The sequence below is a fragment of the Quercus suber genome, unplaced genomic scaffold, assembly GCF_002906115.3.
Source record: "Quercus suber isolate HL8 unplaced genomic scaffold, Cork oak 2.0 scaffold_200, whole genome shotgun sequence".
Lineage (NCBI taxonomy): Eukaryota > Viridiplantae > Streptophyta > Magnoliopsida > Fagales > Fagaceae > Quercus > Quercus suber.
Genome location: NW_027069658.1, coordinates 1086188 through 1158276, shown reverse-complemented (window position 1 = coordinate 1158276; position 72089 = coordinate 1086188). Strand labels below are relative to the sequence as shown.

At 33.0% G+C, this 72089-nt stretch overlaps 2 protein-coding genes and 1 long non-coding RNA gene across 4 annotated transcripts; 1 reads left to right on the top strand and 2 right to left on the bottom strand.

Moving 5' to 3' along the window:
• Nucleotides 1–24408: 24408 nt before the first annotated feature.
• LOC136069978 (uncharacterized) lies at nucleotides 24409–28135 on the bottom strand. 2 transcript variants are annotated; one of them, XR_010631183.1, is made up of 2 exons: nucleotides 26351–28135; nucleotides 24409–26083 (listed from the first exon to the last, which is right to left on the bottom strand). It is a non-coding gene; the product is annotated as an uncharacterized LOC136069978 (long non-coding RNA). The 2 variants fall into 2 exon arrangements; XR_010631184.1 differs by having other exon boundaries at nucleotides 27668–28135.
• A 9571-nt stretch (nucleotides 28136–37706) lies between these two features.
• LOC112031461 (NDR1/HIN1-like protein 13) lies at nucleotides 37707–39216 on the top strand. The gene has a single exon (XM_024064157.2). The coding sequence runs from the start codon at nucleotides 37713–37715 to the stop codon at nucleotides 38559–38561; it is 849 nt and encodes a 282-aa protein (XP_023919925.1). The 5' UTR covers nucleotides 37707–37712; the 3' UTR covers nucleotides 38562–39216.
• Nucleotides 39217–54541: 15325 nt separating this feature from the next.
• Nucleotides 54542–57395, bottom strand: LOC112031609 (probable trehalose-phosphate phosphatase D). The gene is made up of 12 exons (XM_024064322.2): nucleotides 57195–57395; nucleotides 56814–57090; nucleotides 56563–56703; nucleotides 56376–56447; nucleotides 56174–56266; nucleotides 56013–56069; nucleotides 55821–55922; nucleotides 55625–55702; nucleotides 55436–55505; nucleotides 55240–55310; nucleotides 54914–55006; nucleotides 54542–54722 (listed from the first exon to the last, which is right to left on the bottom strand). Exons 2-12 carry the CDS (start codon nucleotides 57072–57074, stop codon nucleotides 54636–54638), a joined length of 1125 nt encoding a protein of 374 aa, XP_023920090.1. The 5' UTR covers nucleotides 57075–57090; nucleotides 57195–57395; the 3' UTR covers nucleotides 54542–54635.
• Nucleotides 57396–72089: the final 14694 nt, after the last annotated feature.

Sequence of the window (72089 nt, the reverse complement as noted above, 5' to 3'; positions counted from 1 at the left end):
TCTTTCTTTGTTTGTTTTGTTTTCTTTTTTTTTTTTACTGCCAAATCTGCCATATACTTTTTTTTAAACTTACTAATAAACGAATACTTAGAACTTAGAACACTTACCTGGTGCGCCGGCCAGCACCCTAATCCTTCCCACAGACGGCGCCAATTGTAGGGACCCAGTTTGGATTGACCCTGAGTGATGGGTTTTCAGCCCAATAAGCCCAAACAATACATTTATAGAGAGTGGGGTGAAAGGTTTAGGTGCTGGCCGTCGATCACCAAGCATGAACTTTCTTATAAAAAAGAAAAATGTTAAGAGTTTCTTTTCCAACGGGGGGATGCTCCTCGGCCTGTGGCCGAGGAGGCCTTATTGTTCTCTCTTTTTTCTTTATTTTCTCCCCCCTCCTTTCTTTACTTTACTAGCTTTTCTTTTATAGTTTTTATCTTCCTATCCCCTCCTTCCATCTGTTGATCATCTATTTGCCTTTTTTTCTGGCCGTCCGTCCCATCAGAGGCCTTATCGGTACTCAAGTGGTTCACTCTGATCAACGTTATCCTGCCAAGGGGTTACCTCCCTATTAATGCGGCCAGGGGGGTTAGTTGAATGCATTAAATGTGAGAGTGACAGTTTACTTTGGGGTTAGTCTCTCCTCAAAATTACCTTCGTCAGGCCAAGGACAAGGTGGTCCTCGGTGTGGATTGGGAAGGAAAGGCTTTCCCTCACCTTGGCTCTGAATAGCCTGCGCTCCTCGGCTTGAGCCTTGGGCCTGCTACATGATGGGCCGAGACTATCAGGCCCATTGGCCCCACAATATCTTTGTTTTCATTATTTCTCCCCAAATACATGTTTGTTGTGGAGGCAGAAATAATGGCGTCCAATGTATTATTCTCCAAAATAAGGGGGACATTGTTTTTGTTCTGAAAAGAGACTCCATCATGGGTTGCAAGATTCATCCACCAGATCACGATGATCTCTCATGGGACCCATCTCCTCTCCAGGTGGGCTACGTCAGATGTGTGACAATTCACAATTAATATATAAAAATTAAGCTCGACAAAATCCAATTTTGTAAGGTATTATTTCGAAATAAAGTAGTCTTATCCTCTAGAGTAGGATTAGGAAACTTTCTAGCCTCTTTCAATGTATATACGTAAGGTAAGTTCATCAGTTCTGTCGGGTTATTGACTAAATTGTTAACATTTAGTCCAGAGATGATCTGAGACACCAATACATGCTTTATATATGGCTAAAAACCAAAAAGTGAACACTGTTAGATGTAGACAAATATAAATTGTTTAATAAATGTTGAAATTTTCCTTTTCTCTTCTTTATTTTCCATCCGGACGTAATGTTAGGATACATTCATCTCTTAAGTTAATAAATGTCACATTTTGAATACTTTTTTAACTCTTTAAGGGTGAGGAGAAAATGATTGTTTGATGGGATGTATGAGGAGTATGTATGATCTATAGCATTGATTATGCCAAGATTTTGTGGTGTTGGATCGAACAAAATCAACGATCTTATAATTATTGAAGTATTTCCTGTATTCGAATACATTTAATTGCGTTGGGTTTATTTATTAGAATTTTCCAAATGTGTAATCTATAAGTAATATTAGAGAAATATATATGCTGATAATTCATATAACTTTTGTTGTAATCGTTATGTTAAAATTATAAATGTAACCCTAATTTTGGGTAACTCATGTAAATTTGTGCACATTTGTATATGCGCGTTGAATTTTATTTTTTATTCTTTCTTTTCTATTGTTTGCATCCCATAGAACTGTGTTATTATCATAATTCATTTGAACAGCTGCATTAGGTAAAACGTACAGTAGGACTCTCTATGTATGGAACCACCTAATAATTTGAGCAACAGATAGAAAGTCTTTGTTTTTTTTTTACCTAGATATTTTTAAGGAAAATCTACATACAGGAGAAAAGAAATGATTACTTCAATTCTTTTTACCTAGATATTTTTAAGGAAAATTTACATACAGGAGAAAAGAAATGATTACTTCAATTTTTTTTACCTAGATATTTTTAAGGAAAATCTACATACAGGAGAAAAGAAATGATTACTTCAATTCCTAGGCTGCAATGTGTCATAACCAAATAGGGCTCAACACATATATATTTGAACGACACAATAATCTGTCATTATGTTTTTTTTTTTTTTTTTTGATGGAATAATCTGTCATTATGTTACACACACTGAATTAATTTCGATTGATCAATTAATGACAAACTTAGCCGCCGATAGGACTTGAATTTGATAGTTAGGGAATATGGGTTGGAGTTGAAACTTGAAAGCCAGCAATGTCCCTGTGATAAGACAAACTTACAGATCTTCTCCCCCAGCATTATATAACATATCAAATATAATTTTGTTTGTTGGTACGTACCACTTTCAAAACAATATATATTTCTCTACCGCCAAATGATGACTATGGTGTTCTTATGCGATGTTTGTGTCAGTGTTTTCAACTTTTCTTGGTGGGAGTTCTAGTGATAGTGGGGCTTGAGGTGCATTGGCGTGGAAAATAAAATGTTCATCGATAGAGAGCACATATAATGGGAGTGGGGAACGCATGGTTCTTATTATGTTCTTTCGTGCAATCCATTCTCTCCCACCAATAAATAATGTTACGTATGTTGAAATTTTATTATGTTCTTTAAAGTACTTTACCAGTGTTCTATAGTGTTTTTCCTATGTGATTCCATTTCAAGAATAATAGCTTTATAAAGCTTTGTACCAGTACCACTTTATATGACAGTGAACTAAAAATTTGTTTAGACTTGAGAGAAGCTTTTATGATCATTATTTATAGGTAAAAACTTCTTTTCTTAAGGCCACATCAATACACACCTAAAGCCTAAAGCACAGATCTTTCATCAAAATAACCAAAAAAACAGAAAAAAAAAAAAAAAAAAAAAAAAAAACCTTAACACAAAAGCTTGGACCAAAAAAAAATATATTTTAATTTAAAATCTAGATAGATCTTATGAGAAAGACTTGTACAGAGACATATTCCAAATATATAATTATAACAACAATATTTCCATCAACAATAACAACATATGTCAATAACAACAACAACAACAATAATGATCCATCACCACCAATCCCAATCTCTTTCGTTTTCTTCATGTATAACAATTAATCAAACACCATCTTAACAATATAAATATAAATATAAAACCAAAAAAAAAAAAAATTAAACAAATTAACCCCTGCACCTTGTAATGCTGCAGAGAAACAAAAAAAAAAACTCACCAAGTCAACGACGATGACCTGAGGCTACAGCGGTGACGACGAGTTGAATCGGCAGCTAGATGTGACGGTGTGGGTTAGGTGGGAATCGGAATCGGTCAGAGAAGGAACGGCGACGAGAGGAGCTACGGCGATGTGAGGAGACAACGGTGGCGACGAGAGGAGCTACGGCGATGTGAGGAGGCAACGGCGACGAGAAACGGCGACGTGAGGAGGCAACGGCAACGAGGGTTTTATCGTCGGCGACGAGAGGAGCTACGGCGACGAAGGCTTTTATTACGGCGACGAGGGCTTTTATTGGCGACGACGTGAGGAGGCAAAGGCGACGAGAAACGGCGACGTGAGGAGGCAACGGCAATGAGGGTTTTATCGTCGGCGACGAGAGGAGCTACGGCGACGAAGGCTTTTATTACGGCGACGAGGGCTTTTATTGGCGACGACGTGAGGAGGCAACGGCGACGAGAGGAGCTACGGCGACGAAGGCTTTTATTGGCGACGACGGCCTCCCTTTTTTGACGGTGAATGCGTCACCGATGAGTGGATCTCTCTTTTTCGACGGTGAATGCGTCGCCGATGAGAGGGTCTCTCTTTGGGTCTTTCTTTTTCGACGGTGATGCATCGCTGGAGTGGGTCTCTCTTTGGCTCTCTCTTTTTTGACGGTGAGTGTTTTTTTGCTGAATGGGTGAATGGGCGCTGCTTTTGCTTGGGAATATTTATAGTGGGAAGTAGCGACGAAACCATTTCGTCGCTATTGCCCACTTCTAGTGACGAATTTCTATTTCGTCGCAAAGTGGTCTTTAGCGACGAACTATTTTCGTCGCTATTTCCCACTTTTAGTGACGAATTTCTGTTTCGTCACAGAAGTATCCAGAATTTGTTACACTTTTAGTGACGAATTTTATTTTCGTCACTAAAGAAACCATATTTTGTTAAGATTTTTAGCGACGAAATTCAAATTTCGTCACTGTAGCATACTTTTAGTGACGAATTGTGATTTCGTTACTAAAAACATATAAGTGCAAAACTATTAGTATTTTTAGTGACGAATATTTTTCGTCGCTAATTCTTCCTTATAGCGACGAAAGGATTTTCGTCACTAATACTATCCACACCAATACCTATAGTGACGAAATATTTCGTCACTAAAAATTTTCACTTTTAGTGACGAAATATTTCGTCGCTATAAATTAATTAAATTTGCGCCAAAATTTCCCTTCATGGCGCCTATTTTTCAAATCACAATAGCAACGAAATTTATTTTTCGTCGCTAAAAGTTATAATTTTTTTAACTTTTAGTGACGAAATTCATATTTCGTCACTAAAGCTATATTTTTAGTGACGAAAAATATTTCCTCACTAATTTTCGTCACTAAAAGTACATTTTGTTGTAGTGTTTTTACCTATAAATAATGATCATAAAAGCTTCTCTCAAGTCTAAACAAATTTTTAGTTCACTGTCATATAAAGTGGTACTGGTACAAAGCTTTATAAAGCTATTATTCTTGAAATGGAATCACATAGGAAAAACACTATAGAACACTGGTAAAGTACTTTAAAGAACATAATAAAATTTCAACATACGTAACATTATTTATTGGTGGGAGAGAATGGATTGCACGAAAGAACATAATAAGAACCATGCGTTCCCCACTCCCATTATATGTGCTCTCTATCGATGAACATTTTATTTTCCACGCCAATGCACCTCAAGCCCCACTATCACTAGAACTCCCACCAAGAAAAGTTGAAAACACTGACACAAACATCGCATAAGAACACCATAGTCATCATTTGGCGGTAGAGAAATATATATTGTTTTGAAAGTGGTACGTACCAACAAACAAAATTATATTTGATATGTTATATAATGCTGGGGGAGAAGATCTGTAAGTTTGTCTTATCANATTTTACGATTTTAACGAAGTATTGTTTTTATATTTGTGCAGATTTCTTATTGGTGGCTTTTAGGGGATTTACTTTTGGCATTACTTGAAGACATATGAGGACATCTTTCGTTAGTTCTAAAATAGGGTTTAGGTAGAGTTATTGTATAAATTGCAAACAATTATTGTATGGAAGGAGTTTGAATTGGATATTTGTTTTATTTTTTAATTGTGGAATGTATAGATCTTTTTTTATAAATGTGTTGTTGAAATAAATGTGTTATTCAAATGTGAGGTTTTAATAATGTAATGACAGGTTACAGGTTAATATCAAAGCTATGAAAAAAATAAAAACAAAAAATAAGTTTTAGTAACGAATTTTTTCGTCACAAATATAGCAACAAAAAATTGTTTTAGTGATGAAAATTTCGTCACTAAATATAGCAAAATTTTGAAAGAAATGGTTTTAGTGACGAAATTTTTCGTCACTATATGTGCCTGGATTTTCTTAAAAATAGTTTTAGTGACGAATTTTTTCGTCTCTATATGTACCCGAACATAGTTTTAGTGACGAAATTGTTCATCACTAAATATAATTTAGTAAACTAAAGTGTTTTTAGTGACGACATATTTTCGTCACTGAATAGTGTTTTTAGTGAGGAAAACATTTAGTGACGAAACGTTTTCGTCACTAAAAGTTAAAAAAAAAAAAAATCAAATCAGACTTTTAGTGACGAAAGTTTTCGTCACCAGGACTTTTAGTGACGGGGCTACAGTGACGAAATGAGTTTCGTCACTAAAAGTCCAATTTCGTCACTAAAGGTCCTTAGTGATGAAAAACTAGACTTTTAGTGACGAATTTTTTCGTCACTAAAAATACATTTTGTTGTAGTGAAACTAGGTACACTAGTATTCTTTAATTTGAAGAAGCTTATCATAGTTCTCCAAGCATGAAATTTTTATTTGCTTTTCATTAGTTGGATCAGATTGTTCTTGATTTTCCCAACAGCCCTGCACTACCACAGCTCGCATATATAATTACTATTACTGTATTATTTTTGTTGATGTGATTAACTTTTTTTTGTTTTCAGTTTATAAATTAAGCACAAACATCACCATCGGGCGGTACCAAGAGCCCTTCCCTTTGATGCTTTTTATGTTCTTCTAGTGTTTTAGAAAACAAGAGAACACAAGAATATTATCTATATAGATATATTTGTGTTATTATTCGTTGAGATATACAAATGGTATGCGTCTCTTTAAATAGAAAACAAAGATAAACTCCCAATTTTATAATTAATATGCAAGTTATTTTGTTTTGCGTTTGATGAAAAGTTAGAAAATCAATATGTATGTTAGAAATTTATATTTTTTTTTTTTGAGAAAAAAAATTTTAGAATTTTAATTTAGGGGTTTGGGAAAAAAAGATTATATATAAAATTTTCACTACATAAGATTTCAATACAAGATAAAATAATAATTTAAAAAATAATTTATTACATATTTAAGTCACGATAATGTATAATTTTTTGAACAAAATTTTTAATAGTACTAATATTTTTCAAATAAAAATAGACGGCCTCATAAAAAAGAGCTTGTGGGTGGGGGGCAACCCTAGGCCCGCAAGAAACAAAACCAAACTATACTTTATTACAAGTGTGCCCCGACCTAACTTGTAATATATATATATATATATATTTGGGTGAGTTTTCTGTATGCACTTTTTGTTGATATTACAAATTAAGAGATTCCCTTATATATATATATATATATAAGAGAACTGTTTTATAGTAAAAGTGCACATTTTTAATCAAAGAGAAAAAAAAAAGAACATTATATAGTTACATTTCAAAAGTGAAAGAAATAATGATAATAGAACTTCAAATTTTTATATGTAATAATTCATTTTCGTTTATAAGAATTGTGTATAAACAATAAAATATAGTGATAATTACATAATAAGCTCCAAAGTTTCTTGTTGTTTTTAGGTTCAACTTTGAAGTTTCAAGTATGCAAATGTTCATAAAATTTGTTATGATAAGCTTATTTGTATCGACTTAATTTTTTTTTTTAACAATAATTTGTGTAAAATTAATAAAGTTGTAATACTTAAAGAGTAAGGCTTTAAAAACTATACATAAGGTAGAGGTGAAAATAAATGGACATTTTATACTCAAATAAATAGAGTTGCATATAGTATAGTTTTATCAAAATAAAATAAATTGATATAAATGGTAAGTGGTATCTATTTGATCTCTAAAAACCTTTTTTAAAGTTAAAAATTTGGAAAATTTTTTTTCCAAACTTGGATCAGTAATATATGTAAAAAAATCCTAACGGTTTTATTGTGATTTTTCTTTTATTAATTAAAATATCATGTAGTATTCACATAAATGTCGTTTTATCTTACGTACAAATGGTCTTATTTATTATAAACACGTTTGAATTCATGAATCATGTGTATTGTGTGTCAAATATTAAGTTTGCCCTCCTTCAAGTCCATTTTGACTGTCACTCATGGTCTTGATATAGCGAGTATACATTTTGGACCACACTATCACCACCATTATCAAAATTCTTGACAACATGCATGCATTTGGGTGAGTTACAGAGTCTTGCACGAATACAATCTTGTTGCCATAATATTCTAGCTAGCTAGCTAGAAATACGTATCTACAAATGCGGCTTGTAGCCATTATTAGTGGTCCATTTCACATTTTCGGCATGCCTAGCTACCCTAAATTTTCAATGAACTCTAGCATTTCCACTCCTTAGTAAACTGACTCTTCCTAGCCCTAAGGTTGCAAGATCAAGAAGAAGAATCTTGCTTTTGATACATTGTTTCCTTATCTGTTATCTTTGCCCTTTATCACATTCTAAGGTTCTGAATAAAAGAATTCACTGTGTCGACATTGTAAATATCTGAGCACCAAGATGATGGTGGAGATAGATTGATAGAATAGATATTCAAAGTCATTTTCTATTGCTTTCAATAAATTTGCGTGTGTGGGGGTCGCTGGGGTACAAGGTGTAGTTATAAGAATAAGAATAAGTACATAAACAAATAAATAAATTAGTGTTCTTAATTTACTCGAAATTTGCTTCACGACAGTTATAGTAGTTGATGGGAAAAGACCACGTTCAGCCTGCCAGTTTGTTAGATTGTTTGGTACAATGGGTATGGGGGGCCTGGGGGGACCTCTATACCTACAACGAATAAGCGTTTAGGAATTAACTTATCCTTGGAATTTCATATAAAATATATATAGGACCTTTTGCCGTTGGACAAGCTGTCCAAGAACCCCCATTTTTTTTTTGTGCTGAATACATATAATTATAAATCCTAGAACCCTAGTTTGTAATTAGTCACCATCTTCTCCGTCCAAACTACGTACCTAACCATTTTTTTTGGTTACTAAAACCTCAAAATCTCCAAACAGAACCTAATCACCTCACTATCTAGCAACTCTAATAGTTAACATGCTCGTTCTTCATTATATTCTTCTCATGATAAGGTATTGTTCCTTAATCCCTTTGGAGTATATAGATGTTTAATTTTATTCTCAGAAAAATGATCATTGATATATATATATATATAATTTATAAATAATCTAAAAAAAAAAGTTTATAAGTATGGAATCTTAAGAAATTATTAATACTTAGATTATGAAATATTGAAGGATTATTTATAGTCTCTATTGTCATGTTTTTTAGGTTTGCACTTTACAATTAATGTTAATTTGTTAAAAGAAAAATGAATTAAGTCCTAGAAAAGTGCCATTGCAAAGAGTGTACAAGATTACTAAATAGGGCAAAAACAATGCTTAAGTTTCATTGTGTTATAGTCAGTGGCGGCTCTAGATATATTTTTAGGGTGCTCAGTAAGAAGATGTATTTTGGGTAAAAAAAAAAGTGAATCTTGCGGTCTACATGATTTCTTTATTACAAAATTTTTCATAATACATAGTAGTAAGAGAATAAAAGATGAGAAGTGCTACATCTAAAACATTTTCACAACACTTTTTCAACAAATTTTAGGCTGTAAGTTGTTATTAGTTTTAATTTAAACTCACTATTGAAATTACTTTTTTTTTTCTCATTAGTAATAACTAGTAACAATTTGCCAATTAGACTTTATTATGAGCGTATTATGAACATAACATTCCTCATATAAGATAAATTATAAGTTCATTGCATATTATTTATTAATATGATGAAGATAATAATTATTGTTATTAAGATTAAATCTTAGAAATCATCTATTGTTTTTAAATACAATCAACATATGAATTATTATTGTTAAGTGAATTCTAAGTGAGATCTAAATACAATAAACTTTTATGTATTAGTTTATTTTAAATTTGTTAAGATGTAAATGATTTTTTTAAGATTTAAGATGAAAAAATTTATACTTTTGTTGTTAGGTTTACTATTTTTCCCCCCATATTTTAGATCATATTGGTTTTTATTTTTTTTATTTATTTTTTATTATTTTGTGTGTGGGTGTGTGTGTGTGTGTTTAAAAAGACCAAGATATTGTCTAGATGATCATTTTCAAATTCATTTAAGCTAGGCTTAAAAAAAATTTAAGTTTAGGAGGTTCAAAATTCATTTTAAGAGGATCAAATTAAAAAAAAAAAATTATATAAATTTTTTTTATTTTTTTGGCCCAGCTCAGGGGGTTGATTTGAACCCGCTGGGCTGCACCTAGAGCCGCCCGTGGTTATTTTACATAAATTCTTTGAAAGGTATCATTATACCAATAATAGTTTGGTCAATAGGGTAAGACAAAAAGATAAAAAAGAAAAGGACTGGTTTGGTCGCGTGAACCTTTCAATGAAGAGGCTAGGCCGGCCCATGGCTTAGTTCAAAGAACGTCAACGAGAGAACACTCATGCAGAGTCCACATGATTAATGGTGCATGAATGCTTACCCCTACAAACAAAGCCTTTAAAAAACTAATAATAAATATATACCTAAAAGCTATAGTGTCAACCTTTTGACTCGGGTCGTCATTCAAAAAACGATAATTGAACATAAAATAAACCCATTAACGACACAAAGGTATTAGGTACCATGTATGGGCTATATTTTTTTTTCTTTCACAATAAAGGTTCATTGTTCCATCTATCTAGATCTAGTGGAAAATTCTAAAATTCCTTTTCTATGAGTCCTCCATTTCGTTTTGTCTCACCAGTTGAATATGTTGGATATATATTTGGATCTCTGTGCTTTTTAAAGACCTGTTTATATATTTCTTAAGCAGAATTGGATAGAACTAATTGAATTTTTTTAGGGTTAGAACTTAGAACTGATCTAATTAACATAGTTGTGGCACTGCCTTGAATTGAAGTGAGAAAAACTACAGTCAATAAAGTGGCTCAGTCGTAAGCCATGAATTGAACTTTTTGTTCAACCCGAAAAGTGGGTTGATCTCTATGCACTATGTATTTCTGATTTGCGTGATTCGAATTCAAAGCTAAAGTTGACGTTAAAAATATTGACCACCACGTTCGCGGTGCCAGACATCGATAGTGACAATCACGACCTCTGTATGAAGACGGAGAACCACTTTTGTGCAATATTGGCATGTGGTGTGGGAATAGGGTTGAGATTAATAGAGGAGATAGCGTCTAAATGGAGCAATTCATTACTATTATTTTTGTTAGCTTATTTGTCTAATACGAGACACAAAGTTAGAAAATAACTTATTTTAACAAAACTTTGTAGATATGTAGTAGACTAAGTGACCAAGGTAATAACCAAGTCATGAAACTTAGATTTGAGGCCTTTGAGAATGCATATGATGAAGTCTTGAGGTGGGAGTGGATGGCTTGTAGCTGTGATCACCAAAAAGGATTTTGCTTTGTGTAGAAATTGAGTGAGGGAAAGATCATCTTGTTTGAGACTTTGTAATTGCGTATGAATCTGAAAGATACGAGTATTGGAAGCAGAGGCAAGTGAGATGATTTAAGAGTGGTCCATATTTCTTGGGAGAAATTACATTTTGCTCTCCTAAATTATGGGAGTGCATACTTTATCCATAAATTATGAAAGTACACACTAATTGAAACTATTATATATGGGATGAGATGCAAGGTGTTACACAGTAATATTTTAGAAGGTAGGTGTGCACTAATATAGCTTAAGGGGGACAAATGTTATACGGGTAATAGTTTAGGGGGTGAGTATCAAAAGGAGTACAGTTTAAGGGAGTAAAATATAATTTTTTATATTCTTTTAGATAAAGAGAGGCCAACAACTAGTGGTATGATTTCATCATCATCAGATAAGGAAAAAATGAGAAGGCTCATGAGATGTTGGTCTTGTTTAGTCCAAGGGATTAAAACATTGTTGATGCAAGATGGAAGGCACAGGTTAGAACCATCAATGAAACCAAGAAGATCTCGACCTTTAAGACAAGGAAGCGATGGGATTTTCCGGTAGAGATAATTGTTGTTGGTAATTTTAATGGAGAGAAAAAAAATAAGCATTTGACAAGGAAGGAAGAGAAGAAGTGGGTAAGGTGTGGTGGTGGTGTTTTTTTTTTTTTTTTTTTTTTTGAGAAACAAACTAATTGCTAAACATACACACAATTTTTTTTTTTTTTTTTTTTTTTGAGAAACAAACTAATTGCTAAACATACACACACTTTAATTGAAGAAGATGAAGAAGAAGAGAAGTCGAAGGCCAAAAGTGCTCTAATACCAAATAGAAATAGACATGTATTTGATTGTAGCCTCCTTCTCACAATCTATTGAGTGTTTTGTATTATACTTATATAAATAAATATACACGATAATTAAGTATTGTAACAAATAAAATTAATTACATGAACTCAAAATTTTAAATTTGCTAAATACAAAATAAGGAGATATGTTTTTTTTTTTTTTTTTTGAGAAACAAACACACACACACACATAAGGGAGAGGGAAAGAGGTTCAAAGACAAAATAAAATGAAATAATATGTGCATGGCTGGGCCTAAATCGTAAATTGAAAAGAAAATGAAATGTCTCTTTAAGCTTGTTTCAAGAGCATACTTAAAAAATGGACAATTATAGACATTTTATTTTGCACCTCATACAACTTGAGCCCTCCTTCCCAATGACAATACACTTGGTTCTTGTTATATATTGAAAGGCTCTCGTCAAATAACACACTCAAAGTACTTCAAAAAATCATATTTATGTGCACGTTGTTAAATTTCCATTTGTTCTAAAAGTTTAAACTAATGAAATATGATAAATTTAATCATTTAACAGCATTTAATACTTACCTTCATGTGTAAGCTCAAAGTCCCTTTTAATAAATGAAGCCCAATATATGAGATTTTAAATGAAAGGTAGAGTGAAGAAAAAATGGATTGAACTCAAGATTTCCTTCTTACCATGTTAAATTACAAACTCTTTCTAAAGCTTAATGAACTATTTGTTAGGATTAGTGCCCTTAAATCCTATTGTATGATACTATATATGACATTATGTATGACTTAATGTTGTGATTAATAAATTTGTTTTATTATTATCTAAAATAATGATAATATGAATATTTGGACATTATCATATAGTCCATGAGACGCATAGTATGCGATTTATGTGATTTAGTCACAGAAGATATAAGTCACAAGTTTTTTGTAAACTCAGAATTTTAGTTCGTAATCAGTGATGAAATTAGACATTTCATTTGCGAAGACTATAACATATCAGCTAAGATGATTTGTCTTGATCATAAAAGTGGAGACTTCCAGTTGATGTGTTAATATGTTTTAAAACTTAAGACATATTGAACTGGACCACTGTGAGATTTATTATTCTCCTCACGACTGTCAAATGAATAATAAATCTCACGACTTCTATTTATATGAACTTTTAATCCTGAGAGAATAATGGACCTGATCATAAAATGTAGATTGTTTTGATATATCAGGAGTGAGATTTAAAGTCACGATCAAAACCTCAGTATGTTGGGCAGCCACATTTAGTGTTGATGGAACATATATTCTCAAGATGGAATTCATAATCTCTTAACGGAGAAATAAAATATTTCCTTGAAATAAGTTTAATAGGTTTGGTTATTTAGAGTGTTAGACTTAACCACTTTAGTAATATATTTATGAAATTGGATTTTATAAATATATAATGAATAACTTAAAGGATTAAACTGGGTACTCAAGAATTAAGATGTAATAATCTTTAAAGTGGCAGTCTATATTCATGAATTTGAATTACTACGAATATTTTATGAAGGAGCTGCATGTATAATAAAGTTTTGGGATATAATTTATTAATAAGGCCTAGAGTGCAATTATATTTATATAGTGAGTATTAAATATAATTAATGATAACTTTGGATTTGTTAAGAGTAGACAGAAAAGCCCAAGGCCCATTGGAGCTAGTGTCTTATTGGTCCATTTTGGTCCCACTCCAAGCCACACACTAAAACCCAATTAGATAATCAATTAAATATAAAAGGAGAGGCATACAAAATTTTTTATTAGAAAAAAAAAAAAAAAAAAGACATCATTGTGAAATGGTGTGTATGTATGAGTGAAACCACTCGATTATTCTCCCTTGAAAATTGATTGAGAGACCACACTTCTTGGGCGTAAAGTGAAATTTGAGTGAAGATTAAAAATGTTCCCAAGTACTTATAATATTTTGTTTTGAATTTCACCGCACCAAGGTACGTTATCTTGTTCTTAAATTCTGAAATTTACATAGTGCATGTTATCAATCATGAATGAAATATATCCATGTTTGTTGCTGCCGCTGTGTGTTTTGTATGAGATACAAAACTAGATTTACCAACACTGTTCCAGTTGCATACGCAAATCGAGCTTGGTAGAATCATTTGAGGAATTTTTCTCTTGAAAATCCAATACAAAGCTAATCTCACATCATTGATCATTAGGAGCAAGGTTTGCACTTAAATTTTCTAGTATAAAAAGCCCAACTAACCCAATTTTTCAAACAAAAGCAATCATGAAGAGAAACACCCACAAAAATCTCAATCGAAGTGATTTTTGAGAGTAAAGAGAGTTTGTATTTAAAATCTCAATAAAAAAGCGCATTGGATCTCAATAGGAAATATCGAGCTAAGAAAACTTCCTTGTCTTCCTAATCCTTGTTTTAATCTATTTTCTTTTATTTCCCAATATCAAATTAACAAGCTGTTAGTGCAGCAAGCACTAGTTAACCCTCATTAAATAATTACAAAATCAAAGAACCTGAATCACCGAGGGAGGTGAAGATAATAAAAAGCCATAATATATATAAGTGCTGCAATATTGGGAGGCCCTTTCATGGTTGGACTTGAACTGGAAGACACGTGGCAAGTGTCAAAGTTCATTGCAAATACATTGTGTTTGGGATTGTGAGGCCCTTTGTCCTTATACCAATATACACAACTTGGTCTTGAACTGTCATACACGTGGAAAATGACAAAGAGCAGTGTTTTGGGTCCTATAGTTATTGAACACCATGGCTTTACTAATCGTACTATTTTTTTTTTTTAATATAAAGACTATAAAATAAACAATAATAGTTTCTCAAAAAAAAAAAAACAATAATTAATGTTGGACCTCCTAAGTTAAACAATTAATTAAGCCACATATGCAGCTAGCTAGCTAGCTAATACTAGTTAGCTAATACCAAATGTCTAGTTTTAATTAATTAAGATGTCACGTTTAAAATTTTAATCACTCTGCCAAAAACGCCGACAAATCAAAAATGGCGGTTGTAAGAGATTCTTAGTTAACCGACTTTTTTTTTTTTTTTTTTTTCCAACAGGTATATAACCTCAAACATAAGCTATATTAAAATGCATTACGTGTATCAATCAGTATAATTAAGTAATATATAACATAATAATCTATATGTATATATTCCAAGTGGACGTAATTAATTTTCTCTTAATTAAAAGACAGTTCAGGATTAGCTAAACAGTTAAAAAGATTTTAAAAGCCGACCTTTCTTGGGATTTGGAGAATGATTGACAGCCAACATACAGAACGTAAATAGTCGGCGCTTCGTATATGATTAATTAACTTTTTGCATGGGCAAATTTGGTTTGTCGTGGAATCTTCTCAAACCTTATTTTACAGTTCCAATTGACAACAAGTATACTGGTTGATTAAGCAAACTAATTCAGCAATGATGATTCTCATAAAAAAAAAAAAAAAAATTCAGCAATGACAGTTTTGTTTTTTGTTTTAATTATATCATAAAAAGAGCTATGGAATAATTAAGATCTCTCTTTTTCTCCCTCTCTCTCTCTCTCTCTCTCTCTCTCTCTCTAGTCTTGCAACCGTTACCCATTAACGTTGAAACTTTTTTTTTTTTTTTTGGTTTTTTTTTTTTTTTTTAATACTAATATATTTCCAGCCCCATGCCCACATGTCTCGCAATAAAACATGGCCATCATGTCCTCAATAGTCTTTTTTTCAAGTAGGCCTTAAATTATATTTCCAAATTAACTTTTGACATAATTTAAGGAAAATATGCATTGCCATCATGAACTCTTAGTGGCATCTATCACGATTGATATGTAAAATCTCTATCAAAAACTTATATTCAGTCTGGAAAGAGGTTTTAAAAGGTGTCTTTGTAATGGGAAGGCTTATCTTCCTTTCAGAAGATGATCGCTGCATTCCAATTGTATGATGGATGCATATATGAGGATTGGAGAAAGCACCATTATGAATGGTCTAAAAAAATTGTTGACTGGGGGGTTTTTATTTTTGTTTGGCTAAAGCCGCCAATTTTTTGGGATGTCAAGTGTGTTGATTGTATGCATTGGAAATGAAAGAGTTATTTAGTGACTTGAAAAGATATGTCCAATGGTTATATTCGTGAACTAACTACTATTTTGTAAATAATAACATTATATGATCGTTGGATATGGCTCACCAGTTATGGGTTATTTATAGGTCTCATGATGATATTAATATACCAAAACGATCTTTTATATTTACTAAGTTCATACAAGAGCATGTTTTCTACTAATAATTACTCAATTAATGGTAATAACTATATAATGGGATACTACCTTGCTAGTGGTTTATATTTGAAGTAGTTGCCAAACCTCAAAGATGATGATCAATGCTCCTTACCAATTTGGCCACTCACACTACAAATTTACAGAGCTATTAAGCAGCATTGATTGTATGCATAGAAAATGAAAAAATTGTCGTAAATGAAAATAGTGTTCAGTCATATGAAAAGATATGTACATATTTGGGAACCAACTATTATTTTATGAGGAATGACATCATATGATCTTTGATTATGACACAAAAGTTTTGGGTTACTTGGTCTCATAATGGCATTAGAGTTCTAGAACAGTCTTTTATGTTTACTAAGTTCATATAAGAGGTTGCTTCTACTATTAATTACTCAATCAATGGTAATAAGTACACAGTGGGATACTACCAAGCCAATAGTTTATATTTAAAGTGGTTGCCAAACTTCAAAGATGATGATCAACGCTCTTCACCGATTGGCCACCCACGCTATAGATTTTTAGGGATATTAGGTAGTATTGATTATATGCATCGGAAATGAAAGAAATGTCTAGGGGTATGAAAAGATATGTACTCTGGTCATAATCATGAACCAACTATTATTTTGTAAGCAATGGCATCACATGATCTTTGAAACACCAGTTTTGGGTTACTTGGTCTCATAATGGTACTAATGTTCTAGAACAATCTTTTATTTTTACTAAGTTCATATAAGAGGTTGCTTTTGCAGTTAATTACTCCATCAATGGTAATAAGTAAACAATGGGATACTACCTAGCCAATAGTTTATGTCCAAAGTGGTTGCTGAACTTCAAAGATGATGATCTACGCTCTTCACCGATTGGCCACCCATGTTATTTTTAGGGATGTTAGGTAGTCTTAATCATATGCATCGTAAATGAAAGAAGTGTCCAGTGGTATGAAAAGATATGTACTCTGGTCATATTCGTGAACCAACTATTATTTTGTAAGCAATGACATCATATAATCTTCGAATATGACACACAAGTTTTGAGTTATCTAGATCTCATAATGACATTTATGTGCTATAAAACAATCTTGTATAATTACTAAGCTTGTACAAGAGCATGCTTTTGCAGTTAATTACTCAATCAATGGTAATAACAACACCATGGGATACTACCTTACCAATAGTTTATATCCAAACTGGTCGCCCAACTCTAAAGATGACAATGAATTCTCTTCACTAATTTGGTAACCCACACCCAGTGCCCACGCCCATGCTCACCCATACCCCACGACCACTCATGGTTTTTCTAAGTCGATCCAACATGAGAGACTGTAAGTATTACTAATCAAAGAAGAGAGAGAGAGAGAGAGATGGAATAAATAATGGACGTTTTATCATTTTTAAAGCTACAATTCTATGTATTGATTTGTTACCCAATATGATAATATTTTGCAAATTTTTGAATAATGGTGTACATCTAGGTAAGTGGAGGCATTTTTTTTGGGGGTGATCTTTAGTTATATTGCTGGGCCTGCTGGCCAATTTGGTGAATGCTCTAAGACCTCAAGGCCTCGTAGCATGTAAGCCCACAGCCGAACCAAAAACCTTATTATAAAGAATGTCAACAAGCCATTAAGCCAAGACCCAAGAAAAAGTCCGTTATTGGGTCCAAGCCCAATATTTGGATCATCAAATCAAATACATTACAAGAAGTTACATACATAGCAAACCAATGTTCCATTCTTAACAAGGAAGATGAAATTCATCAAAAACAATCAGGTCCAAGGGAAATAAATGATAAAAAAAAATTAAAAAAGAAAAAAGAAAAATAAAAAAAGAGGCATGTAATTGGCATGTAAAAATCAAATGGTAAATTGATTTGACCATTTGACCAAGTAAACCGCGAAACCCTCCTCTAATATTGGAGAATCTCTGAACCAAACTTTACCACCCATCTCTCTGTCTCTCTCAGCCTTCCTCGGTTTTCCTCCAATAATATTGCATTTTTTTGCAACATAAACAAATCTCATCCTTCCATGGCGGAGCGGGCCACCCCTTCATCGGTCAATGATAACGATCCTAAGTCATCATCTGATCAACCAGAAAATAATTCTCAATTAGTAGTCCTGCCTGCAGAAAATACTCAATCTACTGGGATCTATGTTGTTCAGGTCCCTAAAGACCAAATCTATCGTGTTCCACCTCCTGAGAATGCCATTCTAGCTGAACGCCATGGGAAACCCTTTCGCAGCAATGAAAAGAAGCCCCGTCGTTTTTGTTGCTTGTGTTGTATTTCAATGTGAAACTCTTCTTTTTTCCTTCTCTTTTTTTTTTTTTTTTTTTTTTGAGGTCAAAAATTACTTAAACGAATGACCATGTTTAGTTAGCGAGAAAATTCAATGTATACCGGGGATAGATGTAATGCCTCTTACATGAGGGTGGGTGTCACATATTAACCCCACTACACTTGATTAATTCTATATTGCAAGCAATAGATAATACGATGGTTTCTCTTTTTGGCCAAGTTTGATTTTATATTCTTCATTTTATTTTTCAATTATCTTGTAGACAATAGCAAGTATGATTTAATTTGAATCTCTCTCTCTCTCTCTCTCTCTTTTCGAGAGGAAAACTTACTTGAACAATAACCACGTTTACTTAATGAGTAAATTCAACGTAACACCTCTTAGTGGGGGAAGGGTGCCACATGTGAGGCGTTATATCCAATTCTACTACACTTAATATTATCTCCTGGGCAATAACAAGTATGACATGTTCTCTTTTTAGCCAAGTTTGATTTTAGTATTGTTCTTTCTTTTTAAAATATCTCGTAGGCAATAGCAAATATGATTCAATTTGAAACTTTCATTTCCCTCTTTTTGAGAGAAAACTTACAAAAAGAATAATCTTGTTTACTTAATGAAAAAATTTAATGTGTAACAGGAATAGATACAACACTTCTTAACAAGGAGTAGGTGCTACACATGAAGCGTTACATCTAACCCCATTACATCTAATACTCTATTATGAGCAATAGCAAATACAATGGTTCTCTTTTAGCCAAATTTAATTTTAGTATTTTTTTTTTTTTTAAATTGTCTCGTAGGCAATAGTAAGTATTATTCAATTTGAAACTCTTCTTTCTTTCTTTTTAAGAGAAAAACTTATTTAAAAATAACCATATTTACTTAATGAGAAAATTCATTGTGTAAAGGGGATAGATGTAACACCTCTTATGTGGGGATCAATGCCACATGTGAAGCATTACATCTAAGCAACCCCACTACACCTAGTACTTATCGTAAATAATAGGAAATATGACGGTTTTTTTTTTTTTTTAGCCAAGTTTGATTTTGTTGATACCCATTTTCATGACACATTTTCTATAAGCCTAACTCAATCAAGCCCGACCTCATTATGGGTTCAATTCATGTATTATATTATTTTTTATTCTTTTAAGCATGATCCAAGCTCATGCAACATATGGGAGAAATTGAGACAGTATGGTTTTGGAGGGTATGGGTTGATTCTTTTCGGACCTTTTGCATGAGCCCAGCCCATGCGTGCTACCAAGTGGGCAAGGGACACAGGTAGCACTTCTGGCACATGGAGGAGGTCTTGTACCTGAAATTTCGACCCTAAAATAGCCTTTATGCTTTGGCTGACTATGGCTTAACTTTTCTGCTCTACCATTTGTTGTCTAAAACATATAGCTGACCATAAGTAGTTGGCCTTGTCTACTACAACAACCAAATGTAGCTACCAAGGACCTATCATGTTTAGGAAACATCAGGCCATGAATTTAGGCCACTTCAATTCCCAAATTCTGCAAAAAGAAAGGCATCCCTTTTACCTAATTAAATCAAATATGACCATAACCTCTTTGATTGATACCTTGGGGTTCAAAGCCTCTTCTATTGACTAAAAAACTGTAACTTAGAGCACCTCAAACTCAATGCAAAAGACCCCAATTTGATTCAAAATGAACCAACTACGTTTTCCCCATAGAGCTAAAATTTTAGAGTAAAAGCCCACTCAGTCAGGAGACATTCTCACAATTCTAAAGCCAGGGGGTGGAAATATGGGTATAGGGGAACCTTCCCCATATTCCTCACAACTTCTCTCAATTTCATCTTCTCGCTAATTGTGGGTCAGAGTTTCGGACCTATGTACTTTTTCTGCATTTTCTTGTATTTCAATTATAGCATTTTCATTTCTCTCTTGTTAAAGCACTATTAACCTTTTTTCACTATACATTTGGAATTTTAGGCTTAATTTTCCACAAATAAACACTTCTAAAGAACCCAAGGGAAGATTTGGGCTAATCTTGCATTTTTTGCCCTTGTCGCAAAAACATCCCTAACAAATTTTAATATTCTTCCTTTCTTTCTTTTTTAAATTATCTTGTAGACAATAACAAGTATGATTCAATTTGAAACTCTTTTTTCCCTACTTTTTTTTAGAGGAAAGCTCACTTAAACAATAACTATGTTTACTTAATAAGAAAATTCAATATGTAATAGGGATAGATGTAATGCCTCTTATTGGAAGGGTGGGTGCCATATGTGAGGCATTACATCTAATCCCACTACACCTAATACTATATCGTTAGCAATAGAAAGTACGACAGCTTCTCTTTTTAACCAAGTTTGATTTTAGTATTCCTCTTTTTTGATAGGCCAAGAATGTATTGACCCTTTATGGTAAATTAACCAATTAATTAGCCAAGTCAATTAATTAAGTCAATTAACATGTAATACGCGTGGTAATACAAACAAATCACCGACTAAATTAAATGCAACAAAAAATAAATTTGACACGGTGATTTGTTTACGTATGGAGAAAACCTCCAAGTCAAAAACCCCATCGAGGGAATTTAAGATCACCACTCCCGAGAATCCACTATTATCTCTGTAGACAGGGAAAATTCCCGACCTATCACAAGCTGACACGTCACACTACCAAGTCCACAAAATACAGCAAATTACAAAGCGTCACATATTGCTGCTAGGTTTTGCTATCACTATTCAGAAACCAACAGAAATTTGCCAAGTGTCATGCAAAGACCAATCACACATCATCGCACCTGTAAGCGATGACATAAGCAGTCTCGCACGTGTAAGCGATGACACAATCAGTCAGCACGTGCAAGCGATGACATAAGCGGACCAATCAAGCTCTGCCACGTGTCACCAATCAGACTCCGCCACGTGTCGCTTACGTACCCCTAAACTCCTATAAATAGAAGCCTTCCTAAGGCATTTGGAGAGATCTGAGAAGGAGATCTGAGAAGGGGATCTAGAGATCTAGAGAGAGGGGACCAGACCATTGGAAGCACTCAGAAGTCCAGAAGCTCTGCCGGAACCAAGCTCTAAAGCCTCCAAGAACTTCAAGAACTTTAACTTCGAATACGAAGAACATTCGAAGAGAAATTATCCAAATCATTCGCCTAGATCCAAAAGTTTGCTGGAATCAAGCTCAAAAGCCTCCAGAAACATCAACAAATCACAAAACAGTGAAGCTCTACGGATTCAAGCCTCTAAAGCCCCGAAGAACTTCCACTACAAACCTTCGAATACGAAGAACATTCAAAGAGGAATCATCCAAATCATATTCCTAAATCTCAAAGTTCACTGGAATCAAGCTCAAAAGCCTCCAGAAACCTTAACAAATCATAAATCAGCGAAGCTCTAAGGATTCAAGCCTCTAAAGCACCGAAGAACTTCCACCACAAACCTTCGAAGATGAAGAACGCACCAAGAACACGAAGAACACACGAAGACCACAAAGAACGTGAAGAACAAATGATTTCTAACAAGCTCATAGCCAGAGATTTATTGTAATTCTGTTTCAACAATCTTCGATCAATCCTTCAACCAAATTGAAGGATACTTTGTGTTCAAGTCAAAACCACATTACCACAAATCCAATTAACAAATCTTTCAGGGAGATCGAATCAAAGGATAACTCTTTTGTAATTACAGAGAATTGTACCACACAATCATCAATACAAATTCACATTTGTGAAACTATTTTACTTGTTTGACTTTATTTCGAACCGAGAAATTTAGTCGTCCACATATTCTGGCACGCCTGGTGGGACATCTCTGCCTCTCATCTCATTCTCCTTCAAAGAAAGAAATCTTCATCATCTTGCTACCAGCTCAAATGGCCTCTAGCAAGAACATCCAAGCTTCAACAGCTATTTCAACTAAACTTGGTACGGCTACCACCAACAACTACATTGGTGTAATCAATTGTAGCCAACCTAAAGCAAATAATCAACTTCAATCTCAATCAACCAAGGAAGCCAAGGTCCAGACAATCATCTCCTTAAACCCTCTTACAAGAAATAAGGTCATCAACAAGGACGTCTCCACCTTGGACCACCTCAAGTATGGGGGCAAATCCCCTTCTTCCTTCACAAAAAGTTGGTCACACGATCTTTCTCCCATCAAAGGGAACCCAAAAAATGAGATTTCGTGTGCTCACTTCAATTCACTTCCTTCTCCATCAACTTGGGAAGTTGTGTCAGTCATGATGACTAACACCTCTATAATGGAAGAAAAGATGGTTGAAATGGAACAAAGGGTCGTCCTTCTCACAAAAGCACTTGAAGATAAGGACCTCCAAATCGCAACTTTAATGAATAAACTAGAAGTACAAGATCTTGGTGAATCAAGCCATGGTCATAAATTCACATCTGCAAAGGATGATGAAGGGAGAGAAGTTGAAAACACTCCCCGACGAGAACAATCTACTTCGGTTGCTTCGTTGTCAGTCCAACAATTACAAGACATGATAACAAATACCATCCAAGCACAATATGGAGGTTCTTCTACAAGTTCTCTCACATATTCAAAACCTTACACAAAGCGCATCGACAACATGAGGATGCCAAATGGGTATCAACCCCCCAAGTTCTTGCAGTTTGATGGCCATGGAAATCCTAAGCAACACATTGCTCACTTTGTAGAAACTTGTGAGAATGCAGGGACTCAAGGAGGCCTCCTTGTAAAGCAATTTGTCCGTTCGCTCAAAGGAAATGCCTTTGATTGATATACAGACTTAGAACCCGAGTCAATCGACAGTTGGCAACAACTCGAAAGAGAGTTTCTTGACCGATTCTATAGCACACTTCGTACAGTGAGCATGATAGAGCTTACTAATACCAAACAGTGGAAAGATCAGCCTGTCATTAATTACATCAATCGGTGGCGTTCTTTGAGCTTAGATTGCAAGGATAGACTTTCTGAAATTTTTGCCATAGAGATGTGCATCCAAGGCATGCATTGGGGACTTCTTTACATCCTTCAAGGGATAAAGCCTCGAACATTTGAAGAGTTAGCAACTCGTGCACACGACATGGAGTTGAGTATTGCTAGCAATGGAAGTACAAACCCTCCCATACCTGAGGAAAGCAAGAGGGAAGTAAGGAGGAATGATAGGAATGCAAAAGTCAGCCTCGAAGACCCAATGGTTGTTAACACTACCGAAATCAAGGTTCCAAGAAGAGGAGCGAAGGCAAATGAAAAACAGCTTGAAGGATGGCAAAAGAACGAAGTGCGTCGCCTAACTTTTAAGGAACATGAGCAAAAAGCATATTCGTTCCCTGATGAAGATGTGCCAAACATCTTAGAACAACTATTGCAATTAAAGCTGATTGAATTGCCAGAATGCAGGCGACCAGAAGACATAGGGAAAATTGACGACCCTAACTATTGCAAATATCATCGCATCATTGGCCACCCAATCCAAAAATGCTTTGTCTTCAAAGAACAAATCATGAAGCTTGCCAAAGTAAACAAGATTGATCTAGACTTTGATGAAGTTGTCGGGTCAAACCATGTGACCGTTGCTTGTGATGTACTTCCAACTCTCAAGCAGGGGGCAAACACCAACCAAGCTTACAAGTTGATCAACAATGATGATGCAAGGATCGGCCCCATCAATGGGAAGTTCCTTAAACACTTCTACGCTTGAACATCGAGGATTGCTCCTTGGCAAGAGCTTAAACTGCCCACTGTAATGCTGCAAGGGTACATGATGTCTTCCCATTACCTTTGAAAGCATACCAATAAAGAGAAATTAATCCCACTCTATGTCACCAATTGCTAGTGTGGCGTAGTGGTTGGATGCCCAAGTCGCCCTTGAGAGGTCTCGGGTTCGATTAGTGGTGATACCCACTATTACACACTGAGCCCTCCTTTTTGCAAAAAAAAAAAAAAACAACAACAACAAAAAAAACTCATTTGAACTACGTAATGACTTGATCCCTTTCCGGGGTACGTAGGCAACTTGGTATCATTTACTAAGTTCAGTCACATGAAAAAGAAGAAGGATTGCCAGTCTAGCTTAAGGAATTTTTCAAAGGTCGTCAATATGCTTTTGAGATCCCTTTAATTGGCAGGCGTTGCTTAGGATCAGTCAATTCCTTACTACATGATACTCAAAGATCATTGTGGTAGAAAAAGACAGCTGCAAAGAATTGGTGTTACTCGGCTTTCCTTGAACTAATGATAAACATAAGTTAGTTCTTGGTTGTGGAGTAAAATAAAATCTTCAACCTCTTTTGCAAAGAATGAAGTCTTCATGGCATTGCCCCTCTTTTGTGGACATCCTCCCATGTCTCTAAAGTATGTTTTACATCACTTATCTTCTGGGGGCATCTTCTTGTACCTTGCAAGTCTAAGCTACATCGTCTCTCTTCTAGGTTGTGCCACTTCACAACTCTGAAATTTGAACCACATCATCTCCCTTCTGAGTGGTGTAGTTTCACATCATGTCTCTAAAATCTAGACAACGTCACCTTCCTCCAGCATCTAAAGTTGGTGTTGCGTCATCTCTCCTCTAAAGGCATGATTATGCAATGTCAAAGTCTTGGCGGCATTCTTCTCACATCTTCAAGGTTTTGACGGCATCTCTTCGCATCTTCAAAATCTTAATGAAAGCTCTTTTCATCTTCAAAGTTTTGGTGGCAACCTTCTTGAAACTTCAAGGGTTCGTTGGCATCTTCAAAGTCTTAATGAGCTCCTTGCATCTTCAAAATCTTGATGGCATCTCTAAAAATTTTGATGTCTGGCGATAGTACTATGTACCCTTGATGTTTGAACTTTGTCATCTTTAAAAATTGGCGCTAATGCAACTTCAAAGGCCAATATTGGTGCAACTTCAATGCAAAGTGCAAGTGCTAGTGTGGAGTGTTGTCGCAGCTCCATGACAAAGACGAGCGTTGGCACGACTTCGGTGCGAATGAAGTGTTGACGTGGCTGCGTGGCAAAGATGAAGGTCGGCACGGCTTTGGTACGAATGAAGTGTTGACATGGCAAAGATGGATGTCGGCACGACTTTGATGCAACTAAAGTGTTGACGCGGCTTCATGACAAAGATGAGTGTTGGCACAGCTTCGGTGCGAATGAAGTGTTGTCGTGACTTCATGGCAAAGATGGAGGTTGGCACGGCTTCATGGCTGAGATGAGTGTTGACATGGCAAAGATGGAGGTTGGCACAGTTTCAGTGCAAATGGTGGTGCGACTTCATGACATATGTAAGTGCAAATATTGCTTCATGGCAAAGACAAATATTGGCATGGCTGCGGTGCAAGTGAAGTGTTGACGTGGCTTCATGTTGAAAAGGCTTCATTAAAAAAGACGAGTGCAAATATTGCTTCAGTAGACAAGTAATGGTGATGCTTCAATGCAAATGCAAGAGTTGGCCCAGCTTCATGACAAAGACTAGTGTGGATCACCTTCATACAAAAACAAGTGCTAGCATTACTTCATTGCCTACATCAGAGCCAGTACGACTTCAAAGACAAGTATTGGTGATAGCATTGTTGCCTGGCTGAATATCCTCACAGAAACGTTGTTGCAAAGACTCTTGAGATGGCTGCGTTGAAAAGACAAGTGTTGGTGCGGCTTAATTGCCAAAGAAAACTATGCTGCAAAACAAAAACAAAGCAACAAAAAATTTTGTCAGAAAAAAATCTCATGGCACGTCTCAACCAAAAAAAAAAAAAGCATAATTTCTCTACATATCATGCTACCCACGGGAAACTCCTTGTACAGATTAATGCATACCCCGGTGGCCTTATATAGAAAATTTTTGAGATAACAGACAAAAAAAGAAAGAGGAAAAATGTTGCCACCAATGTTTAAGGTCAGACTTTGCAACTCATGCACTTATAGTCAAAGAAAATTGCACCAACCTTGAATGCAGAAACAATTGCAGATTAACCATTGTCAAACAATGTCAGGATAGCCACCGCCAAAGCAGACCAAAAAAAGGCCTTTTAAGTCCAACAACGGTCCGTGGCATTTTCTGACGAATTTGTACAAATCAGTTCAGGATTTCACAAAACTGAAGGGACAGAGATCTTCTACAAACAAAGATCTACAAAACCCAGGAAAGCTCATCACCAACGGAGCTACCACGCGCCACCACGCGCCGCCACAAACTCGCGATGAACCGTGGCCTAGTCCTTCAAATCTGTGCAAACCTGCTCAAAATTTCACAAGATTGACCCTACAGAAGTATTCTACGGCCTTAAATCTACAAAACCTGAAATTTTCAGGTCCAAACGATGAGTCACGCGCCTCCACGTGCCGCCAACATATCCGGCGCTAAACCCACGCGCCTCCTTCAGTCCTCACGCGCTTACACGCGCCGGTACTCTAACACACGCGCCACGCGCTTCCACGCGTTAAGTGCTGACACGCGCCTGGCCTCTGTGACGTCATGGATGACGTCATCATCCAGAACCACGGTCTGACCCGGTTTGACCCAGAAATCTGACCCGGTCAGAACCGCCTGCACCAAAAAAAAAAAAAAAAAAAAAAAAAAAAGAGAAAAAGAAAAAGGCTTTGACCAAGTTCGACCTTTGACTTTGACCAAAAAGTCAAAATTTTCAAGACCGGCCTGTCCCACTCAATTTTTCGAGTACATTCCGATTTTGGGATCCGTTTCTTCATTCGAAATTCGGAAATTGTGCAAATGACCAATTTCTAAAAAGTTGACTTTCGCGTAAATGTTGACCAAAAGTCAAAATTTTTAAGATGGACCTATCTTGCTCAATTTTTCGCGTACATTCCAATTCTGGAATCCGTTCCATCATTTGGGACTCGAAAATTGCACAAATAACTCAATTCCAAGCTAGTTGATTTTTGTGTTGAATTTGACCAAAGTCAAGATTTTCAAGCCAGACCTGTTTTGCTTAGTTTTTCGCAACTTGGAAGTCGTCAATCTGACCCACATCACCAAAGTACTGACAATGTCCAAAACTAAAACTCTCAATATCAAAATTTGAGATTCATCCATTTAGTTTGGATCCCCTCAGGATTATTCTCCGGACTTCATCAAGGCTTCCCTTTCAAAGTACAAATGAACTCTCACAAGTGTGTCTTGAACTTAAAATCATATCGGGTCACCCGTCCAACCTACCATTCCCCTTTCGGTGCCACACACACACACACAGGAAACACATACAAATAGAGAAACAATGATGCCTATGTGTCACTTTACTTACAGAATAGAAATAGGATCTTAGATCTTTTGGGAGTTAAATTAACTGCCCTTGATGGATTTTTTCAATTCCCAACTAATCCATCCAACAATTCTTCTAGCTTGAGAATCTCAATGATAAATGATGTCAATCACCAAGTTGCTGGTACATACTATAGGCACATCAATTTCAGCTCTTCCAGCTTCTGCATTTGAAAAATCTAACTATTAAGAATAAACCCCAAAGATAACAAAAGAAAATTGGAAATCAAGTTCTTAATATCAGCATAACATTAATTGTCTTCCTTGTTTTCAAAAACAATCTTTTACTGGTGGGGCTTAGTGATTATTGGATTACGTCCATTTTCAAATGAAAATTTCAGATTTTGATAAATTGACATCTCAAGTCAAAGATATCAGTAATTTATAATAATATCATGAACAAATTAAGGTCTTTAAATGGCTTGAATACAAAGAAAATGTATAGTATGATTTCTTTTACACCTACAACTCTTTAACTATGTAAAAAAAAAAAGTCAAAAAAAAAAAAACAACAACAAAAACAAAAAAACCATTTGAACTACGTAATGACTTGATCCCTTTCCGGGGTACGTAGGCAACTTGGTATCATTTACTAAGTTCAGTCACATGAAAAGAAGAAAGATTGCCAGTCTAGCTTGAAAAGTTTTCCAACGGTCATCCATATGCTTTTGAGATCCCTTTAATTGGCAGGCGTTGCTTAGGATCAGTCAATTCTTTACTACATGATTCTCAAGATCATTGTGGTAGAAAAGACAGCTGCAAAGAATTGGTGTTACTCGGCTTTCCTTGAACTAATGATAAACATAAGTTAGTTCTTGGTTGTGGAGTAAAATAAAATCTTCAACCTCTTTTGCAAAGAATGAAAACTTCATGGCATTGCCCCTCTTCTGTGGACATCCTCCCATGTCTCTAAAGTATAGTTTTACATCACTTATCTTCTGGGGGCATCTTCTTGTACCTTGCAAGTTTAAGCTACATCGTCTCTCTTCTAAGTTGAGCCACTTCATAACTTCGAAATTTGAACCACATCATCTCCCTTCTGAGTGGTGCTGTTTCATATCATGTCTCTGAAATTTGGACAACATCACCATCCTCCAACATCTGAAGATGGCGTTACTTCATCTCGCCTCTAAAAGCCTATTCATGCAATGTCAAATTCTTGATGGCATGTTCAAAGTCTTAATACAGGCACCTTGCGTCTTCAAGGTTTTGACGGCATCTCTTTGCATCCTCAAAGTCTTGATGGGAGCTTCTTGAAACTTCAAGGTTTTGTTGGTACCTTTATTGGCATCTCTGACGGCTTGATGAGAGCTCCTTGCATCTTCAAAGTCTTTGTTGGCATCTCTAAAATCTTGATGTCTGGCGATAGTACTATGTACCCTTGATGTTTGAACTTTGTCGCCTCTAAAAATTGGCGCTAATGCAACTTCAAAGGCCAATGTTGGTGCAACTTCAATGCAAATGAGGTGTTGACGTGATGTCATGTGAAGACAAATATTGGCATGGCTTCAATGCAATGAAGCGTTGACGTAGCTCCATGGCAAAGATGGATGTTGCGCACGACTTCCATACAAATGATTTGTTGACATGACTTCATGGCAAAGAAAAATATGGATGCAGCTTCATTGTGAGGCAAGTGTTAATATGGCTTCCGTACAAGGACAAATGCTGGCACGACTTCATGGTAAAGACTCTTGATGTAGCTACGTTGCAAAAAACTTGAGATGGCTACGTTAAAAAAGACAAGTGTGGAACACGTTCATGCAAAAAATAAGTGCTGGCATAGTTTCATTAAACGACCAGTACTAGTATTGCTTTATTGCCAACACCAGAGGCGATACGACTTCAAAGACAAGTATTGGTGATAGCATTGTTGCCTGGCTGAATATCCCTCACAGAAACGTCGTTGCAAAGACGAATATGACTAAGAGATTGTTGTTGCAGGAAAATAATGTAACAACATGAAAGCATACATCACTGCAAGAACGTTGCTATCAATGATAAATAAAGCCACCAAATGAAGGCAAATACTTCTATGAGAACGCCAATGTAAAGTTTGATGTCGAAGCTCAAAGATCAAGGAAACTGCGCTGCAAAACAAAAGCAAACAACAAAAAAAAAAATTGTTAGGGAAAAGGTCTCATAGCACATATTAAAAAAAAAAAAAAAAATCAAATCTTGAAAGCTGGAGAAGAAGACTGAAGGCTAGGAATGCCTAAATGAACGAAGCCAATCTCACGTCTTATATAGAGAATGGAGCCAGTAAAAAAAAGAAAAAAAAAAGAAGAAGCTATATTCACGTTTCAAAAATGTGAAAATAATTGAAACTCAAAGTCAAATAACATATGCTCAAAGTGAGATTTTGCAAACTCACAGCACTCAAAATCAAAGAAGTCTGCACCGAATTTTGAAAATAAAATTCAGCAAACAAAAGAGACATTTAGTAAGTTTCTTGGCACCGTCCTGTCAGAGCAGCCAGCGTCAGAGTGGACTAAGATGGCAACAAGCCCAACAATGCCTGCGGACTTCTCTTTCAGATTTGCAGAAACCCTGAGATCATTTCACGAAACTGACCCCACAGGGATCTTAAACGGACAAAGATCTCCGAAACCCAGAAAAGTCAGTCTCAACGGAGAAACCACGCGCCTTCACGCGCCGCAAAAAGCTTCAGAGGGTCGCGGCCTGCTCCTTCGTATTTGTACAAACCTAGACTTCATTTCAAGGAAATGGCATTACCAGTCGATCCAGAAGGCTCCGATTTACAAAACCCAAAAAATTCGATCCCAAAGCCTAGCCACGCGCCTCCACGCGCTGTAAAGAGTTTCGGAAATCGCGCCCTCATCCTTCAAATCTGTGCAAATATGATCCAAGTTTCACAACTGACCCTACAGGCATCTTCAACGGCCTTAGATCTATAAAACCTGAAAATTTCAGGTACAAAAAGTGAGGCACGCGCCTCCACGCGCCATCAGATGCGTCGGATGTCCAAGTCTCAGATTCACGCGCCGCTACCACACTGTTCACGCGCTCTCACGCGCTGGCAGTTACCACACGCGCCTCTATGACGTCATCATCCAGAACCCCGGTCTGACCTATTTGACCCGGACCGACCCGAAATCTGACCCGGTCCGAACCAACTGAAAAAAAAAAAAAAAAAAAAAAAAAAAAAAAAAAAAAAAAAAAAAAAAAAAAAGCGCTTTGACCAAGTTAGACCTTTAACTTTGACCAAAAGTCAAAATTTTTAAGACAGGCCTGTCCCACTCAATTTTTCGAGTACATTCCGATTTTGGGATCCGTTTCTTCATTCGAAGCTCGGAAATTGTACAAATGACCAATTTCTAAAAAGTTGACTTTTGCGTAAATGTTGACCAAAAGTCAAAATTTTTAAGATGGACCTATCTTGCTCAATTTTTCGCGTACATTCCAATTCTGGAGTCCGTTCCATCATTTGAGACTCGGAAATTGTACAAATAACTCAATTCCAAGCTAGTTGATTTTTGTGTTGAATTTGACCAAAGTCAAGATTTTCAAGCCAGACCTGTCTTGCTCAGTTTTTCGCCACTTGGAAGTCGTCAATCTGACCCACATCACCGAAGTACTGACAATGTCCAAAACTAAAGCTCTCAATATCAAAATTTGAGATTCATCCATTTAGTTTAGATCCCCTCAAGGTTATTCTCCAGACTTCATCAAGGCTTCTCTTTCAAAGTACATATGAACTCTCACAAGTGTGTCTTGAACTTAAAATCACATCGGGTCACCCGTCCAACCTACCATTCCCCTTTCGGTGCCAAACATTCCCACCTACCATTCTTCATCTCTCACCTACCATTCTCGCTCTCTATCGGTCTCAACCTACCATTCTCATCCACCGGTCTCACCAAAAAATTCACATCCGCCAGTCTCAACTATCCATCCACCGTTCTTCGTCTCTTCGCTATAAATAGAAGGGCCGGATTCATGAAGAACTCATTCGAAAAAATACACTGAGTCATAAATGAAGATTCGCTTCTTTCAAATTTTCAAGTCCTTCTTCTCACAACCATTTCTCACTATGGTTTCATCATTCTCAACACTTAGCAACCAATATTGCTTCATAATCAGTTTGAAATCAACCCTCCCATGGTTCGGCAGAAACCCTCTTCACAGCATCATTGTAGTTTTGAGATCCAAACAAATTTTGTTTCTCCACCTAACAACCACCTTTGTCCACAAAGTTATTCATAACAAGGCCTGCATCGACCTTCCATGCTTCTTCAGATTTGGTTGGCCAGGAAATCCAAGTCCAGCAGAGACACCTATGCCTAACCTCAGGGCTCCTGTAGTCTCTATTCAATTGCTTGGTCTTCCAACAGAAGCGGCGGTTCGGAACAAACAGCAACTTGGCTGGTTTTTAAGACCAGAATCACAAGTTAGCTCCATCTTTCACTTTGTTGTGCTTTCCCAACAAGTGTCAATAGGTGAAGATGGTAAAAAGTGTTGGGGTATCCTACAAATTGTCTTTCATCCAACACTTGAAACAACCTCCGGGGCACCAGCTCATCAGAGTTCAGCTTTTGGGGCTGGTAAATGGTTGTCAAAACCATATTTCATGTTCCCATCGGCGTGGGATCCAGAGGTCATCATTGCTGGTACCTCAAAACACACTTTCTGGAATTACTCCAACTTAAATTCAACTTGAAGTATTTCAGAATGCACTTTTCTGAAATTACTTCAACTTAACGTCTGTCAGTATGGTCCAATCACGCATGCACATTCTACGACTTACTGTTAGACCACATGCAACATACAGTCAGTACCATATTCAAAGGTGTATCTCCTAGAAACACCTACACCAGAGGGTTCCCGACATACAGGATCAGAACCATGGTGGCGTATGTTTCACCCATTCGCTTTGCTTCATCCCCGTCTTCTTCACCACCAACACCATCATCTCCAGAATCCATAAGCTTTTGAAATTACCTCAACCTGGGTAAAACGATGACGCATGCGCACTCAATCACTTTCCCACATGGCCTCGCCGTAATCCGAAGTGTACTCTTCTGATATAACTTCACCAGCAGCTCTTAATAGCACGAGGCTACCCCTATGACTCTGTATGCTATGCCCAGCCACCATCCTCGCATCTTCCCATCTTCTACACCATGTGATCACCGCCAACAATCCAGAAACACTCTTCTGAAGTTACTTCAACTTAACCTCTGTTGAGAAGATTCGGTCATGCAAGTACATTCAAATACAGGCAGACCCCTTTTCGGTCTTACCAAATCCTTTCATATGGGTGGGTCTACTCCTCGGAAATTATCTCATCCTACTAAAAGCTCCGCCACCTTCAATTAATTCATTTGAAGAGCCAGGAGTAAAAGTCTGTTTTCGAAACTCATTCCCACACCACGCTCTGAAACTGTGTGTGTGAACGAGTCTCGAGGGGGCATTTGTAGACAGGGAAAATTCCCGACCTATCACAAGCTGACACGTCACACTACCAAGTCCACAAAATACAGCAAATTACAAAGCGTCACATATTGCTGCTAGGTTTTGCTATCACTATTCAAAAACCAACAGAAATTTGCCAAGTGTCATGCAAAGACCAATCACACATCATCGCACGTGTAAGCGATGACATAAGTAATCTCGCACGTGTAAGCGATGACACAATCAGTCAGTACGTGCAAGCGATGACATAAGCGGACCAATCAAGCTCTGCCACGTGTCACCAATCAGACTCCGCCATGTGTCACTTACCTACCCCTAAACTCCTATAAATAGAAGCCTTCCTAAGGCATTTGGAGAGATCTGAGAAGGGGATCTAGAGATCTAGAGAGAGGGGACCAAACCATTGGAAGCACTCAGAAGTCCAGAAGCTCTGCCGGAACCAAGCTCTAAAGCCTCCAAGAACTTCAAGAACTTTAACTTCGAATACGAAGAACATTCGAAGAGAAATTATCCAAATCATCCGCCTAGATCCAAAAGTTTGCTGGAATTAAGCTTAAAAGCCTCCAGAAACATCAACAAATCACAAAACAGTGAAGCTCTACGGATTCAAGCCTCTAAAGCCCCGAAGAACTTCCACTACAAACCTTCGAATACGAAGAACATTCAAAGAGGAATCATCAAAATCATATTCCTAAATCTCAAAGTTCACTGGAATCAAGCTCAAAAGCCTCCAGAAACCTCAACAAATCATAAATCAGCGAAGCTCTAAGGATTCAAGCCTCTAAAGCACCGAAGAACTTCCACCACAAACCTTCGAAGACGAAGAACGCACCAAGAACACGAAGAACACACGAAGAACACAAAGAACGTGAAGAACAAATGATTTCTAACAAGCTCATAGTCAGAGATTTATTGTAATTCTGTTTCAACAATCTTCGATCAATCCTTCAACCAAATTGAAGGATACTTTGTGTTCAAGTCAAAACCACATTACCACAAATCCAATTAACAAATCTTTCAGGGAGATCGAATCAGAGGATAACTCTTTTGTAATTACAGAGATTTGTACCACACAATCATCAATACAAATTCACATTTGTGAAACTATTTTACTTGTTTGACTTTATTTCGAACCGAGAAATTTAGTCGTCCACAATCTCAAAACAAGCAGTTACAAGTAAAGGAATCTCAATATTTTATACCAACTTACAGTTGAACCCTTACCCTAATATATAATTGGACTTGTAATGTAGTGACAATCTCTCATTTCAATGCATGACTCCAAGTACGTGACTAACCAATCGATACATGGATTCCAGTACATAACTGACACACCAACTTAAGAAGGATGTTGACTGTAAAGTACTTTAGTTCATCCAGATGATGAAAATTAAGAAGTTCCTTGGTCACAAAACTTTACGGCGTACAAACGCAGTAACTTCTTCAAAAGAAATATGAATTAGGGCATATGTTTTCGGTCACAAAATGCTTGCATAAAACCTTTGCATCAAGTGAGACGACCCTTAAAATAATCCTTATATATATCCAGAGTTGTGAAAAAAGAAAACCTAAACACATAGCTTGGATATGCGTGAAAAACAGATCTAAAATACTAATTTTCGTAATTCTTGATAGATACAACTGTCGAGCTTCATCTTTTAAATCTCGATATATACATCTATCGAGCTATCTGTTGAACTTTAAAAAACAACACTTCTTCACTTGATTTTTGAACAGATTTGCATAGCTTTAATACTTGGACTTGAACTCTTGTTCCTTGGAGTATTAAACACATCCTAGATCTACCAAATTACAAGTAAAATGCATTTTATTAAAGGATTAACCAATTCTAAATAACATATGTTCTTAACATGATCCACATATTTCCTAACATTTTTAACCAAGTTGCCTATGACAACTTCTCGTAGGCAATAGCAAGTATGATTTAATTTGAAATTCTTATTTCCCTCTTTTTGAGATGAACAGTTACTTAAAGAAAAATCATGTTTACTTAGTGAGAAAATTCAATGTGTAACAAGGATAGATATAATACCTCTTACATGGGGGCATGCATGTGAGGCATTACATCTAACCCCACTACAACTAATACTATATTGTAAGCAATAGCAAGTATGGCAAATTCTCTTTTTTGCCAAATTTTATTTTAGTGTTCTTCTTTTTTCTTTTTAAATTATCTCGTAGGCAATAGCAAGTATGACTCAATTTAAAACTCTTCCTTTTTTCTTTTTGAGGGGAAAAAGAATGACCAAGTGTTATTTATTTATTTATTTATTTATTTTTAGAATACTAAGTATTTTAACACACACACACACATAAGGGGAGAGGGGAGAAGGTTTTAAAGAATGACCAAGTGTTTATTTCTTATAAATCAACCAAGTTGTAATTTTTTGAGGAAAATTACAGAGGTGCATTCATATAATTTTTTTTTTATTGATTTATTCTTCTTAAAAAAAGATTTATTTTGCTCAAACAAAATAAGCTGAGCAAATGTGTAGTTGTATTTATTAAAAAAAAATTTTAAAAAGAGAGACTTTAAAAGATGTATATAAAGAAGTAAACCAAAAAAATTGTAAAATCCAAGCCAAACAGTTAATTGTCAAAATATTATCTAAGAAAAGGATGGTTGTGATAAGAATAGAAAAAAAAATCCCATATTATCATTGTGATTTTCTTTAATTTAATAAGTGTCCGTTTTCTTTTTATGTGATTCATAAGTGTTGTCCTTTGTTTGTTAATTTGGATCAGTCAACAAAAAATGTCATTGGTAAGTTAAAGTTTGGTAACTCTAGTGGGAGGTAATTTGCAGACTAGCATAGTGAAGGGAAAGAATATAATAAGTTAACGTGTGTTTGGAAGAATTTTGCAAACTAGCATCTCGATTTTTATAGACTCGATTTCAGTCTAAAACTCAAGACTTAAAAACTCGATTCCCACTTGCTGAGTTGGACGTATGATGCCACATAGATCTCGAGTCTTATAGACTCGACTTCTAAAAAGCAAAACTGAGTCTTTGAGACTTGATTTTTGTTAGGGAAGAACAGCTCTGAAGACTTGAAGAAGAACAGAGGAAGAAGAAAATGATATGAAACGATCTAGAGCTCTGAAGAACAGAGGAAGACGATCTGGTTGGAGAAGAACAGATGCTAGGTGGACGATTTGCAACGCCGAAGAAGAATGAAGAGACGCTGGGTGGGCATTGGCTGGAGAAGAATGCTGGGTGGACGAAGAAGAACGAACAGATGCAAGGAAGAAGAAGGGAAATAAAATGGTGGAAATCGAGTCTTTAAGACTCAAGTTCCATGTGGAAATTTTTCCACATCAGATGCCACTACTTACAAATTGAGACTTAAAAACTCGAGATTTATCTTGTAACTTGAGTTTTAGACACTCGAGATACTAGTTTCCCAGATTGTTTTGAAACATGACAACTAACGAAATTATTTGATATTTAAGGTTAATTAGAAAAAAAAAATTGCTCTAGTGGTAGAAATGTGATAAGGCAAAATGCATTATGCTAAAATGCAATCTCTTATTGTTCATTCACGCAGAATATAATCTATTCTAAAAATAGCATTTGGTATTATGATGAAACTCTTATTCATAAGTAATTATGTTAAATGAATTTGCATTTGGTAATGATACTATACAATGCTTTTTTCCCCCCTACAATAATGGTGTGCTCTAATACGGCATCACGATTGTTATTAGATTTAACTATTGATCATAATTAGTGTATTAAGAAATTATTCATACATAATAACAAAAAAAAAAAGATTATAATACTAAATCAATTATATCATCCATTCAAGTGAGTTAATAATTATGGATTTCAATTAACCCAACTAGTAAAGTATCTGATTATTGTATAAGAGATCTAAGGTTCAATCATCGTCTATACTTTTTTCTTATGAATGTCATAAGTTGAAACTCTTATAAAAAGTGAGTTAATAATTAACCCTTGAGAATACCTGAGTGATGGGTTCAATAAATTTGAAAAACATGCCATAAACTTAGAATTTCAAAGTTTTATCCACCACATTATTGGTCTATAAGTTTTTCAGGATACCAATAAATTAGTCTAATTAAGGGTTGGGACATGATTTCCTTATATTAACAAAAACCTATTATAAAGAATGTCAACTGGCCACTAAGCCAAGACCCAAGATACATGCTCTGATTAGATTATCATATCCAAACCCCAATATTTGGACCATCAAAATCAAATACATTACAAGTTACATATATGGCAAACCAATGTTCCATTCTTAGTAAAGGAGTACTAGCAGTGAAGATGATGAAATTCATCAGAGTGAAGAAACAATCAGGTCCGAAGGTATAGAAGTAACCAAAACCAAAGCAATTTGGCATGTAAAAATCAATCTCGGAGAACCGCTAGGTAAATTGATTTGACCAAGTAAACCCTCCTCTAATATTGGAGAATCTCTAAACCAAACTTACCACCAATCTCTCTGTCTCTCTGAGCCTTACTCGGTTTCCCTCCAATAATGTTGCATTTTTTTGCAACATAAACTATCACCCTCCCTTTCCTCACCACCGCTCCCCATCTTCACATGGCGGAGCGGGCCGACCCTTCTGTCAACGATCATGACTCTAAACCATCAGCTGATAAACCAGAAAATAATATTCATGACTCCAACCCATCAGCTGATAAACCAGAAAATAATAATCATGATTCTAACTCATCATCTGATCAACCAGAAAATAATAATCAATTAGCTCCACCTGCCTTTTGTTGTGCGACCTATGTTGTTCAGGTCCCTAAAGACCAAATCTTTTGTGTTCCGCCTACTGAGAATGCCGTTCTAGCTGAACGCTATGGAAATCCTTTTCGCTGCAATAAAGGGAAGAAGCCCCGTCGTCGTAGTCCTCGTTGTTGCTTGTGTATTTCTGTCTCTGTTGTTCTTCTTGTCCTTGTTCTTGCTCTAATTGCTGCCGCTGTCTATGTCTTGCTCACGCCAAAGGATCCCACTTTTCACGTTGAACGTGTTGTTGTCAAGAATAATACACGTCCAGATTATGGCATTACGATTAGAGCCAAAAATTCGAATGAAATAGTGGGCATTGATTACAAGGCAGGTGGTGTTGCTTCCCTTTCTTTTAAGCAACGAGGAATTGCAAAAGGAAAATACCCATCTTTCAAGCAAGACAGCAAAAAGTCAACATCATTTCGTGTAGATTTTCATGGCTCAAACATTGTATTGCCCAAGGAGATTGAGAAAAGCATGAAAAGCCAAAAGCCAAAAATCAAAGTTTCTTTGTCTCTAAAGATGGATGTATATGCAAGAATTAGAGTTGGGGCATTACATTATGGGAGCGTGAAATTCGTTGCTGCTTGTGATTTCACGGTGGATACATTGGCTAAGAATTCTCGTATCCTGTCACAGAAATGTCATACCTAACGCCAACTCTAGAGGACACATAGGTAGGAATGAGTAGGCGATCATAGAAGTATTTCTGATCATTTCAAGAATTAATTTTTTGGTCATCTATACGTTTTTGTTTGCTTTTGAATTGATTTAAAAAAAAAAATTTAAATTATTACCCTGATCATTTATAGGCTGGTGATGTAAAGAAATAATTGGCGACCTTGTTATTATAATTATCTGTCCCTATCCTGAAATTGTATCATGTAACAGTGTGATAAAAACAAGGGTTGAGAGGCATTCTCTTTGGTTTTTTTTTTTTTGGCTTCCCTATTCCTCAATCCTCATTTCACAATATCCAGGTGCTGTAGAGTTTTCTAATTCTCTCGCCAATGTAAACATTTTTGTGCATGTGCATTTGAAATATTTTTTCACCTGGTGGCTGCTTCTCTCTAGTGGATTGGCTGGCTCTTGCAAATGTGCATTTTTCACTTCAGTTTCAAGTTTCCAGAGATCAATTTTTTGGCTAACCGTGAAGAAGTGGTGGTACATAAACAAACGAAGTGGGAAATTCTACTAACCAATGTAATTGTACAGGTCAGATATCCAAAGGCGTACACACTTGATGATCTCTTAAGAAATAAGTAGATTTAGCATGTTAAGGATTTGTGGATTGTGGATAATATTTAACCATTCATAGATTTTTGTTAAGAATTCCATATTCGTGTGCATTTTCAAATTTGCACATACTATGTAATTTCTGCATTTTCAAGTTTTTTTTTTTTTTTTTTTTGAGAAACAAAAGCAGTGTCAAGTTTTTTTAAGAAATAAGTAGATTTTCAAGTTTGTACTCAATTATTATTTTAAAATTCATGTTGCACGTATTTGCAAATATGATAACTAAATAAATAGAATAATCAATTTGAATGAGAGATTTCGTTTTATCTTTTCATAAATAATTAATAAGACAAACAATTTCGGTACTCGAAGTAATTAAATTCGTTCTCAAATATTTGTTCAGGTATATATGTAAGTTGCTATGGATTGCTTCATTTTAGTAAGAAAAGAAGAGATAGTCTGTTAACCTATTTATGTAATTACGACATGTTTGGCATGTGGTAATAGATTTTGTAATGTAATGGTTTTCATTTGTAATAGTTATTTGGCTAATTATTTGGTTGCATGATTGCATCTTCATTATCGGGAATAATTATTCCTTATGAATACTTATTTCTTAAATTGAGGAATAGTTATTCATCTCTAAAAGATTTTTAATAACTATTCTTTTTTTTTTTTTAATTGAAACATCTATTTCTTAGTAAGTGTGATACTTTTTTTTTTTTTTAATTAGGACAAAATTTAGCTACAAAATTTGTTGCAGTCTTAGGCTACATTCTTAATATCTTTTCATTGAATGTGAGTTTCGACAAATCCACTGTTAAATTACATTTTCTTCTTTTATCCTCTATACCTGTAAAATTTTTAGAAAATTAAATTTCAATAGTTGTGTTATCAATAAATTGTTTTAATTGTAAGTTTTTGTAGTCTAAAATTATACATAAAATATAAGCTTATAGATCATATAGTAAATCATATCCGATTGACACAAAATTTGACATATGTATTATGAGCATAAAGAATATACAATTCAATGAATAGATTTTCAAAATATGTAGTAATATTTATTTTTTTGAGTAAAATTGTAACTTTAGGCTACAACCAATTTTGGAACATGATATTTTTAATATATTTTTTTTTTAAAATTTTGTAGTTTAATTTGAAAGTAGCTGACTATATGATGAAAACGAAAACACAATTCTAGTAGTAAGACCCAAAATGATGTTGTCTAAGGGTGTGTTTGTTTGGAGGGATTTTAGGAATGCTAGAAAATTTAGGAGAGAAAAAATAGAGAGATAACATTTTAAGTGATTGTTTAGTTGGGGGTGAGAAGAGGGAAAATAGGTAATGAGGCCAAGTATTTTCTCCCTGAGCCCACCAAAAAATTTTCTCCTCAAAATGGAGAGAAAATTAAGAAGAGAAAAGCTCAATTTGAGCTTACCAAAATACCCATGTGCATGTGCACATTGGCGTTGTTCTTGCCCGTTGTGTGTGTGTGTGTTTTTTTTGTTTTTTTTTTTTGGGGGTAGGTGGGGTGTTCTTGCCTTCTTCTTTTTTTTTTAATATTTTTCTTTTTCTTCTTCTTCTAGGCGTCTTTCTTGTCATTTGCATTTTTTTTTTCTTCTTTTTTTTTATTATTATTTTTTCTACTTCATTGTTTTTTTTTTTTTTTTTGCTCATCTTCCTTTGGCTTATGCTATTTAAAAAATAATAATAATTTGAACTGTCCATACACAATTTTTTAAATAAAAAATGTGTTACTTTCTTGTTTTATATGATGGAACATAATTGTAAATTTATACTAACTTCATTTTCTATTCTCTCATTTTTCTTCTCAACCAAACAAATAAATTTTCTATCTCTCCACTTTTCTATCCTCTCAACCAAACACAAATAGGAGAAAACTAAATCACTTCTATCCTCCCCCTATTTTCTATCCTCCTACTTTTTCACTCCTTCAACCAAACAGACCCAAGTACAATGCATGTCTAACTTAAAAAAAATGACATCATTTCTCATTAAATAGAACGATATTGTTTTTTTTTTTTTTGGATACAAGAACAGTATCATTTTGAACTATATAGGATTGTTCTCACAAAGCACACATTAAATAGAACGATATCGTTTTTTTTTTTTTTTTTTTTACTGAATAAGTACTTTATTGCTCAACCCGAAAGAGAGGAGAAACAAAAGAACTAGACCAAATTCCATCTCTAACCAAAACCGGCAAAATCGAAGAAGGTAGATTTGAGATGGGAACGGCCCAGTCCAGCTTACAAGAGCTGCCTATTGGGCCAAAAGATAGGCAAAGACATTGCCATCTTTACAAACAAAAGAAAATTTTACATTGTTAAAGTACTTTACAATAGAATGATATCATTTTGAGCTAAATAGGATTGCTCAAAAAGCACACGTGTTAATTATTGATTAGGATAAGTCTGTTATAACTGATTAGATATTTTGGAATAAAAACCCAGATATTTTAAGCACTAATCTCTCTCTCTCTCTCTCTCTCTCTCTCTCTCTCTCTCTCACAGAGTATATAATTTAATATAACACTCATTGTAAGTAAGTTTTTGATTAATCTCAGTTTTATCCATAGCGTTCTCTCTCTATGTATAAAGTTTTTCATAATTAATGAAATGTTTTGAAATTTTAAAATACTTTGGATTAGTTTCAAATGGGTTAGAAGAGGTTTAAACGGGTTAAATTAAACTTAAAAGTAGTTTCAAATTGAAAGAAAACACAGTACAATAATATTAGAATGGATTTCAAATCTAATTTAAGAAACTTGCTCTAAATCCAAATTGGAAGAACATGGTAATGCTCTCCGGAGTGAACTAGTCGCCGGGCCAACTTTTAATTTGTTGTGTTTGAACTTTGAAGGAAACTCTAACCAAGTTTGTTGTTTGGTCTTTCGTTCATGTTCCTAAATCAGCAAATTTCTTAAGCGCATTATTTAACCAAGTGGGCTTTGGTGGTAAATCCTTTAGGCCAATCCCAAATTCCCAATCTTCTACTCTCCCTAGTTGGGTTTTTGCCCATGAGATTAGAGATGTTCTCGTGGCCCATATGTTTCATTTGGGTAATAGTATAAATGGGACAGCGGTGGATTCTTTCTTATCTTTTTGTCCTATTAGAAATTCTTTCATATAATTATTGCACTTAGGGGCAACCGAGCAAGTATGGTTCTACTAGACTTCTCATTCTTTTCTTTTTCTTCTTTTCTTTTATTTTTTGTATTTTGTCTAATTGCATCTCTTTTTAGATACATAAGAGACTCCATACTTAGTAAAGAATAGCGAATAATAGAAGTTCTTTGATCATATTTCTATAGTTAAATTGAGAAATAGGATGAAGGATAATATGCTCTTATAAATTTACTACCTCTCCCCTTATTTAAGGTTGTCCTTTAATATATATCAAAAAGGGTGTTTTGCGAAGGAAAAAAAACACAAAATTTTCACCCTTCTTCTCATCTTTCTCTTTTACTATAAAATAAGGAATAAGGAATGAGATATTTATCAACCTTACCCATTAATATATGGCATATACTTTTTGTGGGGTTGAGAATCGAATTTCTTTATTTATACCTAACTAAAAAAAAAAATGACATGTTCATTTTTGGTATTTTAATTGTTTTTTTCAATCTTTCTTACCAAACAATAAAAGGGTTGAGGAGTGAACTACTGTCTTCTTCCATTTATTGGGTAACTTACTAAATTAAGAAAGAGGACGAGAGATAATGTGCTTTTATAAATGTACTCCCCCCTCCTCTTATTTTAGGTTTTTCTTTTCTTTTAAAAAAAAAAAAAAGACGTTTTGAAAAGAAATTAAAAAAAAAAAAGAAAAAGAGATATTCGTCAACCTTATACCTCAACGGCATCTATTTTTTGTGAAGTTTAATTTTGATAGTCAAATCTCTTTATTTATGCTTTACTAAAAAAGAAAAATAAATGAGATATTCATTTTTGTATATTAAATTTTCAATCTCTTTTATGTTTGGTGGAAAATTATCGTCCTTTACTTCCTTTATTATTATTATTATTATTATTATTATTATTATTATTATTATTTTCATCCTTCTTACCTATACTAAATGACCAATCAGACACAAAAATAATATTTAGTAAGAGAGTGGCTGGCCTTCAACTCTTCCCCACATTATTGATTAGATTTGATTCCCTTCTGTATCAAATAAAAAATGAATCAAAAGGAAGTAAGCTTTTTAAAGCGAGTCATTTTTTATATAAAAGAATGAGAGAACACATGATAAGAAACAGTCCTTTTCGGCTTTTCTCTTAACATACCTTATCTTGAATCTTTGATAAGTGGATAAGGATGTATGAGAAACCTCCTTCCAAGGGACTCAAGCTTTTCTACTTTTTAAAAAGACTAAATTAAAAGTAAAAAATTAATTTTAAAAAAATTAAACGTGAGATTAAGAGTATGCAATACATTTGTAGATATTTAAACATAGCTTGACTTGAATACTTTTAAAAATTATACTTTTAAAAGCTCAATAAAAACTCTAATAACTTGTTTGAATGGAGTGGAAGTAAAATAGAGTAGAGTAGAAGAAGAGAGAGTAAGTTAAATTATTTTATTTGAATATTTTTTTTTAAAGAAGAAGTGGAGGAATTTAGAAAAATTCTAACTATTTCTAACTTCTCATTTTTAATCCTCTCAAGTTAGAAAGATTTAAAAGAAGAATAGAGTATAGAAATGTTTAATTAAATAAATTATTCAATTTACCTTTACCATATTAACAAAATAAATCATGCTAAGAAGTGCCCATAAAGCACTCATTAATAATTCATTTCAAGAAAGTTTAAATATCACTTTTATGAAAAATAAAAAAAATTATTAAAATATTAATTACTTTTTTTATTTTCTATAAAAATTTTTGTTAAATAAATTATTAACCAATACCCTAAATGCACTTATTAGTATTTTCCCCAACAAAATTACAAACTTTCTTCTGCTTACTTTGTTTCAAAAATATCAAAAGAATCTTTTCTTTTCTTTTTTCTTTTTTCTTTTTTTGGGAGGTGTGCTTCTTACTGTATTATATATACACTGTTTTTTTCAAAGTTCTATTAGTATTAGGCTGCTGTCCTTCCTATTCCGTATGGGCGTATAGCATTAGCGGTAGGTTGTTTTTTTTCAAAATCAGTACTAGGTGAGACCCATAGTTTTATATTAAAGTTATAGTAGTTTCAGAGTTCTATTAGTTAAGGCTGCTGAGTTCTGAACCATGTAGTAGGTTGTTCCCAATAAATAATAGAAAAGTTTTTTTGTCTTTTGTGTAGAGGGGCAAATAAGACATTTCAATGCAATATACTGCCATTATTAGTAAAAGTTTTAGAAGTTCAGGTGCGCCCCCCCCCCACCCCGGGTGCTAGTCTATGAGAATAACACATTAATTTATCCAGTAATAAGTAAAATAAGCTAACTCTCCTTCCATGGGACTCAAGCTTTGCTACTTTTTTAAATAAGGGCTTCTCTTTTCTGCCTAATGCCAGCACATATTATCATTGCTGAGGACTACAGGGAAATTAGCTAAATTCATTGCTCTGAGCACTGCTGCACTTCACACTGCAAAATCCCAACAAAGACCTGAAATATTTGCTTTCTTTCAAGCTCAGTTATAAGTCAAATGCAGAATATAAAAATCAGGTTATAATTCAAAAAAAAAAAAATGTTATACTGAGTTTAGTTCAATATCCTTTAAAGCTTTTATAGTAACTCCACCAAAGAATTTTTAAAATCCTATCTATATGTGTTTTCAAATAAGTGAATTAAATTTTGTCATGTCATCATTTTGGTATATATTTTACTTCAGTTTGTTTTTGGCAAAAAAAAATGTTTTAAGAAAACGTTTTTGCATTTTCTGATGTTTGCTATAATGAGAAATGCAAGTCTACAACAAACAAGCTAAATAAAAAGGGAAAAGTAAACCTAACCAATAACAGTTTATATATGCTCGATGAACTTTGCTTATTGTCCAAGTTTTTTTAATACAAGATAAAATTTCTACTCTAGTATAATCTAAGTGTATATACATGTGAAACTCCCTCCTAGAGACTTGAACCCCAGCCCTTACCCCTCACACTCCATAAACACTTATACTTGTAGAATGACCATCGCACCAAGGGTGTGCAGTGGTGCTTATTGTCCAAATTAAATCACTAACATAAAGCATAAGTTTTAATTAATTAATTAATTAATTAATTTTTATTTATGAAAGTATTGAGAACACATGGAATAACGTACCTAACAACTTGTCACAAACGATATAGTGTAATTGTAACTAACAACAATAGGGATAAAACCTAAATTAGCAAGGCTCTAAAACTATGGTAAATAGCCTCGTCCCCACCCATTAGAGTTTTTTTTTTTTTTTGGTGGGGCTAAAACCCTCATTAGAGTAGGTTTTTTTGCTCTGCTCATTAGAGTAGTTAAAAACTTAAAATGATAGCAATAAGGCAATGTTGTTGATGTTACGGGTCTAACACTTTTCCCGCACATAATTGAACACTTAAACTCAATTTAATGACTCATCAATACTTTATTGCTTGATTTAGGATATGAAAATTCACATGAATCTAGACTAATAATAATATAAATTATACATTAGGTGGCTAACAATAACTAAATAAATCTTATGATGATTTATGACTCTACTCAGTCTTCCATACTCGAAACCTAGGTTAGTTTGGAATCCGATATTGACAATATTTCCTTCCACCGAATATCTGATCCTAAAACCCTAATTTTAAACTTGAGGACCCATTACCAGACCAAACCACTGTGATCCTTGTGAAATTAAATAAATAGGGAAAGTAGAATATGCTCATGCAGTTCATTTCCAAAACAAAAAAACAAAAATGTGCTAAAGAGAGAATCGTGAATACAGCTCAAAGCAACATAAAGAAAAATGGAGTGATAGTGCCCACCAGATAAAATGCTCAGTGGACTAATATATTAATAATTCACATATGTAAAGGCACTCAATATAGCAACGGTAAAAACAAAAATAATACCCCTTAAATATTGCATTTAGTCGAAATTAGAGTACTTAAAAATTAAAGTAGCAATATGACTTTAGGAACAAAAAATCAACATAACATCAAGAAAAATAATTCATAGAGGAGGATCACTTATGCAAAATCAAATAACGGTTAAAACCCTTCTTTTATTTTCATGCTTTGAAAAAAAAAATCCATCAAATTAAAATTATGATACAATTTTATGCCTTTGCATTCCTAGTCCATGTGCAATATACATAATTGATCAACAATGTATATGGAATCCAAACCAAACGAATTTGGTATTTTTATGAGACATGACACTTTAAAGTTGAAACCCAAATAAAACAAATGTTCGGCCAAGCTCAAAGTTGATGAGTTTTGACGGTGGAATCCGTGGAAAGCATGGTTTAGATATTTTATGAAACACTTGAGAATGAGGGGTCCGAGTTTAACTCTCTTAATTTGCAGTGTTTGACCTTTGATATTTTATAGAAGAGATTAATATACTTTTAGTCTTCGAAAATTCCGACTTGGAATACTCCTACATACATGGCGACTATGATTTTTTTTTTCAAAGGGAGTTGTAAGGACCAGATTTAAATTCCTAGCCCAAAGATGTGAGTGGACTTAGGTCCAAAAAGCCCAAAACAATGAATTTGTAGAGAAATTGGTTAGAAAACTGGGTTTTAGTTAATCAAACAACAAATTAAGTGGTTGATGGTGAAACAATGAAGATGGACAATTGTAGAATGAGTAATAAATGTCCTCGGCAATATCAGAGGAGACTGATTCTTGTATAATAATCTTAGATGGGATTACAAGTTTGGTTCTAGATTGCTACAATGTTTCACCCTTACTTTCTGATCCCTCTTTCTCGTTACCTCCCTCTCCTTTTATACTCTTTTTCTTTTTCATCCCTATCTTCCACGTGCATGCCAGATGGTTGGTCTTAATACTTGTCCCATCAGCACCTCCCATAAGTCTTCATGTAGTAGTTGTAAGGCTAAAATCCACTATTCAGGTATTACCTCCACATTAATGTAGCCAGGGAGTTAGCTGCAATGCATTTAATATGGAGGTAGCACCTTTCTCCTTAGATATTTTAGGATCCTTCCATGTCTTGAGCTTCCATAGTGCTTATCCGTATCAACTAAGTATTTCTGTGATGTTTCTTCGGATAGCAGACCATATCTACAGGCCTTGGCCTTGGTCAGCCGAGATGACTTTTATTCTTGGCACAACCCTTTAGGTCGTTATGATCTAAGTTGACTTCTTTGTTTGTTAATATGGTCCCTTTTGACAGCATTTACCCCCCTCTCAGACACTTTTAGTCCTCGGCTTGGGCCATAGGCCCACTGTACAAATTTATAATAAACTTCTGGGCCTAACATCCCTACAGTAGTTATTAAGAAGCTTAATTTATACAAAATATAATAGAAAAGAATTTGAGTATGTTGACATTATCCAAAAATAAATAAATAAATACATTAAGTTTTACGTTTTACCATTTCTTTCTACTAACAAAATAAAAAGGCAAAAAGAAATTGATAAGAGATCAAGTGAAAACTGAGAATGCATGCTGAGATAAAAGTAATAAGGTGAGAGAAAGTTTGAGATAATAATAAATAAAAAAGGAGAGAGAGAGAGAGAGAGAGAGAGAGCAATAGATTATACCTATTGTGACTACGAGCCGAGTAGAAATAAAATTATGGATTATGGAATGGGTTAAACGAGTTACGCATTTAAATAATTAGGAGTTTTTATTTTTTGTTTTTGAATGGACTTTTTATTGAATATTTTGTTCACTTGTTGTTGTTTGAGCTAATTTTGCTGTTATTTGGTCTAATAATTTTTATTGTTATTATTTGGCTTTTTATTTTTTATTTTTTTGTTTAAGGGGATAAAGATTATGTTTAGGGGGACAAAATTAATTTTGTTGAATCCAAATTCTTAGGATTTTTAAATTGGGATGTTCAATATTTTCTTTTAGACTAGACAGGTTAGTTTTAAAATAATTATGTATATATATTTTGTTGCAAGTTTGAGGGTTGTCACTCTGTGAAATAGGAATCTAGTGAGCTTAAGCTTGATGTTTTTTGAAGAATTTTATCAGGAAAGAATGCTTAACTGGGCTGGGTTGGGTTTGTTTTTTGTTTTTTGTTTAAAAGTATTCTTTGAGTGTTAAATATGCTAAAATAAATATGGAAGTAAAAGTATTAAATATAGAGTAACACAAGCATACGAAGGTTACGTGGTTTAATTTAACAACATAAGTTTATAGAGGAAACTCCTTAGAGTTATATCTTTATTATAATACAAATTTTGTGTTACAATAAACCCAATATAAGTATATATTGTAAGTTAAACTTTAGACTAACTATTCATTAACTATGATTAATAGGTTTGTAGTACAAGTAAAAAACTTGATTTGTACACAAGATAATATTGGACTTGGATTTATACTGAGCTAATATATCTAACGACCAGTAAAAAAAAATGCTTAACGGGATATTTTGTTTTGATTTTTTTTATTTTTTGCTGAGAATGTTTTGATTTGTTTTTGGATTTTAGCTTCGGGTCATTTGGATATGTTGTTTTCCATATGATTTTGACCATAGATGATGGCAACGTTCAGGAGCAACTCTGTCGTAAAGCCATATTTCATCAGGCCATATTTCATCAGGCCAAAAGCAAAAGTAAGAATCTAATTATAAAAATAAGAAAGTACAATAATGTTACTTGGAAAATTGTCAAACACTTATAAAAGTTTTAGTAGCATTATTATTTGAGTCGACATGACTTGTGTGGACACGTGAGAATGCAGACATTTGTCCGTATTCTCATAACATGTCTAATATAACTAATGCATCGGATACAATTTCAATCCTATTTAAAGTAACAATTCTAAGTACCCAACATATTTCAAAATATTTGAAGTTATATATTATATTTATTATAAAACCACTTTTACATAAAATATTATAATTAATCATCACTTTTAGTTTACCTCAATTAGTATAAAGTGATGGTCTAATTATAAAATGTTATAAAATTATTATGAACTTTTACTGTGTTCTTAAAATGACTCAAATATATAAGATAACATAATGTTATATTACCAATTATCTTATATTCATGAGACGTGTTTGGCATTTGTTACGATAATGTTCTACCAATAGAACTGTACCCGCATATGTGCTATTTGATTTTTTTTATTCAAATTTTTTCTCTCTTCCATACAAAATTTCTTTCTTTCTTCTATACAAAATATTTTTCTTAATTAAAAAGAATTAAAAAAAATGTTTAAATAAAATGGTGAAAGAATAGAATATGTGATGTAAGATATATTATAAAATAGTGTGTTAAAATAGATAAAGTAATATTTTAATGTATAAAAATAGAAATTTAAAAAAAAAAAAAAGCCTTAATGATAATACTCTAATCATCTTTTTTTTTTCTTCTTTTTTTTTCTTTTTTGTTTACATTTTTTTTTTTTTTTTTTGTTTACAACTATGCGGAGGCATCTCTATGATTTTTTTATAATTTTTTTTTAATTTTTAAAGATGCATATACCAAATTGACAAACTGACAAATTACCTTCTCTCATGATTAAAAAAAATAAATAAATAAAAAGGTGCCTTCTCGCATTGCGCATTATTTGCACGGCTTGGACCCTCCAACTGGGAGACTGGTTCTTAGAGCAACAAGTGTAGTATTATTGGGTTTCTGAGCTGGGACCACTGTCAGATAGCTACACGTGTATCATGGCCCATTATTAAATTTCTCATTGATAAAAATATTACTACAAAAGCTTCCTTGGGTACATAACTCTATTAATTAAGCCAGGAGATTATTTCCAAGTACCGAAAAACAATAAATATAAATAAATGATTTAAGACCAATTATATTAGAATTAAATAATGGCAGATAACCCTTTTATCAATAAGCCAACTTCATGTTTTGTGTCAAGTAGCACATATAATTATATATCCATCTATATATTTCTCTTAAACAAACTAACACAAAAATCTAAGCTTTATAAATTCTACAACTTGGATCAAACTTGTATAAATAATCATTTTACTTTCATTAGAAATAAAAAGTACAATAATTTTACTAAGACTTTAACCATTAATTACACCACAACTGATCGTCAAATGAATTGATTAATCACTTTAATTTCTTTACTCATAATAATTAATTTTTTGTAAATTTTTTATTTATTTGTTTGTTTGTTGTTGATAGGTTAATAAGGTCCACCTCCAATCAACACCCTAGTTGATCTAAAACATTACTTCTTCTTTTTTTTCCTCATCTTTCATTCTCACTGGGTGCTAAAGAGATTTAAGAATTTCCCAAGAAATAAAAGCCCCACTTTATATGATATCAATTAGTTTATTTTCATAGTTCTAAGTTAAAAATGATTTTAAGTGAAAATCCGTGAGGTGTGGTGAGAATGAAACTTATTTGTCTGCCTTAAGGTAAGTGCCCCTTTTTTCCACCAATAATTGGAGTTTCTAGGGTTTAGTTTATTTCTGTTTAAGGCACCAATGATGGGTTCAATATAGTGGAACATTTCTTTACACGTCAGGGCAGAGTTTTTCCAGGGTTTGGAAGCATGTTGGGTATTCCCATTAAAAATCCTTTGTCTTCTTCAAATCAAGCACCTTAAGTGGATTCCAACTCCTACACAACCATGGATTCCTCTTTCACCTACTAGTGGGTTTCCCTTTCACCACCTAACCCTCTGAAAATAACCCATTAATCTCGAAATTGGTTCCATTAAAAAAAGCTACTTGATTTTTTTCAAATCTTTTTAGTGGGCTCTCTCAAATCTAGGTGCCCAATGGTATAGCTTTGTATCTCTGTTTGTGAACAATGGCCTTCTTTTCACTCAGTTAAGGTCTATATCTTAAACCTTGTGGATCTTTCTTTGTATTTGTTTGAGGGATATTTCGATCATCCAGCATCCAATCAGTTCACCTACTTGTGATTCAAAAGCATAGGCTCTCTTTGCTTTAGCTTTCTCAAATATATCATGTAAAGAATAAAGATTAATAAAGTGTAGCATATATTCATGTTGATTGTGCCCTATGTTGGTACCAAATCTCTCTCTCTCTCTCTCTCTCTCTCTCTCATTAGCAGCCTGCATGGCCTGTGCCCCCTTTATTGTCTGAGACTAGGGTGAAGAAGCATGACAATTATTAAGGCATATATAGTTGGATGGTAGAAGTTATTTTATACAACCGTTGCATGCAACACCTCTTAAAGATGTGTGGTATATATTAACACATACATGGATTCCCTTAGCATTAAGAATGAAGTACAATATTGTATTTAACAATTACATAGGATCCCCTTAGCATTAAGAATGGCGTTGTATGGGGCTAAGTGTTAAAAGGTTAGGTACATGTCATGAGAAGAGAATATGATTACTCAATTCACATCAATCAGTTTAAGATGTTCTTTCAGAAATTATTTGAGTTTTTTTTTTCTTTTTTTCTTTTTTTCTTTTTTTTTTTTTCTTTTTTGATGAACTAATTATTTGAGTTGGAACCTATGCTATAAAGTGAGGTTATGATAGAAATATGGATAAGATGTTTAGTCTAAGAAAGCCTTCGTTTAGTGCTTTAGTGCACTCGTATTCTGTCCGTGTCCTTGTCCCGTCAGTGTACAAGCTAGAACACTGGGCATAAATCAAATTCTTAGTCTAATAAATTGCAGATACTTACACGAGAATAGAAAGATTTCAAAATATAGACATTGAATAGGATTGTCACCAATAATCTGTCTTTCTCCCGGTCTCCATGGTGGAAAAAGAGAGAGATCATTTTGAGTGCTAGTTAGGTGTTAAATTCCTCTAGTCTGACAACGAAGTGTGCAGAAAAATGGAAGGTTTGTGTGTTTATGGGTTTCATTGATTTATCTTCTTCATACTTAAAAAAAGAAAAGTCCAAACCATATCAATTTAGTAATCAAATGGAAAGCCATTACAACATAATACAAATTTCAACCTAAATTTGGTAGGACATGATCATGATCACAACATTTACATTATCTGTGATCATCAATAAAGGATACCATGCATTATGCAATTATATCTCTTACAGTTGAAACCAAAATGAGTTTGATTATCTGAAAACATGAAGTAGAATTTAACTTAAATTGCTAAGGATATTTTAGTGTTTCAAACTTTAACCAGTTGACAATCGGATAATTACAAGCTTTTCCTCCAAAATAGGAATATAAATCATTTATGCTACTTTTTGTGTTATACTTTATACTCCATCAACTTATTAGATGACCATTTATAAGATTATTTATATATTTTATTTAAAAAATCTACATTACTCACTTAAAATATATAACTAAAAAATATGTGGATAGTCACTCTAATCACCACATGACGGGTTAGAGAAAGTTGAAAACCGGTTTGGAGCTAAACTTTTTCAATAAATGTGTACTGTATGCATTATTGTCAAAATTAATTAGGCAAGATGGATACATGAATAGAAATAGAGACTTTAAGTTTTGCATTCACAGTCAGATTATACACGCCAAAGATAATTTTTGCCAAAGATAGGAAAACCTATTCATTTAGAAACAAGTTAAATAAAGCATTGATTCATGCATTCCTCTCTAATTTGGCGCCATTGTGTCTCATGCCAGGTCTCTTTACAGCTATTAAGAGATGCTTTGCATTATTGAGATGTTTAGAGTGTGGACAATACAAGCTGGTGAAAGTGAAACACTCAATCCAAGAATTAGCATTCTGTACGTCCTTTGACTGCATAACAGTACTGTACGATCTCTTATTTAGCAGCAATAAAACTAATTAACAAATGGATTTTGTTAATGTGTGTCTTAAGAGTATACAATATTTTTCATTTTTGGTAAAAAAATTTTTGAGAATTGAAAAAGTATTGACAACTTTTTTAATTTTTGTGAAAATGTTTCTAAAAATAAAAGATTTAATGTGTGCCTTAAAGACACACATTAACCAGACCCTTAACAAATAATAGATCTATAGAAATAAAAGACGACCTGTGAACAGTACTGCTTCCCGTACCATAATAGACCTATAGAAATAAAAGACGACCTGTGAACAGTACTGCTTCCCGTACCATATTATTCAAGACAACAACCTTAAAATTAAATACTAGGGAATGCACCAGGGAAAACCAAAAAAAGAAAAAGAGAAAGAAAAAGAGGTGGTCCTTAAGAATTGCACATTAACAAATGACAGCAGGTTTTTTAGAAACCCCACTGCAGCACTGTTTATATGCAAAGGCACCGTTTAGGATTGTGACTCTATTTTCCACCAAAAGAATAGACGATCAAATTCTATTAACTGATAAAAACTCACCAAAAATCGTAAATTTTCTTAATGACTAGCTCGATGGTTAATTTGGGGCATGATGGCTCTCCTCCAAGTGAGTGTGTGCGCAGTTAGAAATGTAGAAGATAACATGTTATTAACAAGTTCTACCGCCCACACTTGGGAGAAAGGGGAGAGAGAGAAGTACTAATAAGAAAGAGCGAGTTGATCTAAGTTTAGAGAATGAAAAAAAAAATGTTAAAGAAGACCAAAAATAATATTATTAGAAAAAAAAAGACATAATAATTAAGAAAGTAATAAATAATACAATTATGGATAACGTATAATGTAAAAAAAAAAAAAAAAAACATAACGCCGATTCAAACTAATTTGTTACAGATCCATAGTCGATCACAAAATTTGAGACTAAAGTTTTGTTTGTTGTTGTTGTAACTGTTAAGTTGTCATGTTGGTGGCTATCATCAAGAAAAAAAAAATGAGTCTACACTGGCTCTAGTTGTTTATTCAGGCTTGATCGCTATTTAATTTTAGTTATTACTTCTAAAAGAGAAAAGCCAATTTAACTTATTTGATAACGCCTTCAAAATCATGAAGGCTTCTAGCATGAGAAACCAATTATTACTTTTTTAAAGTCGCTTTGTAGAAGATTCTCAATCGTATTTCTAAGATCAACTTATTAAGTTGCAATATATATTCATTTATTATATGATAATTCCCAAACGTAGGCAGGTGAGTATGCAAATACATGCTTGCACCATAAGCCATCAAATTATGGCTAAAAACTTTGTGGTTCAATCGCTAGCCTTACCCAATTTTTTTTTATTAGAGATTATTTTTGTTCAAATTCCCTCACCACTACTTTTATTATTATTATTATTATTATTTATAAAAATAATGGACACCACATATTAACCAACACGTAAGTACTGCATCAGAGATGGAAAGAGAAATAATATATGAACAATTCATAAAATTATGAGGAATTGTTTTTCTCTCTTTTGATCAATTACAGGCTCTAAAGAAGGAAATACATTTGCAATTCTATAAAAAAAAAAAAACCATTAAGTTACGTAAACATACAGCAAATATTAATCTCACCCCCAAAACACATGGGATCAATTATTGCTGTATGTTTACAGCCCCTATTGTCCTTGCATGCAGTGGTAATCTTTTCCAGTCCACCAATAGCCGCAAAAATTCCCTAACCTGCAAAGAAACGGAATATTAACCTAACATGCAGTACAAATATATATATATATATATGTTGAGAAAATAACATGCAGTACAAATACAAATTATAAGATTTGAAAATAACATGCAGTACAAATACAAATTATAACATTTTGTCTTATCGAATAATTCAAACACAAGTGCATGTTTGGATTAAATAAACCTGCCTCAGATGGTTCTTGCAAAGAATAAGTGGCACTTGTTTCCTTTGCTACTCTAGAAACCAGGATCCCAAACCCTTGTCCTCTATTGCGCAAAACCTAATTATCATAGTATGTAATAAATGGATTAGCAAATGCTCATACAAGAAAATGATAACTTAATTATTAGTTTGGATTAGCTTTTTTTTTCTTTTTTCTTTTTCTCCTTAAAATCTCAAATTTTTTATGTATAATTGTAATTTTTTTTTTCCAAATTTTCAATAAATAAAGTAGCTTTTCAACAAAAAGTTAATTAAATATATATATATATATATATAAAGAAAACGAGATACCTTGAATGCATCCTCATCTGTTTGATCATCTCCAATATAGACAGGAAAAACATCACTTGAGCTGGCATATCCTAAAGAGGAACGTCAATGACGAAGTTAAGAATTGTACAATATATACGATTTTTTTTTACCCCTTTTATGGTCATGACTATGGGGTTTCTAGACTGTAGCGTAGTGAAATTACTTTAATGCTTACCAAGTGACTCTAGCAAGAATTCAAGGGCTTTGCCTTTGTCCCATTTGATAATTGGACGAATCTCTAGCACCTGTACGTTTGAACCAACATATCAACTTTGACCATTACAAAAATACATAAAATTTGTTGCATACAAATTTTTTTTTTTTTTTAATTCAAATTGAGAATTAAATAGAACAACGTAGGTACCTTCCTCCCTTGAGTCAGTTTAAGTTTTGGATACGCACTGATCACCAACCTAACTTGCTCTGCTAATGCAGCCCATCTCTGACCAAAAGAAAAAAAAACAAACAAACAAACAAATATTAGTCTTTGTGATCCATATGAGAAATAAAAGGGAAAAAACAAAAAAAAAAAAAAAAATTGGACAAGGGGTTTCAGTCACCTTTTCATCAACACAGCGGAAGTGTACGGATAGACAAAACTTATTATTTTCCACCTTAGCACCTGGGATGGAATTTGTTTTCTCTAGCAAGGCTTTGTGCGCCTGAAAGAACATTCACAGTTAGTTCTTTACACACATATCTTATCTATATTTGATCATCTTTTACTTAGATAGAAGTAAAAGAAAACAAACCTCATGAATCATGGGTAGAAATTCAGTAGCAGCTTGGAAGATCACTGCTTGATTTCCCTAAATTAACCAAAAATTAACAGGAAAAAAAATATATATTAGAAACGGCCAAAAGATCAAAAATTAAAAAGATTAATTTTTTTACATGGTACACCAGAACCCACTTTGTTGCATTTTCTGCTTTTGGATGGTCCCTTGATGTCCATTCCATGGCTACCCGCATAGTAAAGTTCTGCTAATCTTACAAACTTATATACCTGAAAATTTGACAATTAGAAACAAAAACAATTTATTCATCAACTATTCTAGATAAAAATAAAATAAAATTAAAAGTACCAGACAACTTTATAGTTCTAGAAAATGCACCTTGGCCCTGCACCTTCCACTTACAATGGCTGTGGGGAAGTATCTAGCAACATCCCTCACAACTTCTCTCATCTGCTTTAAACAAACAAGCATGAAAGAAAATTGAACAACATTAAAAAGTTTACCAGAACTCAACCAAAGACAAAATGCATGAACTTCAAAAGTTTATTACAAAATGAAAACAAACCTCTCTCGACATAAATGCTCGATCTGGATCCTCAACAATCGGTGAGAGAGTACCATCATAATCCAGAAACATCACAATTTGCTTCCCTTTGGAAGCAGATATTATCTGCCCGAACTTTCTCAACGCTGATGGATGACGAAGCTATTGTCCAAACAATTAAGAAACAAATAAAACAATGGTACAAACTTATAACACCATGACTATTAGAAATATAGAATAATGGTCATTTTAGACAAGAGGCTGAAACGTACAATCCAAGAGCTTTGCTCTTCTTTTTCAGTTGTGGATTTTATTCGAGAAGGTGAGGAATCTCTCATTGAATCAACCCAAGCATTGACTCTGCCTCCTCCAGCTTCAAGCCTCTTAAGGAGCTTCTTTTCAGACATGGCAATATGGCCACCAAGTGCAGCCAACGCTTCCGGTGGTGAGAACAGTGCCGATGTCGATGCAGCCACTGTAACCATGCCACTACGCGATGAGCAATCAGACACCACCACATTCTGTTTAGTCATTTTCTTTCTCTTCAACCTTGCTCATAGATAGATAAACTTTTCAGTACATATATAAACAACAAATACTAGACGACAAAGAAAAAAAAATTGAAACAAACCCATTTAAGAATTTGATTGTACCTCAAGGTTTTGAGAGGTTTGGATAATAATAGATAAGAGTTGGGGGAATGAAAGGTTATAGAGAGAATGGAACAGAGGAGAAACAGAGATGTTAATGTGTGAGTACTTGACCTGGAACGAAGAGGTTTTATAGAAACCTCCAAAGAAAAAAACAAGTTAAAATCCACACGCGCACTCACTCTTACAAGTCACAACTGGGGCTGTCTAGTCAATTTATAACTAGGTTTCACGCCACTAGGTCCCTTGTTTGGCCCCTGTACTTTTCAATCACAATTAAAACACCAGTGATCCCCACAGCCCCGAATATTTTCTAAGCTTATTGCTAATAAGTTACAGAATCAACCAAACTGTGTTACAAGCTTCTATAATTTGGTGGACATCGTTACTAATTTTTAATGATCAAACAAAATGATCACCAGTATCTGAATAGTTTTTTTTTTTTTTTTTTTTTTTTTAATTCCTACCCAGCTACAAGTTATTTAGGACATCGTTACTAATTTTTAATGATCAAACAAAATGATCACCAGTATCTGAATAATTTTTTTTTTTTTTTTTTTTTTTAATTCCTACCCAGCTACAAGTTATTTGTGTCAAAACATGTAAGTTATACTTGGACTCTCTCTCAATGCAATCAATAAGCAATTTATGGGGGCAAAAAGGGAAAGAATAGTGTGGGAGAAAAAATAGGAATTAAAATATAGTACACTTTAACTAAGAAAGTCAATCTCATACTAGAAGCTGTACTGGTTTAACCAGTAGAATGATATATTTCGGTACCGATCAATACCGGTGTACTGTTTCGGCTTTACCATTATTTTTTATATTTATAAATATATTATAATATATATATATATATAATATGTGTGTGTATTATAATAAATATAAATATAAATATAAAAGTTTACCATAAAACATTGTCTTAATTTAGAACAAATTATTTATGATTTTGGACTTTAGCATCAATTAAAAGAAAAAAAAATACAATATAAAAAATAGAAAGCTTAATAGTTCATTGCATACTAAGAAAACAAATAATACTAATAAGTTAATGCAAATAAGTTACATTCTGCTCTTACAAAAACTCAAAAATTACAAAACTATAAATAAAAAAATAAAAAAAAAAAGCTTTTTTCTATACTGGCTAGTACAGCCGGTACCGGCTGGTATTGCCCGAAATTGGCCAATACATAGTTGGTACGACCAATATTTAAATCGGTACAAAACGTTGGCGTTTCGATTTCGGTATACGTATCGGTACGGTATTGACTACACTGCTTTTAACTGTTAAAGTTTAAAGTTATTTTCATTTTGGTCATTATATTTGATTTCATTTACATATTGGCACTATTGTCCATATCCACTAGTAATGTTATGACACCTAGCATTATATTATGGGTGATATGTCTTAATGCATGACACTTATCTAACACTTAACAATTAAATTACTAATAGGTTTACGGACAAAAATGTTTAATTTCATTTTTCTATTGTTCATGCCATTAATTTATGTTAGTAATTTAATCGTTAAGTGTCAGATAAGTGTTGTCCATTGAAACACTCACTTATATAATGCTAGGTGTCATGGATTATTAACAAAAATGGGCGATGAGCCAAAATAAAAACAATCCTAAACTTCAAGGGCTAACTTACTTTAGTCTAGAAATTAATACATCAAAAATAGAACAAGACTAGTCGGTTCAACCTAATAACCAAGCATCCCAAAATTGGGCATCCGTTCAACTGCTGGTTTGATTTATGTTGTTTTTTAGTATGCAAGTTACATATTATTACTGATGAGTGTTTCGGCCTATTGGTACCACAAGCCATTAGCCATACTCTTCACTTCTTCAATGTAGCTTGCAACTCCATCACAGATTCTAATAAAAAGCATAAGCAATGCTCATTATTTATGAACAACTCAAACTCTGCTGTGAAAAAAAAAAAAATATATATATATATATATATATTTTTTAAAAAATTTTTTTATGGTCGATTAATTAGCAGATGAACCAAGCAAATTAATAAATCAAGCTTAAATTTAGGCTTGAGTATTAAACATGTCGAACCCAAACATAAAATATATATGGGTAGTGGGTTCTAGTTAATTCAACTGGTAAAGTCTCTGATGGTTGAGTAAGAGATTTAGAGTTCAATCCCCACCTACACTAAAAAAACTAATTGATGTCTTGGTCTAATGATAAATAACTATCATTAGGAGTGGACGTCATAAATTGAAACTCTCTCAAAAAACATATATATGAGTAAAAAAACATAACATACATAACTATAATTTAGTTGCTAATTATTAGCATAGTTTTGTGAATGGGTAAAAAACAATAGTCATAATGTTTACTATATATATATATGGGAAAAAGAATAAGTTTGGTGATAAACTTGAGCTTGGTTCATATTCGAAATAAAATTAAATAAATAATTTTGACATTTTAATATTTGACTTGACTCAATTGATTAGCATACCTGATGCAAAGTTGCATGGTCTTCACGAGAAACATCATGAGGGGAAAAACTTTCCTTCTCATTAATGATATGGATGTCCATTACAATATTCTTTTGGATCCGTTTGTTTAAGTTTATATTTTTTTTTTCTTTAAGTTTAGAAAATCCAATTTTTGAGAAGATATCATTAAGTACATTATGTATAAAATAAAAATGTACAAGTTTCTACATTGTCCTTTTTAATTAAAAATCATAAAACAAAAACAAAAGGATAAAAGTTCTTTAACTTTTTCATTATAATTAATAAAGGGATATTAGTAAAAATATGAAAACTTTACTCTTATAATTAAATAATCATTAACTGAATTCGTTATGATGTTATCGGTCCGACCATCTGAACCACAAAACTAGAAACCACTCTTTTTATTAGTTCTCTATCCGATCTCGATTTTTTTTTTTTTTTTTAATAAAGAGAAATAGTTTAACTCTTCTTTTGTCCAAGATTTGAAACTTTACATAAGTGTATTATGCAAATATGAGAGAAAGTAATAAAAAAGGAGATTTCGAAGGAATCATTTTGGCGCTATCTTAGAGCATTAGTAACGAAAATGGGGAAGGACCACTTTAACATGCAGTTGAATTGAACCCCACTCCTTTATGTTTTGATAATTTATTATTTGGTAATAGAAATGAAAAGGGAATAAGAATTGCCAAGTGATAATTATTGTTGCGAGTTGTGATTTTCGTTGGTTTACCAGTTGTCACATGTTAGCACTACGTACATTGACATGTCAAGTAAGCCTATAATGTGTTTTTTTAAAGGTAATGGTACCTATTTTGTAAGGTTATGATATTTCCCAGCGGGGCAAGGAGACCTTTTTATTTCCCACTAATTGGAGTTTCTAAGTGCGACCTGGTTGGACATAGAACAACGATCACTATATCAAAATAAGTCTATTACACCAAATGTTAATACAACAGCATAAGTATAATGGTATTAGACACAATATTGCATCTATAAGTTAAAAATCATTGCAATAATAACTTAAAAGTGGTAAATTATCGCATTTAGAATAATTAGTTTCAATAACTTATAATTATCAATATTACATTAGGAAAATTTGTTGTAATAATTTAAAATAAAGATATTGTTACAATAACTTGATAACAATTATTTTTGCAATCTATTACAACAAAAATTTCAAAGTGATATTTTATTGCAATAAAGACATCATCGTAATCATTTGATATCAACTATTTTACAATCTATTGCAATGACAAACATGAAACGGATATATCATTGCAATAATTTGATATCAATTATTTTACAATTTATTGCGATGACAAATATAAAAAAATTATTTATTACAACAAATATATCGTTGCAATAAATTGTTTATTGCAACAACATATATATTATTGCATCAAAGTTGTCATTAAAATATCTAGTGATTATTGCAATAAAAATTTTTGTTGCACAAACTTATTATCTCAAAATTTATTGTAATAACTCGTATCAACTATTGCAATGACTTTAATGTTATTGCAATGATTTTTTGTTAGTTGTAATAAAAAATTTTACTTGTAGTGGATGGTGACATATTATTTGAAAAGAGAGTTCAATCATTGAATAACTATGGATATAAGAGAGATTTATGAAGAGTTTAATTTAAGGAAAGCCCTTAACAACCCTCTCTTTTTTCCTTTTTCTTACTGGTTTAGGTATATTGTTGTAAATGGAGTCAGTTTGGACCTGGGCCATGGCTTTCATAGAAGCTCCAAATAACACTTAATTATTGAAGGTTAGACTCAATTAGGTAGAGATAAGACTTTGGAATTTTCAACTCTAGTTTTTCATTGTATAAGTGCGGCTGTCTTCCTCTCTAGTGATTAGGGTTAATTAATTAATTATTTTTTATTATTATAAAGGTGTAGGATTTTGGGTTGAGAAGGCCACAAAATCTTTCGCCCAACCAAGGTCTTTAGGTTTACACAGTGAACCGAATCTTCAAACCTCAATCCTTATTAGACTCATATATATAATACAAGGTACATTGTCGAAAAATACAAATAAATTTGTCATTGAATTAGCCAACACTAAAAATTGTGACATTTAAAAATAATAATATAAATTGTTGTTGTAAACACAACTCAAGATAAAAATTAAATAGTTTGCAATGTATTACAAAAAATCTACTTATTCAACCTCAACGAATTAAGGCCAGCTAGGTTGACAAGAAGATTTTAAATCTTTAAATTATCTTTGATCAACTATCATTTTATAGGTATAGAGCAAAATCTTTAATTTTCTCTTTAATTTTTAAGATATTTGTTAGAATAACTATGTATTCATTATATTTTTATAAAAGCCCAATTAATTAACTATAATTAGTATGTACAACTCAACATAAATAGGATTATGACTCATTGACTCTACAAAGATTGTATGTTAAAAAAAAAAAAAGTTATATTTACTATGTTGAGCAAAAAAATGTTGGATAAAAATCCTTGAATTATGAAAATTGAAACAAAGAAAGACTAATTGTTTTCATGCATATGTGTGCTACAACTTTCTTTAATAATTATTATTATTATACTTGATGGGTAGTTAGAAATTTGGCATATAGAGAACAGAACAAATAAAAACAAAACATTTCGCACCGCCCCTTCTAAAGTTCGGAACAAGCAGCTCTAACCTAACCTAACCTTACAAAGTTTGCAACAAATCAAAATCAGCAGCCTTTTAACATTTGGTTATAATTAATTAATCTCATGTGTGTGCATGTGTGTGTATATATATATATATATATAGTTTTGACATTAAACACTCATGGCTGGATTGCGAAACAGATAGATAGCCTTTACTTCTTTAATTGTCATGTCCACCTTTTACCATTAATATGAAATTAATAGTCTGTGCACATTTTTAGTTAATTACTAATTTATTTAATTAAAAAATATTTTGTTCATGACATTTTTACAACACTTTCACAATAAATTATAAGTAGCAGATTGTTATTAGCTGTTTTTTTTTTTTTTACAAGATAAAATTTCTACTCTAATCTAATTTAAGTGTATATATGTGTGAAACTCTCTCTTGGAGACTTGAATCTCGGCTCTTTCCTCCCCACACCTCACAAGCATTTATATTTGTGGAGTGACCACCGCACCAAGAGTGTGCGGTGGTGATTGTTATTAGTTGTTATTAGTGGATAAAAATATAATTTTAATTATGAGTTAAAATTAGAATTAATAACAACTTATCATCTATAATTTGTTGTGGATGTAACACTTTTTAATTTGATTAGTTCATTTAATTTGGTATTTTCTAGTGACTATAAGATAGATAAGATCTTTCTGAACTATGCATTTAGCACGAGTCGACATTGTTGAAAACCTTTATTGGGTTGAAATTTGAGAATGGTTTAACTTTTCATTCCTCTTTCTTCCTCTATGATTATGCTGTGGGCAAAAATGTTCTAGGAACAAGAAGAAAGATGGCCGAAGTTTCCAAACTATTGTTGTACGACTTTTTGTTCCTTTCTTTTTTTTCTTTTATAATGTGTTACTCTTATGTGTTTTTCTGGGAATAATTAATGTAATTATTTTTTGGGGGCTAGTTAACCAATATATGCCCAGAAAATATTTTTAAAAACTTTATATGAGAAAATAAAATAAAATAATTGATTTTTTAATATTTTTTTTTTATATTTTTCATGAAAGTGGTATTAAAATTTTCTTAAAATTATTTATTAACAATTGTTCTAAGAGCACTTGCTAACAAGACAAATACAAATCCTCTATACTATTTTTTATGTTTCACCAATAACAATTTACCATATATTTATTTAACTTTGTTTATGAAACAGTCAAAATTTAAAATGGAAAAAAAATAAATACATAACAAGTTGTGATTGGTGGAAGTGTAAAACATAAGTAAAACACAAAATGTGGTACAGAGAATTTGTATTTTAACAAGACCATTGTTTTTTTTTAGAAACAATTAATATATATAATTCAATTTTCTCTATATTGAGAACTTCGGTTCGAATAGAAACTCTTATCTTCCTCCTCACTTTTTATAGATTTTTAAATCAAAATTAAAAGAAAAAAAAATGTAAAAAAAGAAGAAGAAGAAGCCAAGAAGGTTCGTTTGCATGGGAATTCAAATTCAATGCCCCAAGATATGTCACCTAGAATTGAATGACCGACCAAGTTCCATAATAGTCTTGAAAGAATCTCTATTCAATATTCTCTATATTTAGAACTTGGGTTCGAATAGAAACTCTTATCTTACTCCTCACTTTTTATAGATTTTTAAATCAAAATTAAAAGAAAAAAAAGAAGAAGAAGAAGAAGCCAAGAAGGTTCGTTTGCACGGGAATTCAAATTCAATGCCCCAAGATAGGTCACCTAGAATTTAATGACCGACCAAGTTCCACAATAGTCTTGAAAGAATCTCTATTTAATTCTTCGGCCAAAAAGAATTTTTCCGCTTAATATCTTTTATTTTTAATAAAAAAATCCTCTTTCCAAATTCTTTTACTAATTTGTTTCTGATGTACAGTTAAAACTGGAGACCTTGGAGATGCTTTAAAGCCAACCCATGTGAAAGAGGGTTTCGGTTTCAAAGTTTAGGTAGCTAATAAAGATCTTCAAAAAAGACAAGAGTTAGGCTAGCAGGTTAAAGGAAGCTAGATTAAAGAAATGAAATCTTTGAATCAGGAACCAAAAAAGGGAGAATAACTTTCCCATTAAGAAACCTCTATTATTTAGGTTAATTAATTAATTTTTTTTTTTTATTATTATTATAAAGGTGTAGGATTTGGGGTTGAGAAGGCCACAAAATCTTTCGCCCAACCAAGGTCTTTAGGTTTACACAGTGAACCGAATCTTCAAACCTCAATCCTTATTAGACTCGTATATAATACAAGGTACATTGTCGAAAAATACAAATAAATTTGTCATTGAATTAGCCAACACTAAAAATTGTGACATATAAAAATAATAATATAAATTGTTGTTATAAACACAACTCAAGATAAAAATTAAATAGTTTGCATGCAATGTATTACAAAAAATCTACTTATTCAACCTCAACGAATTTAGGGCAAGCTAGGTTGACAAGAAGATTTTAAATCTTTAAATTATCTTTGATCAACTATCATTTTATAGGTATAGAGCAAAATCTTTTATTTTCTCTTTAATTTTTAAGATATTTGTTAGAATAACTATGTATTCATTATATTTTTATAAAAGCCCAATTAATTAACTATAATTAGTACGTACAACTCAACATAAATAGGATTATGACTCTACAAAGATTTTATGTTTAAAAAAAATTATATTTATTATGTTGAGCAAAAAAATGTTGGATAAAAATCCTTGAATTATGAAAATTGAAACAAAGAAAGACTAATTGTTTTCATGCATATGTGTGATACAACTTTCTTTAATAATAATAATTATTATTAGACTTGATGGGTAGTTAGAAATTTGGCATATAGAGAACAGAACAAATAAAAACAAAACATTTCGCACCGCCCCTTCTAAAGTTCGGAACAAGTAGCTCTAACCTAACCTAACCTTACAAAGTTTGCAACAAATCAAAATCAGCAGCCTTTTAACATTTGGTTATAATTAATTAATCTCATGTGTGTGCGTGCGTGTGTGTGTGTATATATATATATATATAGTTTTGACATTAAACACTCATGGCTGGATTGCGAAACAGATAAATAGCCTTTACTTCTTTAATTGGCATGTCCACCTTTTACCTTTAATATGAAATTAATAGTCTGTGTACATTCTTTTTTTTTTTTTGGGAAAGATAGTCAGTGTACATTTTTAGTTAATTACTAATTTATTTAATTAAAAAATATTTTGTTCATGACATTTTTACAACACTTTCACAATAAATTATACATAGCAAATTGTTATTAGCTTTTTTTTTTTTATTTTTTTTTTTATAAGATAGAATTTCTACTCTAGCCTAATTTAAGTGTATATATATGTGAAGCTCTCTCCTGGAGACTTGAACATCGGCCCTTTCCTCCCCACACCCCACAAGCATTTATATTTGTGGAGTGACCACCGCACTAAGAGTGTGCGGTGGTGATTGTTATTAGTTGTTATTAGTGGATAAAAATATAATTTTAATTGTGGGTTAAAATTAGAATTAATAACAACTTATCATCTATAATTTGTTGTGGATGTAACATTTTTTATTTTGATTAGTTCATTTAATTTGGTATTTTCTAGTGACTATAAGATAGATAAGATCTTTTTGAACTATGCATTTATCACGAGTCGACATTGTTGAAAACCTTTATTGGGTTGAAATTTGAGAATTGTTTAACTTTTCATTCCTCTTTCTTCCTCTATGATTATGCTGTGGGAAAAAATGTTCTAGGAACAAGAAGAAAGATGGCCGAAGTTTCCAAACTATTGTTGTACGACTTTTTGTTCCTTTCTTTTTTTTTTCTTTTATAATGTGTTACTCTTATGTGTTTTTCTGGGAATAATTAATGTAATTATTTTTTGGGGGCTAGTTAACCAATATATACCCAAAAAATATTTTTAAAAACTTTATATGAGAAAATAAAATAAAATAATTGATTTTTTAATATATTTTTTTTATATTTTTCATGAAAGTGGTATTAAAATTTTCTTAAAATTATTTATTAACAATTGTTCTAAGAGCACTTGCTAACAAGACAAATACAAATCCTCTATACTATTTTTTATGTTTCACCAATAACAATTTACCATATATTTATTTAACTTTGTTTATAAAACAGTCAAAATTTAAAATGGAAAAAAAATAAATACATAACAAGTTGTGATTGGTGGAAGTGTAAAACATAAGTAAAACACAAAATGTGGTACATAGAATTTGTATTTTAACAAGACCATTGTTTTTTTTTAGAAACAATTAATATATATAATTCAATTTTCTCTATATTGAGAACTTCGGTTCGAATAGAAACTCTTATCTTCCTCCTCACTTTTTATAGATTTTTAAATCAAAATTAAAAGAAAAAAAAATGTAAAAAAAGAAGAAGAAGAAGCCAAGAAGGTTCGTTTGCATGGGAATTCAAATTCAATGCCCCAAGATATGTCACCTAGAATTGAATGACCGACCAAGTTCCATAATAGTCTTGAAAGAATCTCTATTCAATATTCTCTATATTTAGAACTTGGGTTCGAATAGAAACTCTTATCTTACTCCTCACTTTTTATAGATTTTTAAATCAAAATTAAAAGAAAAAAAAGAAGAAGAAGAAGAAGCCAAGAAGGTTCGTTTGCACGGGAATTCAAATTCAATGCCCCAAGATAGGTCACCTAGAATTTAATGACCGACCAAGTTCCACAATAGTCTTGAAAGAATCTCTATTTAATTCTTCGGCCAAAAAGAATTTTTCCGCTTAATATCTTTTATTTTTAATAAAAAAATCCTCTTTCCAAATTCTTTTACTAATTTGTTTCTGATGTACAGTTAAAACTGGAGACCTTGGAGATGCTTTAAAGCCAACCCATGTGAAAGAGGGTTTCGGTTTCAAAGTTTAGGTAGCTAATAAAGATCTTCAAAAAAGACAAGAGTTAGGCTAGCAGGTTAAAGGAAGCTAGATTAAAGAAATGAAATCTTTGAATCAGGAACCAAAAAAGGGAGAATAACTTTCCCATTAAGAAACCTCTATTATTTGGCAACAAATCTCTTCCCTTCTTCACATTCATTAGGAGTTTTCAGGTAGCCCAAGAAACGTTTTAGAAGGAACCTAACCAGTCAGTCTAATAAGTGTTAATTTTTGGCATTAGGGTACTGGCATTGTTTCACTTTCAACTATACTATTATTTTCATTCTAAAAAAATATTAAAAAAAAAAAAGCTTTACTATTATTTTATTTTATTTTATATATTTTTTTAATGAAACATGGGGAGGAGAGAGGGAAGCATTTCTAAAATTAGAATTGAAATATGATAAAAGAAAGCGTTCAAACTTTAAATGAATGCCTTGTAGTTGATCAATTGACATTTTATGATATTTTTAATAAAGAAGTTCAAGAATCAAATCTCATCTCTTTCAACTATTAAATTATTCCAAAAAAAAAAAAATACTATATATATATATATATTGTGTGTGGATATAATAAGCAGGTGTGTGGCGATTAATCATAGACACTCCTAATAGGGAAGATTGGACAATACCATGAAACCATAAGACCTTTTTTAATAGTTTATTTTTAGCATTGTTAAAAATTCACTTTCAACACTGAATTTGTTTCCAAAATGAGATATTCATGCCCCTTCTCCCATGCAGTCTTAATCCTGTTATAAATGACCCACAATTCTATAGTTATACTCATGATATATTCTATTCTAAATATATTCTATTCTAAATAACTATTTTCTTATGGTTTTTATAAAATTGAATAAATTATTTAAATAATACATAAAATGATCTTATGAATCACTATATAATAGGTCGGAAATTTCTTCAAATTGATTGGAGAAAAACTTTATCATTTTTCTCATAGTTTATTTAATTTATATGTTCTTATGTTTTTTTTCCCATAATATTGTTAATTTGGTATGGTCAATATTAATATATTACGCAATATTCCTTATTCTTCTTCTTTTTTTCTTTTTTTCTTTTTTTTTTTTTTTTTTTTTTTTTTTTTTTTTTTTTTTTTTTTTTTTTTTTTTTTTTTTTTTTTTTTTTTTTTTTTTTACTCAATGCATAAGATGCCCCACGTCCCATTTTTGGGTTGACAACTTGGTCGCTATACGTGCCAGTATTCCTTTTTCGGCATGCATATGTCACCCTTACGTAAAATTTTAAATAAATAAAATTACATTTTATCCCTATGTAATTTATGAAAATTTGAAAATTTAATTTATGAGTAAAATGTTTAAATTCATTCAACTAATCTAATTGCACTTTCTTTTATTGTTCTGGTTATTGGGTTTAATATATTCAGACCTTAATAAGGTTATAATTATGTTGGCCTAAATATAAAAATACCCCTTGGGGTTTGGGTCGATTGTAAAAACATCTCCATAGAGTTTTAATTCTTTTATGTAACTTTTTGAGGTTTTTATATATCTGTCAAATTTATGCTTGTGATTAATTTTTGTTAGTTCCTGTTAACAAAAAAAATCACGTGAGCATCACTGGAGCAACGACATGAATCAGTTAACAAGTCTTATTAATGTGGTTCACATGATATAGTATAATTTAATTTTTTTGGTCCATGAAAACTAAAAAAAAAAAAATAGTCCCAAAGGTCAATTTGGTGAGTATAAAAATCTTAAGGAGTTACAAAGAAGGAAACCTAGGAGGTTTTTTTGCATTTTGACATGATTATGTTCTCTAGGCTTTCCTTCTAAAAGTTGTAATTTTTGTATATGTGAATTTTAACTATTTGAAGTTGATGAAAAAATATTAAAGAATGTAATCTCACATGGGTAAGTGTAATTTTTAAATAACGAGCTTTGAGAATAATAGATTTTAATTAACTATTATTAAATAAAGAATCTAAATTAAAACTCCAGTTACACCTAAAATTAATGGGTGTCATAGATAGAGTGGTTAACTCTAAATTGTGGGAGTCATTATTTCTTGTTAGCTAAAGAATTAGAATTATGCCCAAAACTAATAGCGAAATCAATTAAGATCTAGATGTTAAGTTAGGTGAAGGTCATACTTCAAACAACAAAAGTCTGGTAAACATATTATCATTTAGAAAAGTTCCTTATGTGACATTGTGACTATGTCAACCCCAAAAATAAAAATAAAAAATTTATGCATGTCACATGGTCTTAGTTATTTCAGTGCAGTTCTTGTAGATATTTCATTAGATCCTTATATTCAAACTTTTTTCTTTTCGTTTTGCTGAAATGCACCTTCATTAACAAATAACTAACTTACATATGTAGCCTCCCCCAGCAAAACACGACCAGTTGAGTCAACAAAAAGAACTTCAAAATCATTTTTCCAGCCCATAATTGCCAACCTATTCCTTTTGTTGATTCAAGATAAATTTTTTCCTCCATTTCAAACCAAAGCTCATTCATAATATTCATTGCTTAACATATCAAGTTTCCAAAATTCATGAACCTCTATGGGTCAAAGATAGTATCGAATGCGATTGATCTTATTCCTCTAATATTGTCAATGTTTAATGATTCTCAAAAAAAGAAAAGGACCATGTTTAAAGAACCACGTGTAGAAGTATCAGGGAATGTCCCAAAGGATTTCTTAGAGCACGAAAGAATAAAATGCCAATACATCAACAAGCTTGGATTATAATTCTAGAACCCTTCAAATAGAAATAATATATTTCTTCGTTTGAGAAAATAATAGAGAGCTGAAAGAATATATATCTATTTGTTTACAGAGGAATCTTGTAATCTGCACGGCAAGTAATTCCCAAATATGACGAACTTTAGGTATTCTTTTTTTAAAAAAATAATAATAAGAATTTAAAAAATATTTAGAGAGTTATGATGGTCTTAAATGAAATTATGCTTTGAAAGTATTTGCATAAAACTGTATTTTAATAACACATACTCGATGACTTTCTAAAAAAAAAAAAACATATACTCGATGATGTTTCCCACCTACAATAACAAATCTAATCTAGCCAAGGTTGTTAAACCCGAACCGGACTGTACGGTCCGACCGGTAAAGTCTTGAACCGTTCACCATCACAGTCCGTTTAAGGTGAAGAACCGTTCCATGTAAAAAAAGCATGAACCCATCCGGATCGCAGTCCGACCGTCCGGTTCTGTGAACCGTGACCGGTTCAAACGGTTGGCTTGTTTCAATCCTTAAAACGGCGTCGTTTCTCTTTCCCCCCCCCTATACAACGTCGTTTGGAGCTACCCTGAAAACAAAAATCACTCTCAAATCTCAAATTCTCAATCACTCTGAAACCCTCGCCTCACTCTCTCGTCTCCGCCTCACACTCTCAATCACTTTCTCATTTCTTCGCCATCGCAGCTTAGCCCATCTCTTCCTCACTCTCTCAATCACTCTCTCGTCTCTGCCTCTCTCCCTCGTCGCCGTCACAGCTCAGCCCAGATCGCAGCTCAGTCCAAATCTCTTCCTCACTCTCTCAATCATTCTCTCGTCTCTACCTTTCTCCCTCGTCGCCGTCGCAGCTTAGCCCAGATCTCTTCCTCACTCTCTCAATCACTCTCTCGTCTCTGCCTCTCTCCCTCATCGCCGTCGCAGCTCACTCTCTGCCTCATCGTCGTCACCGTCGTTTGGTAATTTATTACCTCTAATCTGCTTTTTCTTTGTTAATATTTGCAAGTTGATTGTGGATGATGATATAGATCTGAAGTGGTGGTGTGTATATTGATTTGGGTCAATTGAAAATGATTCAAAGTTGGATATTATTAGTGTTTTATGAGCAAATAAATCTGGAGTGTTGGATATTAAAGTTCTGATAAGTATATTTTACAATTTTTGTTTGCAAGCACAAATGTGTTTAAATTTGTGCTTCAATCTTTAACCTGTGAAAGTTGTGAATCTTGTGATGGGGTTGTAAAAAAAATGGTGAATTTCACTATTTCAAAAATTGTATGAAGTTGTGAATTTGTGATTCTGACTTTATGACTCTGTATATTAGTTTGTTAATTTGTAAACATTATAATGATTTTTCTTTTTATTTTGTTCAAACTTGTTTGTAGAATCTGTATATGATAGCAGTGAGGTTGAAGGAATTGATTTGGGAACATTTGGACAACCTGTTGGCCCTCCTCCTGGATTTTCAGGGAATGATGATGAACATGATAACTATCATGACATTGATGATTTATGATCATAATAACTCTGTTTGAACTTTGAAGTTCTATTTTGTATTTTAGAAATATTTTCTATGTCTTTTTGTAAGACACTGTGTGTAACTTGGAGTTTGAAGTTTTATTATTGTTTTCTAGAAATAAGTTTTTATGGTATTTTTGTTAGAAACAATGTGTAGTTGTGTTTGTGTACTGTAACTTGGAAAACATTATTATGAGAAACAAGGTTGTACACGCAGTTGTATTATGAGAAACAATGTGTAGTTGTATTTTGGATTAACAAACACGGTTAATGCACACAGTTTATGCATAGTGTTTGTACATGTTATGTTTGGATTAACAATGTTTTATGCACACAGTTTATGTTAATCCAAACACAAACATAGTTTATACACAGTTTATGTTTGAATTAACATTGTTTTATGCATGCAATTTATGCACAGAGTCTATAGTTATGAGAAATAATGTATAGTTTATGCACAGTGTGTAACAATGTGTAGTTGTGTACTATATTTTTGTAAGTTTTATGTATTTTTTAGAAATAAGCTTCTCTAAATGAATTAGACTATTTTAGTTAATTTTTTTTTTAAATTTAATGTTTTTATATATATTTAAAATAATTATTGT

Coding starts and splice junctions, on each gene's coding strand:
- LOC112031461 (XM_024064157.2), top strand. CDS start 37,713: ATGGCGGAGCGGGCCGACCCTTCTGTCAACGATCATGACTCTAAACCA.
- LOC112031609 (XM_024064322.2), bottom strand. CDS start 57,074: ATGACTAAACAGAATGTGGTGGTGTCTGATTGCTCATCGCGTAGTGGC. Junction 56,267..56,375: donor GTGGAAGGTGCAGGGCCAAG/GTGCATTTTCTA, acceptor TCAAATTTTCAG/GTATATAAGTTTGTAAGATT. Junction 54,723..54,913: donor CTTTGCAAGAACCATCTGAG/GCAGGTTTATTT, acceptor GTTTCTTTGCAG/GTTAGGGAATTTTTGCGGCT.